Here is a 72,089-nt window from a genome sequence, read left to right as displayed (position 1 = left end):
CAGAATGGGGGGAAAGAATCCAGGAAATCACATTGTAGGATTTTTAATGAATTAATTGGTAAATTCCTCGGTAAAATAAGTATTTGGTCACCTACAAACAAGCAAGATTTCTGGCTCTCACAGACCTGTAACTTCTTCTTTAAGAGGCTCCTCTGTCCTCCACTCGTTACCTGTATTAATGGCACCTGTTTGAACTCGTTATCAGTATAAAAGACACCTGTCCACAACCTCAAACAGTCACACTCCAAACTCCACTATGGCCAAGACCAAAGAGCTGTCAAAGGACACTAGAAACAAAATTGTAGACCTGCACCAGGCTGGGAAGACTGAATCTGCAATAGGTAAGCAGCTTGGTGTGAAGAAATCAACTGTGGGAGCAATTATTAGAAAATGGAAGACAAACAAGACCACTGATAATCTCCCTCGATCTGGGGCTCCACGCAAGATCTCACCCCGTGGGGTCAAAATGATAACAAGAACGGTGAGCAAAAATCCCAGAACCACATGGGGGGACCTAGTGAATGTATCTGTGAAGATACCCAGTCATCCAGGTACATAGTAATCTGTGGTTGGTAGAAGAGAGCAACTGGACTTGCTTGAAAAGACTAGTGCGGGAGTATGAGAGGACTTCCAGAAAACTGGCAGACATCTTAGCCAGAGAGGATCGTTCATTTTTGTCAACCTGGAATGACCATCACTGAACAGAGGTGGGTGTCTATGACATCTATCAGCCACCTACAATGCAGCCATCAGCATTCTGATTCGGATTATATTATGATCCATGAGAGGATAAATACTGGATACTCCCTATTAGACAGACAGAACTGAGGATGCCTTTCGGGACGAGAGGCGAAACGTCTTCAAGACTTTTCAAGCAAGTCCAGTTGCTCTCTTCTACCAACCACAGACCTAGTGAATGACCTGCAGAGAGCTGGGACCAAAGTAACAAAGGCTACCATCAGTAACAAACTACACCACCAGGGACTCAAATCCTGCAGTGCCAGACGTGTCCCCCTGCTTAAGCCAGTACATGTCCAGGCCCGTCTGAAGTTTGCTAGAGAGCATTTGGATGATCCAGAAGAGGATTGGGAGAATGTCATATGGTCAGATGAAACCAAAATAGAACTTTTTGGTAAAAACTCAACTTGTCGTGTTTGGAGGAGAAAGAATGCTGAGTTGCATCCAAAGAACACCATACCTACTGTGAAGCATGGGGGTGGAAACATCATGCTTTGGGGCTGTTTTTCTGCAAAGGGACCAGGACGACTGATCCGTGTAAAGGAAAGAATGAATGGGGCCATGTATCGTGAGATTTTGAGTGAAAACCTCCTTCCATCAGCAAGGGCATTGAAGATGAAACGTGGCTGGGTCTTTCAGCATGACAATGATCCCAAACACACCGCCCGGGCGACGAAGGAGTGGCTTCGTAAGAAGCATTTCAAGGTCCTGGAGTGGCCTAGCCAGTCTCCAGATCTCAACCCCATAGAAAATCTTTGGAGGGAGCTGAAAGTCCGTGTTGCCCAGCGACAGCCCCGAAACATCACTGCTCTAGAGGAGATCTGCATGGAGGAATGGGCCAAAATACCAGCAACAGTGTGTGAAAACCTTGTGAAGACTTACAGAAAACGTTTGACCTCTGTCATTGCCAACAAAGGGTATATAACAAAGTATTGAGATGAACTTTTGTTATTGACCAAATACTTATTTTCCACCATAATTTGCAAATAAATTCTTTAAAAATCAGACAGTGTGATTTTCGGGATTTTTTTTCTCATTCTGTCTCTCGTAGTTGAGGTATACCTATGATGAAAATTACAGGCCTCTCTCATCTTTTTAAGTGGGAGAACTTGCACAATTGGTGACTGACTAAATACTTTTTTGCCCCACTTTACTTAAAAAAAAAAGAAAGAAATTCATAAATGGGCACAGAGATGAATTGGGTTAAATCGAGGAAGCAGTCCTGGGCTCTCTGGACGTCCTCGTTTATGAATTTCTTAAGATAAAAACATCTACCTGATGATTAAGCACTTTTAAGCAATAAGCTAATTTTTAAAACAGCTGTACTGTGTACAATTTACGCACAAGATCAATGATTTCCTCCCCATGACATTTCAGATCTCTTTAACTCCTCTGTCTGATGTAAAGTTACAGCTTTAGCTCTGATTCTTGAGTGCTGACACTGGAGACTCCTTCCCTGCAACGAAGCATTTTCTGTTCTCAAAAAAGCCCAAAAAACCTGAGTGTCCACTGCGCAAGTCCACGTAAGTTGTTACGATAGAAATGATAAAGTATAACAATGATCACATAAACCTGCAAACTACAGAACTTTCCAACCAATCAGATTCAAGAACTCGGCAATGATTTACAGTGGCTTAATTTTCTACATTACATTCATGTGCTTTGGAATTAAAGCTCATCCTCTTCAGGTTCTCTCCAAGTCCCAAACCCTGGACATGTAGAGACATGAAGTGTTGGCTGCATTGTTCCCTTTTACACAAAGATGAATTTTTATTTATTTATTTATTTATTTATTTATTTATTAAGGAGGACGCTGCAGAAGATCAGGACAGAAAAACAACCCTAAAAACGTCACATTCACGACTTCTCAAGTCTGTTGAGAGAAAAAAAAAAAGCAGACCAATTTTCTTCACTTTGTCCTCAGCACAATGACTGAAGAATGAAGTATTTACTGTTCGATGAGGATGAGACGCTAAAATTACTTTGAGAAACATGCTGATATAACTACAGCCTTAAGTTCTGTGCATCACTTCGGAAAAACACTTCAGACACAAAAACACACCAAAATCAATTTTAACTCCTGTTCAACAGGCAGAAAATACATTCTTTTTTTTGGGTCAAATGGAATTTTGCTTTAAGCAGTGATCTGTGATGAATGCAGTGTGGAAAATTTACTCAAGGCAAGAAGCAGCAGCGGTGCGTGTGTGCGTTCAAGTCCTTGAAGAGCAACGCAACTAGAATACAAAAATGAATTCGATTACAGGTCGCTTTCACACACAATTACGCTCAGACGCCAGGAAACGCTGTATCTCCTTTAGCCCATTCGTCGTGTCGATGCTCAGGGTTTCACTGATCACACGCTGTGTACTTAAGTAATGATTTCAGAAATCTGATCTCTATCTCGCACTATTAGACAAAATGGTTCTTGAAGAGCTCTTTAAATGGATTAATGGATAATTAAAAACTTTCGCAAAGGTTTATGTACGGTAGAACCTTCCAGTGTTCCCTCGGAGGAATGATGACCGAACCCTTAAAGGCCTGGTCCCAAAATACCGATAACTATAGCGATAACTATAAATAAATTGGTTCCCTGCAGTTTATGTGGTCGGTGCTCACACCAGACTGATAACGAGCCCTATAGCCCAGGCCTGGGTTTATCCGTGTTGCTGAGATTGCTTCTGGAGCCATTTTTCCAGACCTGGACCTGATCTGATAAAACATCTGACCAATCAGGTCATTGTTTCCATGTGACGTTGTCTGAGCACGTGCGATTTTTCCCCGGGTGTCTTTGTACATCCTCGTTGCATCATGAAGTCACGGAATACGGCTTCACGGAAAATAAAAAATATATATAATACAAAGCACGAATCTTTTATTCATGGATATGTGATTATTTTCTGTGAAATATCAATCGTAAATTAATAAACATGTAAATGCAGGCAAGATATTTTAATTATGAACTTCGGCAGTCGAAACATTTGTTTTAAATATGACTTAATTTTTTTTATCCATGACGCATCATCCGTATGAAACCGGTAACCAATCTGTAATATACTGAAACGTCCATGACCAATCCATAAATTTTTAGCATCCGTATTAAAATCCGTAACCACTCTGTACCTTGTTTCCTTTTTTATTATTTTTCTGTAATCCGTGACTTATCTGTATTTTATCACCCACCGGAGTGTGTACACGGGGTGTTTTGGAGTCCAAGCTGTACAGTATGACCCGGAATAATGGGCTACTACTTGGAAAAAACGTCCATGACTATTCCTAAATTGCATGTGTTTACTGTATTTCCCTGAGTGTCAGGACCGAGCGATATTATAGTGGGGATTATAGCTGTGGTGTTTCTGCTCCAGACTGGAACTAAACTCAGGCAGAAGGACAGTCAGTTATCGGTGATGTTGGACCAGGCCCTAATGAGGTCTAAATTTTGTACTTTTCAAATGATAGTGTTTGGAAAAATTGCTTTTTAAGCATATAAATCTCAATAGTTGTTGACACCAAAGTCCTAAAAGGACTCGTATTTCATTGTGAGCAATGGGTCACGATGACAAAATGTTTTTCTCGAGATTTTGACGTCACGAACGCATCGCTTCCCCAAACGAATGACGGAATTAGGACTCCTGTGATGTTTTAATGTGACGAGAGCCGGCTGGGAGAATCAGAAAATACCTTTCTGATCATGAATGTGAACGTTTATGGCCCTTTTCCACTACCCTTTTTCAGCTCACTTCAGCTCGCTTCAGCTCACTTCAGCCCGACACGGCTCGCGTTTCGACTACCAAAAACCAGCACGACTCAGCTCGCTTCAGCCCTGCTTAGCCCCTAAAACTCGCACGGTTTTGGAGTGGGGCTGATGCGAGCCAAAGCAAGCCGAGTGAGGTTGGGGGCATGAGCAGACACTCCCCTGTGCACTGATTGGTGATGAGGAGTGTCCTCACATGCCCACACACGCCCCGCGAGCACGCTGGGATCTGTAAACACCGCAAACCCGGAAGGAGAAGAATTACGAATTACGAGAATTTCTGAAGCCTTATGCGCCTCGCCTCATCTACACGCTCTTGCCAGTATTTGTTGGCGTTGTCGGTGACAACAAGCCACAGCACCAAGACCAGCAACACTAATGACTCCATGTCCTCCATGTTTATTGTTTACTATTCGGGTCGTGAGACTACCGCTTAAAAGATCACTGATGTCACTGTTTGCGCTGCTTAACGACATCACCTGACGTCCACCCACTTTCGCTAACTCCACCCAATGTGTCCACCCACTTCCAGCCAGCACGGTTCAGCGCGGTTGTAGTCGAAATGCAACTCCAATAGCCCCGCTCAGCTCGACTCAGCCCGACTCAGCACGGCACGACTCAGCCCGACTCAGCCGCGTTGGTAGTGGAAAAGCGGCATTAGTTCATGCACCAGTTTCACTGAAAGTTGACGACTGCAGTGCCGTTCTCTACGGCCCCCCAACAACAGAGATCAACACACTACAGCGTTGACAGAATACAGCGGCCTGAACCAATCATCTCAAAAACCAACTCGTCCCAACACATGACACCAGCCTAAAGACAGCTTCACTGGCTGCCAGGAGAAGAAATGATTTTACATAAAATTTTCTTAACGACACAAAGTTATAAATAGCATTGCTCTTGATTACATCATGGATCTTCTACATGAATAAATTACAAGCCAGCGTGTGCTCTACGGTCTGCATCTAGTAACAACTTTATAATTCACAAAACTAGACTTTCCACGTACGGTGACGGAGCGTTTCGTGCTGCTGCTCCAAAGCTATGGAACAGTCTTCCATCTGATCTTCAACAAGCCACTGCACCTGAAGCATTTAAATCTCGACTAAAGCCCTTCCCCTTTCGCAAAGCCTACGGATTATAATTCATAAAACTTGTACTTAATTTTACAATTATTTTAGTTTGTAAATGCATTAAAAATTGGTGTAATGCATTACTATTATTACTTTAATAACGACAAAAGATGTGATTATGACTAGATCATGCTCTGAAAAGCTCATTGGGTCATCGTATTCAAAAATTCTCAAATTTTCCCCAGTGGAAATCAGTGCACAGGAACGCTGAGGTACGTAGGTAGGTAGGTAGGTTTACTGCTAACGCACTGTTTGAGGAGGCTACGTCACGGCAAAAAGGTGTCTTGGAAATACGAGAAAATAAATGAATAAAATTATGTGGATGATTAGGTTGATTGATAAGATGTAGTGAATACACAGGTGACAGTTTATTCTTTCCACAGTCACTGGATATGAGCAACCGTGCACTCTGACTGGCTGCTCTACTACTAGGATATCAGCTCATATACTGTGAGTAGAGAAAAACAAAATGTCAGAGCGTGTCGCTGAACCAACCGAGGACGAAATAAAAACTCTACTCGAAAACAAAACCCCAAAAAATACAAAACCAAAAAACACCAAAATATGGAATAAAAGTATTTGATGGTAAGAACATATCTTTTTTCAAGAATTATTATTATTATTGCATTTTTCACAAATTGCTCCTGTCATTTCACCGGTTTGTTTACATTCTAAGCAGAAATTATTTTGTCTGACGTTTTGGAATTTGCTAAAAATAAAAATGTTCCGTTTCTCAAAATCCAGTGAATGTGAATAGAATGAAACTCAAGATTCCACTCAATCTCATCGTACATGGCTTATAGACAACTCGATTTCGTGGAATAACTTAAGTGTATATATAGGGGGTCAAAATGGATAGAGTTCCTTAAATAAATAATTCACTCAGTGAAGGTGTTCCTGATGCACCAGATGATGTTTAAAAGTTACACACGGCTGTTTAAAGTAAACAAACTTACACAGATGGGGAGATGATTATCAGGAATCCACACTGTAAAAAAATGATTTTGTGGGGTTGTATATTTTACTGATAAAAAATGATTATTTTTTCCACAAAAAAAATAGGTAAGCAAAGGTAATCGATTGCAAGGGGTAGATCATACAGGCGCTACCTATTAATATAGAGTATAAACTTCTAATGGTGAGAAATGAGTAAACTACACCCAATTGAAGTGATGAAAATGGATTAAATCAGGGGTTTTCAAAGTGTGGGAGAGTCAGCCCCGCCCCCCGGAGAGCAAATAAACAACAGCGCCCCCCCCCTTACAATTTTTGTTGTTGCTATACTTAATGTTCCATTCGTATTTAAAAAAAAATGGTTGTTGTACACATTATTTTTTTCTTTTTCACATTTTAAACATCTGTGCTTTTTAAAACATCTTGTTTTACACATTTTAAACATCCCATAGCATCGTTAGCTAGCATCTCTTGGCAGACAACACACTGTGGCAGTGGAGCATCTTCAGATCCAGTCCATGAAAATCCAAACTTTAAATAATCGTGGTCAGACTTCCTTCTTTTTTCAGTCCCCCAGGATTCCGCGGGCCTTTTTTGTGATTGTTGCGGGCTAAAATGTCTGATGTTGCGGGGGTTTTCCAAAAAATTGTGATGAAAGTTGCGGTGTTTTTTAGGTTTTTGTTGCGATTACATTGTGGGAGGAAGTGAAAGTTGCGAGAAATTGTTGCGATTTTCTCTTTTTGTGATTAAAATTGAGTGATATGTTAAATATTAAGTTATTACTGAAAAACTATTGATTAAAAAAACAAAGAGAAATGGTCCTATAAACAACTTTACCAATATAAAAGATTACCAGGACTACAAAAATGCAGAAAAATAGGCTTTACTTATCCAAATGCTCCTGTTGGTTCAAAAGTTAAAGTGCAGAGAACCTCACAGCACAACATGAAGTTCCCTTAAAATATAATATAAATGCCTCAGCTTTCATGTAAGAAAAAAAACCTATTAATACTAGTACTGTGTGCAGGCAGTCTCTCCTGAAGACTAAATTAAACAATAATTATAAACTAATAAAATAAATGGTTCAGGCTTCATAGAAGAAAAAAAAACAATTTGAACAGAATCTCACAGTATGATGCTGAAGCTGCCTAAACAATGGAAAATAAAATACCGTTTTGGCTAAAATGTTGGAATCCATTAATTTCTTGTATTAAGTAAAAAAAAAAAATAAAGTGCACACAGTCCTTCACTGTAAACATAACACACTTTCAGTAACAGAATTTAAGCCTACATAAACACTGACTCACACATCATGCAATGTTGCCAGATACTGCTGACGTTTTCCAGTCCAAAATATGTTCAAAACCCGCCAAAATGCACTTGAAACCGCCCAATCTGGCAACACTGCGCGCATGCTGCTTCTCTTGAACATAGACATCCGGAAGTAAGGCGGAAGGTAGTTTGTCGACGTCACCTCAAGACGACGCCAATGATTGGTCAAATTTGCGGGAAAGTTGCGGTGATTGGATATAATTGCAACACCGCCCTGAATTCACGGGGATTGGTTGAATTTGCGCTGAAGTTGCAAATCGCAACATCCTGGAGGCTCTGTTTTTTTGTTTGGCCCAGACTCTGTCTCCTCACTCCCTGTAGCTTTAGGTACTAAAAATCGATCCATTTTGTCTCTCACGTTGCGCCCCCCCTGAAGAACTCTGGCGCCCCCCAGGGGGGGCCGCGCCCCACACTTTGAAAAGCCCTGGATTAAATAATAATCAGAAATATTAGGCAGGAAATAATGTAACGCAATAGGTAGGGTATAATGCTGCGTTCATGTGCTATGGGAAGATGATATTTTCCAGTTGGGAAGTGGTATTTACCAGTGTGTTGTGTTCACATGCTTTTGTTGTTGTTGACAAATTAAAGATGGTGGACCAGATTCAGAATCAGGCCTGTTATTTGGCTAAAACAATTATAGATTGCCTTGTTCATCAGCTGCAGCAGGAATATGAGTTATCAAAGGTCAAAAGGTAAATAATGCTGAATATTTCCTGATCATGACAAGTAGAGATTTTCTTAACACATTGAATGCCACGCAGTTTTTGGAAATTTGGCTGTAGCCACAATGAGAGTAGCCAGTATCTAGATCATTGTTGGCGTTCTTTGGACAGCCACAGAATATTTTGTATTAGGCTATAATATACATATTATAATAATATAATATACATAACATGACAAGTTTAAAAGGTGAGAGTCAGCTTTCCGTAGGTGAAAACCACATCTTTGGTTCATAAGCTAGTCTTGTACCGCTCGCCGCCATGTTGAAAAGGTTAAAGTTCATCTCATCTCGGCAACTCGTGTATCAAAATTTTCTACGAGTTGCCCAGTGGAAAATACCACAAGAGGGGGCGTTCATGTGTGCTTTCCATGTCGGCGTTTGGTATTTACCATAATTCCCATAGCACGTGAACGCACCATAACTACCTAAAATGACTAAAATATAGCCTACTCCAGGGCTTTTCAAAGTGTGGGGCGCGCCCCCCCTGGGGGGCGCCAGAGTTCTTCAGGGGGGGGCGCAACGTGAGAGACAAAATGGATCGGTTTTTAGTACCTAAAGCTACAGTGAGTGAGGAGACTAAGTCTGGGCCAAGCAAAAAAACAGAGCCTCCAGGATGTTGCGATTTGCAACTTCAGCGCAAATTCAACCAATCCCCGCGAATTCAGGGCGGTGTTGCAATTATATCCAATCACCGCAACTTTCCCGCAAATTTGACCAATCGTTGGTGTCGTCTTGAGGTGACATCGACAAACTACCTTCCGCCTTACTTCCGGATGTCTATGTTCAAGAGAAGCAGCATGTGCGCAGTGTTGCGCGGTTTCAAGTGCATTTTGGCGGGTTTTGAACATATTTTGGACTGGAAAACGTCAGCAGTATCTGGCAACATTGCATGATGTGCGAGTCAGTGTTTATATAGGCTTAAATTCTGTTACTGAAAGTGTGTTATGTTTTCAGTGAAGGACTGTGTGCACTTTATTTTTTTTTTTTTACTTAATACAAGAAATTAATGGATTCCAACATTTTTGCCAAAACGGTATTTTATTTTCCATTGTTTAGGCAGCTTCAGCATCATACTGTGAGATTCTGTTCAAATTGTTTTTTTCTTCTATGAAGCCTGAGCCATTTATTTTATTAGTTTATAATTATTGTTTAATTTAGTCTTCAGGAGAGACTGCCTGCACACAGTACTAGTATTAGTTTTTTTTTTCTTACATGAAAGCTGAGGCATTTATATTATATTTTAAGGGAACTTCATGTTGTGCTGTGAGGTTCTCTGCACTTTAACTTTTGAACCAACAGGAGCATTTGGATAAGTAAAGCCTATTTTTCTGCATTTTTGTAGTCCTGGTAATCTTTTATATTGGTAAAGTTGTTTATAGGACCATTTCTCAGTGTCTGTTTTTTTAATCAATAGTTTTTCAGTAATAACTTAATATTTAACATATCACTCAATTTTAATCACAAAAAGAGAAAATCGCAACAATTTCTCGCAACTTTCACTTCCTCCCACAATGTAATCACAACAAAAAACTAAAAAACACCGCAATTTTCATCGCAATTTTTTGGAAAACCCCCCGCAACATCAGACATTTTAGCCCGCAACAATCACAAAAAAGGCCCGCGGAATCCTGGGGGGACTGAAAAAAGAAGGAAGTATGACCACGATTATTTAAAGTTTGGATTTTCATGGACTGGATCTGAAGATGCTCCACTGCCACAGTGTGTTGTCTGCCAAGAGGTGCTAGCTAACGATGCTATGAGATGTTTAAAATGTGTAAAATAAGATGTTTTAAAAAGCACAGATGTTTAAAATGTGAAAAAGAAAAAAATAATGTGTACAACAACCATTTTTTTAAAAAATACGAATGGAACATTAAGTATAGCAACAACAAAAATTGTGAGGGGGGGCGCTGTTGTTTATTTGCTCTCCGGGGGGCGGGGCTGACTCTCCCACACTTTGAAAACCCCTGATTTAAGAGATATGAACACATGTAGCATCACTCCACATTCTAAGTTATTCTGATTTATGTGAATACTGTCTAAACTTGTCTTGGGGGGGGGGGGGGAGTGCTAAATATGTACAAGAATAACCTTTTCTTAAACTTTTATCTTGGCACTAACTGTTTTTTTTGGAAGGTTTTTACCTTTGGCACAGCAGAGAGAGAGAGTGAACTGCTTTTACTCAGGTTAAGCTACACACAAACAGATTTCTCTTGTCTTTTTTGAACACACACACACACAGCTTGTGTTGTGTCAGTGGCTTAATCTGAATAATTGGTAAAACACACTGTTGGGTGAGTGCTGCAGGTGTTCATATTTTTCTTAAATTGTTCTTAGTTATTCTCATTTGTATGAATACATGTGCAAACTTCTCTAAGGGGAAAAACAGTTGTGTGGTGTATTTTTTTTCTATTTTTGTAACAGCTTTTATTGTTTTATATCTACACTGTGCCCTCCACTCTTGACCATTTCTACATGCCCAAATGCATCGAGTTGCTGCCATGTGTTTAGCTGACTAGAAATTTGTGTCAGCGAGCAGTTGTACACATGTATCTAATAAAGTGGCCGGTGAGTGTATATATGTGTGCATTGTGTTTTACATTGTTTAAATACAGTATATTGGATATGTTGCATGTTAAGACTTGAGTGACTGATTAAACAAGTTGACTTTAATACTGTCTGGCGTCTGCTGTGTCTGAAAATAGCTTCAAGTAAACCTAACCTTCCTGGAATAGGTAATAGTTAATTTGTCATAGTAGCTAATAATTATTAATTACATAAATAATGGCTAAACATTTAGTGTTATTACTACTCAATAATTTTGAGTAATTTTTATTGAAAATCCTAGGCAATATTTACCTTATTTCTTTGAGTAATTTATAGCTGTTGAATGTAGGTGGTATTTACTCAAAATAATGGTTGAAATTTACCCAAATAAAGTCTATGCAAATTGTTACCTTAGATAAATTGGGTAAATTCTATAGGTTGTTTTTTTACAGTGCAGAAAGCCAAAAAACCCTGCAACCTTGAAGATCCTGAAGCTCATGGCCAGAAAAGTGTACCTCAGACATCAGAGGCTCTGTAGCCCAGACTCAACCTGATTACAAACAAATGATCTTGTGTTTATTAAAAACCTTTTCGACAAACCTTCGGTCTGAGGAACGAAGCACGATCCAGATGACCTTCAAGTTCCTGAAAGTATTAAAGCAATAAACATCACTTTGAGTCGCCATTTTCACTTGGAACACATTCGAATGATTTCTTTCTGAGAAGTTACAGTTGTGATTAAAACCTTAATCCCTGAAAGAACCCAATGTTTGGGGCGATACATTGAGGCACAAGAACGTCAGCCATTTTAAGGAACATCTTGAGAGTTATTTTTGAATTCTAAAAATTGCCCCAAATTCGAAACTACACCCACCCATCCATCCACCTGCTGTTCTGTTTGATGCAGTTCTCTAAATCAGCCGATCCCTCGATGCATCAAATCACACAGATATAAATTAAGAGCTTCGGTTAATGTTCACAATGTTCAAACATCAGAACAGGAAAAATTGTGATCTCAATTTTTGTGTGACTTTCTTTCACTGTGGTACGGGTGTTGGTTTGAGCCAGATGAGTATTTTTGGTTTGAGTATTTCAGAAACTGCTGATCTCCTTCCTGGGGTTTTCACACACAACAGTCTCTAGAGTTTACACAGAATGGTGCGAAAAACAAAAAACACTGAGTGAGTGAGTGAGAGGTCTGCGGGTGGAAACAAACGCCTTGTTGATAAGAGGGAAATGGACAGAGTCAAGGTGGTTCAAGCTTTTTTTTTTTTGCCAGGAAGGATATAGTAACTCATATAATCACTCTTTGCAACCGTGGTGAGCAGAAACGCATCAACAGAAAACAGAACACATTGGGTTCCACTCCTGCAGCCAAGAACAGGGATCTGAGAACCAACAAGTTCCTATTAAAGTGGCCGGCGAGTGTGTGTTACATGGACAACTGCATTTAAACAATTGTATCTGAAAATGCGATTTTTCACATTTTCTCACCTGCTACTGAAGAAAGCTGGTAAGTTTATGCTTACATTCTTATTGTGCTAATTGAAAAAAAAATTACAGTTGGTAATTATATTTAATTATAAACCTTTTTAAAAAGAGTGCAGCTAATTTTCCACACCTTTTCAAAGATTTCAGTCTTTGTTGGAACGCTTGATTTATATTTTTCTTCATTTAATAAATCTATTATGGACCTTTTTATTTGGTACAAATCCTAAAACATGTATTTTTAAATAAGTAAATGAGCTAGTCATGTCATCATCATCATCTCCCAACCGCTCCCGGGCGCTGTTAGCATGGCTGCCCACGGCTCTGGGTGGGTGTGTGCGTTCACTGCTTCAGGTGGGTTAAATGCAGAGAGGACTTTCACAAGTGTGTGATGAATAAAGTTGTGCTTTCTTTCTCTCTCATCACGTAATTATTATCTTTGTAAAAAAAAAAAAAAGGATAATTTTCTCAAAAATGAATTGAGACTCTGGTTTAAAAAAAGATGTACTACTCTCAAGTAAAATTTATTTATATAAAAATGTAACTCGGTCACAAAAACTAGCCACAAAAATTCTTATGAGAAAATTCAGGATGGAATTAAAACACGTAGTTGCCTTGTAATAATTGTTATAAATGATTCAAGCAGCAACTTTCGCAAACTTATGTTCGATTGGTCCAAAAAGTAACGTTTAAATCAGAACTTTAGCTCTTAGTTTTAGCAAATTGTGTTGAAAAGCAAATTCACCAGTTAGCTAGGATACGGGTTTTGTTTTCTTAAAAATCTTTTTCTAGTTACATTGTAAAGAACCTCAAGCACACGGTTGTTATATCGTTTCCGTTCGTTTGAATTTTGTTTGTTACCAAACATTTTTTTGTGGCCCTCGTTAGAATAAATGCTCCTAATCACCTGATCACAGTCTGATGCTGTTACTGTTTGACCCTAAAAAACAGAACTGAGAGCCACATCATCTACAATTGAAGTTCCAGATCGCCCTCTGGTGGTCAGAGCACAACATTACACAAGAACAGAACAGGAAATGAGAAGAAAATTAAAAATAATTAGTAAAAAATGAGCGATTGAAAGGAGGATGAAAAGAAAGAATGACAAAGAACGTGAGAGCACAAAAGAAATGAAAAAAAAATTAGACCAAAGGCAAAGAATAAAAAATTGTCAGCTGTTTTTTTTTTTTAATAGCCAATAGTTACTTAAAAAAAATTATGAAAAGAAGCAACGAAATTTAGAACATGAACAGGAAAGAAAAAAGCAGAAAAAAATTAGCTGTGTTTTAATTAATAAAAATTAAAATTAACAAAAATGAAATAAGACAGCATGCAAGAATAAAAAAAGGAATGAAATGAAAAAAAAATGAACTTTATAAATAATGTAAATAAAATTTTAAAAAGTTATTAAAAAAGAGCAATAAATGGGACTATTAAAGAATGAAAAGAATCTGTTTTAAAAGTAAATAAACAGGAAATAATGAAAAGCAACAAACAAAAAGCCCTAAGGAATAGACAAAAAAAGGAAAAAGGGGGAAAAAAAAAGCAAAGAAAGTTTGCAGTTTAAAGCTTAAACACATCACCAATAAACAAAAATTCAATTTTTTTTTTTAATATTCACTGGGAATGTTTTAATCTAATCTTTTGTTGTAGTGGTACATATGGTACGGAAGTGTTATGCAGGAACCTAAAAATAAAAAGATAATGAGAAACTACTTCATCCACTTCCTGAAGAAGCCAAACCTGAATCACTAATGATTTTTTTTTTTAAACAAACCGGGGGGACGGGGTTGGGTGCCAGGCAGGCAGTAAACAGACAGAACGAAGACGTGAGAACTGAGAAGAACTCGACAACAGATCCGATCTAAAATCTAATCAAACTTCATGCACAAGTCGAAGCTCAAGACGTGCTGTGGTTACTGTTCGGTCAGCGTTTCCTCCGAATCAGTAAACAGAGGACACTGAGAGACGCCGCTCAGCCTGCCGCGTGTCCTCCTCCTCGGGTTCGTGGCGATCATCTGTGGGGACGTGTGCTCCACCCAGGCGAGACCTTTGGCCAGGACGTCCATGCTCCTGCGGTGTCTCAGGCTGCGTCTGACCGAGCCTCGCTCACGCTTCAAGACGTCCTCGATGCAGAAGTCAGGCTGCTGCCAGGGCTCGAGGTTTTCTCCGTGGAAACTTGAAGACAGATTAGAGTTCTCGTTGTTCTTTTTCTCCTCGACTTCGTGCCCTGAAGTCTGCCTCATGTCCTCCACTACTTCTTTCTCACTTCCTGAAGATTCCACCATGTCCTGACACGTCTTCTCTAATCCTCTTCGTTCTTCTCCGTGTTCCTCTTCCTCCGCCACAGAGCTGTTTTTTGTTCTCGGGCTCTTCCGTTCTCTCTGCCTTCCTCTGCTTGGGGTTTTCCGACCCGATTTCCTCTCTGCACTCCGAGAGACGACCTGTCCTCCTGCGGGATTCTCGTCCTGGTTGGATTCATGACATTCTGATTGATGGACGTCAGCTTTCTGGTCTCCGCCCTCACACTCGTTCCAGCTCCGCCGGCGGCTCGCAGAATTCCGTCTTCCTCTGGCAGCTCTACCCGCGCGCTTATCCGCAGTCGCTGCTGAAGACTCTACAGAGGCTTCTGATTGGACGGGAGCATCCATAAGGACAGAGCGCTCTTTCCCGACGGTCAAATTAGTGTCCAAGTCGCCGTCTTTGTCCTGACGTAAGAAGTGACGGCGCCACAGAGCAGCCGCGGCCACCAGATCTGCCCTAGCGTCAGCGTTCGTGCTGAGAGACGGAGCAGAACCAGAGTCAGGATTTTCATCTGTGAAGGATAAGAGAGGAGCGGTTACTTCCTGTATATCCATTATTATTTTATCCACATTCACTGGGTATGAACAATCGTGTGCTCTGATTGGCTACTCGATTACTAGGATATCAGCTCGTATACCGCGAATAGAGAAAAACAAAATGGCGGCGCGTGTTGCTGAACCAACTAAGAACGAAAAAAAAAAAAAAACCTTTACTTGAAAACAAACCCCCCCCAAAAAAAGCAACAAAATATAAATTGTTTTTTCAAGAATTATCACCACATTTCACAAACCGTTCCCGTCATTAAGCAGAAATGATTTTGTCAGACGTTTTGTATAAAAGTTTTTATTTACTGAATTTGCAAAAAATAAAAATGCTCCGTTTCTCAAAATCCAGTGAATGTGGAGAGAATAAAACCGTTATTCCACTCAATCTCATCGTACATGAATTATAGACAACTCAGTGCTACGCACCTCGTCCGCTATCAGCTCATGTACGACTCGATTTCATGGAGCAACTGTTAATTACACTACCGTTCAAAAGTTTGGGGTCACCCAGACAGTTTTGTGTTTTCCATGAAAAGTCACACTTTTATTTCCCACCATAAGTTGTAAAATGAATAGAAAATAGAGTCGAGACATTTTTCTGGCCATTTTGAGCATTTAATCGACCCCACAAATGTGATGCTCCAGAAACTCAATCTGCTCAAAGGAAGGTCAGTTTTATAGCTTCTCTAAAGAGCTCAACTGTTTTCAGCTGTGCTAACATGATTGTACAAGGGTTTTCTCATCATCCATTAGCCTTCTGAGGCAATGAGCAAACACATTGTACCATTAGAACACTGGAGTGAGAGTTGCTGGAAATGGGCCTCTATACACCTATGGAGATATTGCACCAAAAACCACACATTTGCAGCTAGAATAGTCATTTACCACATTAGCAATGTATAGAGATCTTGCAGTCACGTGACCGGAAAGTACACAACCCCCATCTTGTCGGTCAAAAACACCGCTGAATACTGCTGCACTCGTGTACAGAATGGATCAATTTCAACCGACGGACTACACGGCTCATTTTTCTAATGAACAGATAACTAGATATATGTCTAAAATAAACGATCTACAGATTTGTGACCCTTATGGCTTTCCGGACGGAGTTTTCACGACCGGATTTTGAACTGCCAGCGGAATACCCGGACGTGTATAATTACCTCATCAACTTTCCCTCGCTGTTCAGTGGTGAAGCACTGCGTGCTTATAAATCTCTGGACAGTTATCTTTACAGAAATTCAGGATTTGTCAGCGACTCAGATGTGGCATCTTGTAAACAAGAAAATAACAATCCTCATTGGACGGGTAAGTCACTTAAGTATTGAGTATAGCACTGACCAGCCGATTATAGAATAGAATAAGGTAATTCCAAATCGTCCGTCTTGTTTACATGGATCTGGCGTTGGAGAGGTAGAGGCTTGGCAGTGGAGGTTTGAGTAGCTGTTTTCTGAGCTTAGTCAACAGGCCGGCTCTGCCTGTAGCCTCGCTTCTGCTCCCGGCGCCGCCTCCTTCGCTTTGCTTCCGATAACAATCCACGGAGACCCCGCTGGTCTCGCCTGGAATGTTATTTTTTTTTTTTCTCGTCCGGAATGTTGTGCATGTGATGGAAATCGCTACAAACCGTCATTTTCTGCTGGAAACCAATGTCCAGTAAGTCCATACGGTTGTAGTGGATATTGAAGTCCGGTACAGACGAACAACACGCAAAAATACACACAAAAAACATAAAAAACGTGCACAGGTAGGGAGAGCTTGTAGCTGCAGCCATTGTAGTAGAATTGTATATAGTAGGGTTTTCCATAAGAAAAGGTAGAAGTAAAAGCAGAAGTAGAACCAGAAGGCGGAATATGGCGTTTGACCGACACGATGGCGTCTGTCACAATCTGGATCGGCTATGACGTCACATGCAAGTGCTCCATAGAGTGTATTTCTGATTAGTTTAAAGTGATCTTCATTGTAAAGAACAGTGCTTTTCTTTCAAAAATAAGGACATTTCAAAGTGACCCCAAACTTCTGAATGGTAGTGTATAACTGAAAAAGCTTTAAAAATTGAACCTGAGCCAATCTGGCAACCCGGTCATTAACTCTCCTGTCTGTCTGTCCCTCACCGAGACATTCACAGAGCAGAAAAACGGCCGTCCTCGGCGCCACTGGCGTGCTGTGGTCACGTGGTTTGAAACGGGTAAAGAAACGCCGACACGCCTTGTGTTTTTGTGCGGATTATCTGTATTCGTGAACTACAAAGTTCATCTCAAAATGGTACGTTATTGCGCAGCTTACGGCTGCAACAACAATTCAACTGATGGACTACAATCATTTCGTTCTTTTCCGAGCAATAAAAGACTTCACGAGGTAAGAAATGATTACATTTACAAACGAATGCGTATTATTTGGCCGCACTGAAACCTCCGTCTTGCTGACTGCGATTGCAAAGTCCTTTCACAATCACGCCGTCATGTACACTACGTAAATAATTTTCTGTAATGAATTTATTGACAACTTCTTGTTTAGCACGCTTTGAAAGATGATTTGCGATTGTAATCGTGGACACTTTTGTCATTTTATTCAGGTTTTTTTTTGTCCAGATTGATTCGCTGTCTGCACTAGTAGAGCTATTAGCGAACGCCATTTTGAATGCGTGTTTACCCATTTCAGATCACATGATCTGGAGTTTGAGGAGGTCGATTGTTGCGCTTACAGATGCCTACTGTGCTTGTTGCAGTTCTCATGTTGACCACTAGGGCCAGTAATATCTCTATGGAAGCGAAGTGGGGCAGCGAGAGCTCTGCCCCAAAATCCCCAACGGGAGCAAATCAACAGAAAATCGGTTTATAAATCAATCAGACTCAAAAGTGGTGATTAGTATTTCAGTGAAATTTAAATTGTATGTTGTTGTTGTTGTGAATCAGGGCTTTGTGAAGTTTTGCTGAATGGCTGCATATAAAATGGTGAGGCTCTGCACAGCATAGACATATAAACATAGACGCCGCCTTCCGCGTAGAATCATACGTCATCCTCGCCGCCATATTGGATGTGGCAAAGTGGAGAATAAAGATGCCTCATTCATGCGCTGCGTTTAACTGTACCAACAGGTTTACCGTCCAAACGAGACCACATGGGATTACCTTTCACAGGTGAGACTGGAAAAATACTTTTCATTGTATTTGGTCATTATAACGTAATTTTACGAACAGATTTTTCTGACTTTGTGGCTAATATGAAGTCTCGCGCATAATAGCCGCTCGGTGAAACCTGTCTCCAAACAACGAATATAATATAATTTATTTCATAGCCCACCCAACCAATTTCACCACCAGCTGGTGATAGCGCACTCAAAAATAGAAGAGATTGGAAGCATGTCAGACTGTGAAGCAATCACATGGAACAATCCCACTGTATGGTTTAATTGAAATTTTTTCCATATAGCACTGTATATTGCAAAAATTGTTTTTAGAGACATTTTATAGCCTGTCTGCATGGCATTTAATGAAAGTGATGCGGAGACGGCACGGCACGGCTTCAGCAGCGTAAGCACAGCACGTTATTCTACACGATCCCCGCTGAGCTCCAAAACATGCCTTGATGTGTAGATATCGTTAGTAGCCTACGATAGTAGCAGCGGAATTAAAAAAAAAAAAGTTTCCGATAGCTTGATTCCGGTATAGGCCTGCTGCATGTTGAGGAAATTTAGGTCACACCTCCCACGGAATATTGACGGGTATTTCGCACACTATTTATAACCATCACATTAAAAGTTATACATGTTGTTTTGATGCCTGTTTGTTTCCCAAATATATACACGTGTGTGTCTTAATGGGTGAATAAAAGGCATCAAGTTAAATACACTAATGGCCCTTTTCCACTACCCTTTTTCAGCTCGCTTCAGCTCACTTCAGCCCGACACGGCTCGCGTTTCGACTACCAAAAACCAGCACGACTCAGCTCGCTTCAGCCCTGCTTAGCCCCTAAAACTCGCACGGTTTTGGAGTGGGGCTGAAGCGAGCCAAAGCGAGCCGAGTGAGGTTGGGGGCGTGAGCAGACACTCCCCTGTGCACTGATTGGTGAGGAGGAGTGTCCTCACATGCCCACACACGCCCCGCGAGCGCGCTGGGATCTGTAAACACCGCAAACCCGGAAGGAGAAGAATTACGAATTACGAGAATTTCTGAAGCCTTATGCGCCTCGCCTCATCTATACGCTCTTGCCAGTATCTGTTGGCGTTGTCGGTGACAACAAGCCACAGCACCAAGACCAGCAACACTAACGACTCCATGTCCTCCATGTTTATTGTTTACTATCCGGGTCGTGAGACTACCGCTTAAAAGCTCACTGATGTCACTGTTTGCGCTGCTTAACGACATCACGTGACGTCCACCCACTTTCGCTAACTCCACCCAATGTGTCCACCCACTTCCAGCCAGCACGGTTCAGCGCGGTTGTAGTCGAAATGCAACTCCAACAGCCCCGCTCAGCCCGACTCAGCCCAACTCAGCACGGCACGGCTCAGCCCGACTCAGCCGCGTTTGTAGTGGAAAAGCGGCATTAGTAACTTTAAAAACGCACATTGATAAAACTTGCTGAATTCGTGCTGAGTTTATCTCAAGAAGAAAAGAAATATATCACAATGGAAAAATAACTTCGTTCCGCCCGAATAAGTTCCAAATCTGTGCTCAAATCAGAATTTAAGGGAGTTGTACTCAATAACATACAATATGACTCGGGTAGTCAATGACATGGACAGGCTTTAATTTTCAAACAAATTTTGCATACACTGTACACACACAATCTTGCCTATAAATCCCCAGGGGAAATGATGGGAAAATTGTCATTATTGAAGATGCCACGCCTAAGCCAAAATCAACGTGAACAGGCCATCGGGATGTTGCGTGCCGGAAGTACACAGACAGAGGTCGCCCGGCACTTCGGTGTTCATCATTCGACCATTTCCCGTTTGAGTCAGCGTTACAGACAGACAGGGAGCACCAGGGATCGTCCACGCCCTGGTCAGCCTCGAGTCACGACGCCAGTTCAGGATCAGCACATCAGGCTAGCTCACCTCCGTGACAGATTCCTGACCCCCTCAGTCACTGCTGCTGAGACCCCTGGACGACACAGACCCAGAATCTCCAGCATGACGGTCCGAACATGGACCAACTGTCACTTTGAATTTTTTTATTGTGAATTAATTCTTGAGTTTGACAATAAATGTCCTTTATCGATGTTTCAAGATGTGTGCGCATTACATACAATATCATAAATTTCAAATATATGCATGGATCTAAAGTGATATCGTGTTGAATTCCATTGTGCGTTTTTAAAGTTACTTAGTATATTATTGTAGAAAGGGGCTTTATGAAGTTCAGTCCATTTACTTGCATTGGTTTACAGGGAAGATTTGCCACATCCAATATGGCGGACACTGACGTACCCCAGCAACGGGCCACCAGCTCAATGCGGTGTCTACGTTTATATGTCTATGCTGCACAGCCCCTCAGGACGGGCAAAAAAGAAAGAGAGAAAAAAAAAGTCCCATGATTGAAAGAGGATATTCCTCATGCACATCTCAACACCTGCCATTTTACAGTCTGTTTAAACACACGCCAGGTTTTTATCATCAGTCCAGAAGTGACGGCGAACATTCAGTCGAGCTCATTTAAGAGTGAATGTTTCAGCACGGACTGGGACGGATTTAAATAAAGAGCTCACGTGACGGAGCGGACGCTTCACTGACAGCGTGGCAGCTGGGACTCCTCGACAGAGTCGGAATTAAAATCGAAGATCTGAATAACACGAATCTCACGAGACAATAATTGAAGTTCAGGTCTGTTGAGTTTAATTTGAACAGAGCCCCAGTGAGACCTGAGCGCACACGGAGCATCTGTCGAACGAGACGGGGTGGAGGGGAAAGTGTTATTTTACCAAAATTGGCTTTGGAGAAGTTTATGATGGGTGCTATTTTTATTTAAACAGGGATCCCAGCAGTAATTGAAAAAAATAGAGGAATGTAAGAAACTATCACCGGGCGGCACGGTGGTGTAGTGGTTAGCGCTGTCGCCTCACAGCAAGAAGGTCCTGGGTTCGAGCCCCGTGGCCGGCGAGGGCCTTTCTGTGTGGAGTTTGCATGTTCTCCCCGTGTCCGCGTGGGTTTCCTCCGGGTGCTCCGGTTTCCCCCACAGTCCAAAGACATGCAGGTTAGGTTAACTGGTGACTCTAAATTGACCGTAGGTGTGAATGTGAGTGTGAATGGTTGTCTGTGTCTATGTGTCAGCCCTGTGATGACCTGGCGACTTGTCCAGGGTGAACCCCGCCTTTCGCCCGTAGTCAGCTGGGATAGGCGCCAGCTCGCCTGCGACCCTGTAGAACAGGATAAAGCGGCTAGAGATGATGAGATGAGAAACTATCAGCAGGTGTCAAGGGGGCTGCCTGAAGCTGTTGAGATTTTAACATTTAAAGATGCTATAGAACACATTTTTTTTACATAGATTTAACATAGAAAAGCAACAGAATTTAACCATAATGTGTATCTATTTGATGCCATATTTTGTAATCAATGACATAAGTGGCAAAAAAAAAAATTATAAAAATTAGACGAAAATGTAGCTTTGAAGAATATACTTGGCTAAATATTCCACTGATTTTGTTATAACAATAGTATCCATAGTTCATCTCATTTGTTTATTTTTTTTGTTTCAAGTTAATGTCAAAACTAGTCTAATATAAGCCACATTCATTTTTCAAAAATCATGAATATGAGCAGAAATCAATGATTCAGTAATATTAGATATATACATATGCACAGCAAATACTGGAGATATTTGATTTAAACCTCTCTCTTTTTGAAAGGTTTCACTGCAAAGGAATTTAATGCTCTTTTCTGGGGTGCATTCTGTCTTTCCTCCAGTTTTCTCTGCTTTTGTTTCTCTGATCTTTCCTTCTGCTTTTCTGATGTTCCTGCAGTGCTCTGCATTAAGTTCAACGCATTAGAAACAAAAGCACGAACGGAGTTAAAACATGTTTTCTAGCAAATGGGCGCAGCCATATTGTTTTCTTGTTCTATCGCGTACAGTCTCGCGGTCAGTGTTGCCAGATACTCCTGACGTTTTCCAGCCCAAAATATGTTCAAAACCCGCCAAAATGCACTTGAAACCCCCCAACTGGGCGGAGAACCGCGCAATCTGGCAACACTGCTCGCGGTATTTACATCAATTTAACTTCCGAGTGTTCCCGAATGTCAACGAGAACAAACGAAGCCGACGAAAACATCGCTAAACAATTAAACCAAATCAGAACGTATTCTGCTGGTCATTTTACTTAAACATATTTTTAATAGATATACAAGAGATTTAAAAAAAAAAAAAAAAAAACACTTTCGCTAGAAAATAGCGGAATTCCGCTAAATAGCGGACATCTGGGATCCCTGTTTAAACCACAGTGCTGTCGAACTGTGCGTTCTGATTGGTCAGAAGGCGGTGTTTAATTTTCTGACAGTAGCGCAGCTGCACATCACAGCCTTATACCAATGCACTTGTTTGAATATGTTACTGTTTCTATAGTAACAGCTCGCGTGCAAGTGCTGACGCTAGTGTTTTTTTTTGTATTATTAACTTCCAAAAGGGGGAAAAAAAAAAGAAAAGAGAGAGAGAGAGAGAGATTTCTACCGGTTATAATGTACCTGAGAACAAGAACTAACTTGCTTTGGAAATGTTTCGTGTAACCATAAATGGATAAAAAGTATGACGTGTCATTCTTTAATAAATGAGGTAAAAGAGGAATAAAAACACCCGTCGATGATTATTTTCTAGGGCTGTAACGATATACCCAACTCACGATTCGATTCATATCGCGATTTTTGACCCACGATTCGATACGCCCACGATTTTTTTTAAATGTTTTTTTAAAGTAGTAAATTTGACTTATTAACATTTACTTACTTACATTAACTATTTAATAACAAATAATTCAGACCACTGCAGAGAATGAGTAATATGTATGCAAAAATGAACAAATGTATATCCAAAGATTGTTTTATTTCTCAAAATAATACTGTTGAGCCGGAAGCTCTGTTTTTTTCGGTTCTGAAAAAGTCATTTTTCCAAATCGTGTAAATCCGTTAAGAATTTTTTTGGGGGGGAGGGGTGGCTCTCTCACTGTCTCACTCTCATAGGGCCGATGATTTTCTGTGATCGCGGAAAACATGGAAATTATGGAATTTTGATGGTGAAACATTGCTCGCGTGTCAAAATGTAACTGCCGCAGAAGGCTTCCGCCCAAGCAGACATGCCTTCAGTGTTGCCAGATATTGCTAACGTTTTCCACCCCAAAATGTGTTCAAAACCAGCCAAAAAGCACCTAAACCTGCCCAATCTGGCAACACTGCATGCCTTTCCGGTCAAGTGATTGTGATTGGCTTGTGGCACACCTAGCCAGCCAATGAGCTGCTCGTTTACAGATTCGCTCCCCGCGTCGCAACCAGAATGGCGACCGCGTAAAAGAAACGAATGCTCTGCCAGTGGCGAGTGTGGACGTTGCGTGACTCGCAGAAGATTGTCGCAGGTCGGCGAAAAAACGACTTACTAATAGATATAAAAAAATAAAAGTAATTTAAGTAAGTTTAAAATGTAATTTAAATAAAAAGTAAAGTATTCATAAATTGAAGTTTGGAAGCGCCTCTGTTTTTGGGCTGAGGAGAAGTTTGAAAGGGTGTACCGCGATTCTGCCTTGTATCGCGATACGGATCGTGGCTCTGCGTATTACGATTTCGATACGCATATCGTTACAGCCCTATTATTTTCCTACAATAAAACGATCATCTATTTACATCTACAGCATGTCAACGGCAAGACTTTCATTTCAACTAAGTTCTTGAATTATTTTTGCATCACTCGTGAAAACCACACCGATCGCTCACTCATGTTTCGGCGGGCGTTACCTGTGACAGGTGTGATCTCGCTTGTTAGTGGTTGTACTGGCGTGCTGCTCAGGCTGGAGAGGGCCGACTCGATGATGGGGCTGAGCAGAGGGTTTTTGGAGGCGTAGCCTCTCTCGCCGTAGAGCGAGCGGTCCACGTCCTTGGTCCCGAATCGTTTCTTCGCTGATGAGGTCTTTAAACAGAACAGATCAGGCATAAACGACTAGCAGCTCAAACTCCTGAACACTACATCACTCGTTCTTCCATCAGGACACCGAGATCTTTTCCCCGAGCTGCAGCTCTCATCACAAGTACAGGAAGATAAACAGGTTCCAGACCTCGCGCTAGCATCGTTTAACGTTTGGTTCATTCCACAACTCGGCATCTGTTTCACTTATTCTACCGAACAGACTGAAAAGAATTTGATCGAAATTCAGATTTTGAGGATTGTACGAAAACAGTATGAAGAACAAACGGCGAAAGGAACTACAGCTGGACTCTCTGATGGGAACCTCCTGCTCAAATACAACAAAGACTGAATAATAAACAGCAGGAGTTTGCCTTCATGATGGTTTTTCTATTTCTCTTATGTTAACTTTAATGATTTTACAGCACAGAAAAACAAATTACAACTTTACAAGAAATAATAAAAGAAAAAGAGAGAAAAAATAATAAATAATACAAATATCAGGTGCTGATGGGAGCCTGGAAACAGGAACAAGCATCCCTTAGATTAAGGCTACCAAAAAAGTAATAGATAAATTAAAATATATATATTTTATTAAAAAAGTAAGGAAAAGTAATAAATTAAATAAAAATAAATGAATAAAGTTGTCAATATAAAAATATGCAAAATATAAAATAAACATGGTCTATTACAGCCACACCCAAAGAACCCAAGCGAGGCTGCAAGGATCGAAAATACATATGAAACTACCCTACAGCCACGCCCGAATGCCCCGTGCTTGGCCAGAGAACCAATGCATGTAAAGTCACAAATAAATATAATAAAACAGAAAATTTAAATAAAAAAGTATTAAAAAAAAAAAAAAAACCCTGAAAGGTTGATTACATAAAAAGATAAATTCAGTTCAGTCCGATGGATCAGTGTGATCTTCGCTTGCTTTTGAAGATCAAAACTGATCCACTTTTCCTTATGAATAAAGGAAGATTATTCCAGAGCCGAGCAATTCTTGGGGGTGTTTAAAGTGCTGATGACACGAACATGATTCTATGCAATTTCTTAAATAAACTATACAACATGGCAAACATGTTAGATTTCTGTTATAATTACGTGAAAAGAAGCTGTTATTACGCGAATATCCAACTTTTAATTGCACAGCGCAAGAAAACTGGGCCCGTGGCTCGCGGCCATGTTGTGACGTCAGCGGGAGAACACGCTGCGGTTCACTGGCTGTTCTACTCTGGTTCTACTCAATGGAAATGGCGCATGAAAACGCCGGTGAACCCTCTAGTGCTAGCTCTTCCTCTTCTGGGAGTCTAGAATTGTGTTGATCTATTCCGAATAGAATCTATGATAGCCTACCCTCTTTACCCTTTGCCTCTCGTTGCTAGGTGGCAGTTACATGAAAGCCGCAAGCTTTCACAAGCAAATACATGACTGATATCACGCCGACTTTATGATTACATTTATGATTATCATGTAGAATCTATAGCTCTACGTACCTTTATCTTATGTCGTTTCACAACACATGTTCTGACAGGAGGACTGTCTTTGGATCCGGCATAGCTACTAGTAACCCCCTCCGGAATACTGGCAGTGTTGCCAGATTGGGAGGAATCCCGCCCAATTGAGCGGTTTCAAGTGCATTTTGGTGGGTTTTGAACATATTTTGGGCTGGAAAACTTCAGCAGTATCTGGCAACCGATACTGCTGACATTTTCCAGCCCAAAATATGTTCAAAACCCACCAAAATGCACTTGAAACCGCTCAACTGGGCGGGAAACCTCCCAATCTGGCAACACTGTGTAGGCACTGCTGATGGTAGTAACACACGTTTGTGCTGAACTGAACAACCAAGAGATTCTTTTAAGCTGGGAAGGGTGTCAAAACAATCCAAATCGAAGTGTTCAGAGCACAGGACGGATGTTGGTGAGGGCTCCCACTTGTCACGAGTGCGCCTGACTTGCTTCACCCACTTCGCATGCAGCTCGGGATCTCTGGGAAACTACTAATAATGACAAACTGAACACCTGTCGCATCAACAACAAACTGGTAAGTTAGGAGGAAGGTTCTTTCGCTGACATCATATAGCTCCTCCTCCTCTTTCGTCTCCTGGGTGCTGCAGCCCTGTCAAATTTGCCCAAATAGCCGCGTTTTTTATCATAACTTGTAAAATAGGCGCCTTCGTGAATTAATATATGGATCATCGGGAATTACTTTTTATGTTATAAAACATCGCCAAAGATGTCAAAAACGTGTCATCAGCATTTTAAGGGTGTTAGTTCTGGCACACATCATCTTAAAGGTTAATTCAGCGTTTCGTAAAATAGTAAGGCTCATATTCAGAGTCGTAAAAACAAGTTGCAAATAATTAGAGATGTCCAGGTCATAACAACCATGTAAACGCTTAAATAAAAAAAGTCCAGACAGATTCTTCTTGAAGAAAGTGAAAACAGATTGCTCGTCTCTATCGACCGGCAGAGTTTACACGAACTGAACTCAGAAGATTTTATGCTCAAGTCTCGTGTTATTTCTGGGTTTCAAATGTGTTACGGGCGCACAAACTTTTGCACTCAACTCGAAATTTATGTAGATCGGGATCGAGGGTGCAAATGCTGTCAAAAAGTAAAAATGTCTTTTCGCCAGGGCTTATAAAAACATCATCAGAGCATTTGTATAGATTAAAAATTTATTTTCCAGAAAGTTATAAACACACCGTAGAGCCATGTGACACAGGAACCCTACAGTGCTGTTTAAGACGCACGATGGCGCTTGTTTGTTTCCTCCACACTCTAGAGCTCATTAAACACCGGGCAAACGAACAGGAAGTGATGAGAGGATGTATAAAAGCATGCAGGAAGTCCCAGTACCTTCATTTTGCCCTTGGCGGACTCGGCAGCAGAGCGGGAGCTCCTTCTGGTCTCCGTCGGCTTGCTCTCTGCTGGTTGCTGAAACACACACACACACACACACACACACACACACACACAGAGTTAGGTTACATGGATGAGCAACGTTTTATAGCCTGGTTAAATCTTTGTAATCGTTTAATTACAGACTGAATTAATCCAATAACCCAGAGGTGACAGCGATGAGAAAAGCTTAGAGATGACACGAGGCCCGCCCTCTTCTGCTGAGAGCGTGATTATAAAATCATTAAGAGTGAAAAAAGAAATTAACAGCACTGAGTGAGCTAAAATGGTTTAGGGTGAGCAATATGACAAAAACGTGTCATGATGAGATTTATCACTATAAATAGGTTTGCTCACAAACTAATAGCAATAGAGTCACGTTACATTAAAGAAAACAAAACACAGATTAATGCAACATACTCGGATCAACACGTTACCTTTTTATTGTTACTTATATCATTAAGACTGGTTTATAAATTAGCTGCTTGTATGTTGCCATTTCAAACGCACAGCTGATGTCAATTTATTCGCATTAACACGTCATTAATATCGCCACCTAGTGGACAAAATCTAACCTGCAGTAAAAAGTATTACATAGTAGTAGAAAAAGCAGCCTTTTATTTATCACGTGTTCACTCGAGCACAGCGAGCAGCAGTGAACACACACACACACACACACACACACACTACAGCATCCAGGGAGCAGTTGGGGGTTCGGTGCCTTGCTCAAGGGCACTTGAGCCATAATACAGAAGGAGAGAAAGTGCTGTTCCATTCATTCACTCAACTCCCTTCACATTTTTCCTGCCGGTCCTGGGAATTGAACCAGCGACCCTTTGGGCCCAAAGCTGCTTCTCCAACCTTCAGGCCATGGCTGCGCCCAGTTAAACCATCTCATCTCATCTCATTATCTGTAGCCTCTTTATCCTGTTCTACAGGGTCGCAGGCAAGCTGGATCCTATCCCAGCTGACTATGGGCGAAAGGCGGGGTACACCCTGGACAAGTCGCCAGGTCATCACAGGGCTGACACATAGACACAGACAACCATTCACACTCACATTCACACCTACGCTCAATTTAGAGTCACCAGTTAACCTAACCTGCATGTCTTTGGACTGTGGGGGAAACCGGAGCACCCGGAGGAAACCCACGCGGACACGGGGAGAACATGCAAACTCCGCACAGAAAGGCCCTCGCCGGCCCCGGGGCTCGAACCCAGGACCTTCTTGCTGTGAGGCGACAGTGCTAACCACTACACCACCGTGCCGCCCAGTTAAACCATAATCAATTAAACGAAATTATTTTAAAGGGAGATTTTGAGACGGAGTATAGAGGTTCTCGTATGTAAACACCAATAAATATTTAATGACCCACTTCACACTCACCCCGAGGCTGTACTGTACACCAGCAGTGTGAGAATCGTACCTTCCTCTTTCTCCCACGAGGCCGAGGAGCTTCAGCGCAGGGCTCAGCAGGCTTCAGCGGCTCAGGCTGCTCTTCCTGTTCAGTCTGGAGCTCTGGTTCTGCTGAAAGTAAGCAACATTCCACTGAATAACCTGTTTCACACTGTCATTTACCAGATAATCAGAATTACTAGTAGATCATCAACCAGCGTGATTGCTCACAAGAGCGCTCACGTAAATAGAAATCTCGAGGCAGTGAGGATAAGGATATTTTTCTGTCCATTAGGACGTTTCATTTACATTTCACCATCCGAGTGTATTTGTAGCTATCTTTCAAGTTTGAGGTCATCCCCATGCTATCCTGTGCTCCTGTTGGTGACGTTCAGACAAGCGCTGTAGCGGCTCTCACACGCTCATTGGTAAAAAAAAAAAAAAAAAATTATATATTTCCAACACTGACAAAAATGGCCCTAAATTCCGACTCATGACCAAAGATTTCTTTTATGATGTTCAATTCTTTGTCCTCCAGCAGAACCTCCATGCAGCAGAACCCCAGCTTTAGTTTCTCCTTCTCAAACCCAGCAGAGGTGAAGAATGTGATGAATATGCATCATGTGCGTTGATATAAACCCATCCTTCCCAATTCTGGCTGCGTCTCGTCCGATTGTAAGCAGGGCTGCCTGAAAGATGCTAAAATGTGCAAACATCTAATTTCATCCGGGAGCGAGAACAGAGGTGACGAGTCGTTTCTGCTTCCCGTGCATCCTCCAAATGATCATCAACCCAGCGAAAAAAAAAAAAAATCCTCAAGTGATGAAAATCGATTCTTAGACTAACGAGTTTGGAAAATAATGCTGTGAGTGAATGTGAATGTGGTTCTTAAAGCAGAGAACATAAACAAAACAACAAAAAAAGCAATTTACTCCATCAATCCTAGATGATAACACACACACACACACACACACACACACACACGTGAGAGAGAGAGCACCTTAATACCTTTATTTACAGTAGGCCTGTATGAAATGATAGATCTAAAAAAAAAAAAAATTAATCTGCGTGCGTTTGAAACGATTAAGAGATTTGAACTTGACGGCGTAATCCAGTAACTCATCACAAACGATACGATTCAAAGCCGATCATTTGAGCTTCACATTAGTCGTGTAAATTTACACACTCAGGAGCAGGATCCTGGAAGTTTTTCTGAATTTACAGGATTTCCATAAATACTAAATGCTTGTGTAATCAATCACTCAGATATACAATTTACAGGAAACAGTTATTCCACGAAATCGAGTCGTACATGAGCTGACGGCCAATGAGGCACGTAGCACTGAGTTGTCTATAATCCGTGTACGATGAGATTGAGTGGAATAACGGTTTTATTCTCTCCACATTCACTGGATTTTGAGAAACGGAGCATTTTTATATTTTGCAAATTCGGTAAATAAACACTTCATACAAAACATCCGACAAAATAATTTCCGCTAAGAATGCAAACAAACCGGCGAAATGACAGGAGCAATTTGTGAAAAATGCGATAATTCTTCAATTTTTAAAAAAAAAAAAAAAAAAAAAAAAGATGTGTTTTTACCAGGGCTTTGAACCAGAATTTTTTTCCTATCGGTTCGTTCCGAACAGAAACGGAATTTTAACGTTTCCGGTTTTGGGTTCCACCATTAAATAGACGCTCCCGAACCGGTTAGAACAAAAAAAATTTCGTTCCCGGAACGGTTAATTACGTTCCCTGTCAGCTGTTTAACAAATGGCTATAAAGTTATGTCTCTGTCTCATCCAGCTTAAGCCAAATGTAGGCTAATTCTATTACAACCTTCATTAAATAAGACAAGAAATAATTCAAAACAATTATTATTTCAAATGTTGGCGATTTGGATTCTCAGTATGTCTTCCCATCTACACAAACAGAAAAAGTGCCAAAAATGAAAGATAATTCGTTTAGTGTGTTACCAAAGGCTAGTCAGGCCCTATAGAGGGCTACCGCATGACGTCACCGCGCCGCGAGATTTTGTTAGGCGCCATATTGGAAGACCAAGTACACATCTATGCAAGTACATACATTCATAAAACAAACTACACCTGAAATGTAGCCAGGGCCGGTTCTGCCCTAATCTGGACCCGGGTGCAACATCGCGCAACCCCCCCCCAAAAAACAAAAAAACAAAACACCAGTCTAAATCAGGACAACCATCACATAACTATAACTATAAACATTTTATATCAACTATTTTAACTAAATGGGCTATAATAAATAAGCCTGCAGGCAGCCACGGCGGGCTGCCTCAGAAAACTAACCATTTGTCCTACCTTAAAACTCGTTTTGCATTTTCTGCCTCCTTTTTTGTATTTTCGACCCTCCGTTTATTTTCTTTCCTTTTCTGAAAACCCGATTTGTGTCCAGACATTTTGTTCTGCTACCAACGAACTAACTCGTCAGGTCTCGTCTCTCGAGCCCGCGATGATTCCCGTGGGAAGGGCAACAATTGATACATTTTTACAAACTCAGACACTCAGTAATGCACTTACTCACTTTATCACGTGGAGACGTGATAGTAGTCCACCTTCCCGCGCTCTCCATTCAGTCAGCGAACGTCACACAGGAAGTGAACCCCAGCGGGTCATAGAAACTTGCGCAGGAGAAGAATGGCTTTTTTATTTGTAGGCTACGGAAACTTTGAGGAACGAAATAAAAACCGGTATTAACCGGTTACCATTATTTTTAATAAGCGTTTCTGTTCCGGAACATAAAAAATAATAAAGTTTCTGGTTTCGTTTCTGTTCCATGTGAAATAGAAAAAGTTCCCGGTTTTCGTTTTCGTTCTCGTTCCTTGAACCGGTTCAAAGCCCTGGTTTTTACCATCAAATACTTTCATTCCATATTTTGTTGTTTTTTTTTTTAATCTTTTGGGGTTTTGTTTTTGAGTAGTTTTTATTTCGTCCTCTGTTGGTTCAGCAACACGCGCCGCCATTTTGTTTTTCTTTACTCACGGTATATGAGCTGATATCCTAGTAGTTGAGCAGCCGATCAGTGTGCGATTGCTCATATCCAATGAATGTGGAGAGAATAATATGCATTAGTCATGTAATGATTCAGTCAATTCACAATTCAATTCCCTGATAATATTTTTTGGGAAAAAAAAAACAAACATTTATTTTACTATTCTTTATCAACTTAAATATTCCTTTTGCTAAATTAAAAAAAAAGTGCCTATAATTAGGAGTCTGTAAAAACAGAGAGCGCTCCGATTTCTTATTAAATCTATTTGTACACAATCACGCAACAGCTCTTTCACATTGTAGATCTGTTCTTGCGTCATTAGAACTGTGTTACTGCCACCTACAGTGAAGTCACGTGTATTCGCTCTACTGCTGTCTAAACAACGCGATTTACAGCTCTGAAAACCTCAGACATTACGCAACCTGATGATAAATCACGATTCACTTTTTATTTCAATTTGATTCAACAGAAATTCTATCGTGATTTATCATCGCCCGATATATCGTTACTTGCCTAATACATATAAATCTGTCCGTATCCAGCTGTGGTTACGCCACTTTCCTTTCCGTTGCATATTAAGCTGTTTAAAGTGTGTATAAATCACATGACTTCCTGGTGAAACGCTGTACACGTCACCTGCTGGAGGACGTGTTGGATGATCAGGAGGAGCAGTAAAGCAAAGCTGGGTTTCTTCATCTTCTTGGAGAGTAGCGTCCATGATTTCAGCATCTTCAGGGAGGGGCTCGGGATGCGCCGTGAGCTCGGCGGGTTCAGAGGAATCTGTCGAGGCACAGCGACTGTTTATGAGGAACTGAGGCAATGATGAACAGGTAGATAGAAGTAGTACGGGGGGGGGGGGGGGGGGGTTAAAAAGAATAACACGACTTCATGATAAAGACTTTTCTTGAATGATACAGGTGATGCATCAGGAAATGTAGGGCATGGGAACCAACTGCCAGGAAAAACAAAACAAAACAGTAATATTGAAAAAAATTAAAGATTTTTTAAAAATACAAACTAATACTTCACAAATTCTAAAAAAATAAAAATTAAAATAAATTAAAATATTTTATAATAGCTTCCAATCATTGCTATTTAAAAATAAATATTTTTTAAAAAACTATACACATCATATCTCACGATACCTCAGAAGAGTGACAATTTATCGATGTATTGATATCGATGTTCGATCTTCACATTGCCCAGCCCTGCCGAGGCTTACAAAGTTGTTAAAAAATTACCTTTCCTGTCGGCCGGTGGATTATCGTACTCCTCATCCATGATCGGGAGGGAGATCTAAGAGCAGATAGAACGGCAGATCGAACATTTACACCGATATTAAATAAAAACTGGACATTCGATAGATACATCAAAACATGACACATCCTCCATCATCATTTTCTTTTCTTTTTTTTAAAGCAGTGTGAGGAACTGTAACCTGTGAGTGGATTTTTTTTTTTTTTTGTTCTTGTGGTATTTTTATATTTTTCCCCACCTCTTTTAGGGAACTCATTATAACTTCATTTATATCATAGAATCCATTCATGGCACATTTTGCCTGCTGCCCTTCATCACACCGTCCCTTCCCCAACGTTTGGGTCGGATTTGAACTTAGTCTGCTGTAGCCGAGTCTAATTAATCACTTATCTGAGCTGATTTATCCATAAGGATTTGTTCAAATTATATTGAGGAACGTTACTACAAGGAAACACAAAGGGAGCAGATAAAAAGGATAAAGACTCAGCAAGAGAGGGGAAAGGAGAATATGAAATTAAAAAAAGAAGCTCACAGGAAGAAGACGGCATGAGGAAAAAAAAAATCATATCCTAAACAGAGTCAGACGCACAGTGTCGGAGTCTGATTATTAAAGAGGGTGTGCCGTAAACTTTTCAATTATTTTATATGATTCCCCGAGACGCTTTTGTAAAGAACACCTTGGTTCTTGTATCTCATGGTGTTTTAGCATGATCAATATAAAACCCTGGAGGATAAAACGGGCTGATTCTGCAGCTGTGAGCTTACATAAATATGTAAATAGCTTAGCTAAGTCTGATTGGCTAACTCTGATCTATAAACAAGAACTCCGTCAGCCACACCCTCTCCATCAGCACGTGTGTGACTGTAGCTAAACTTGGAGAAGCAGCGAAGCAATGGTTAAGATGTTAAAAGAAGTGCGATTTTGTGTATCTGATGCCGTGAGCAGCCATTTTGTTTTGACATCACTCCGTAAAATCAGAAGGAACTCGTCGTGGAGAAGACGGCTCAGAAAATCTGCGTTTTCTTCCGGGACCCTTTTATTATATCATGACCCGAATGCCCACGCACAGATTCCAACAGTGAAAGGAAAATCAGACGCACACATTTACACGGCTATCATTCTTCTATCTAATAATAATAATAATAATAATCATCTGCAATTAATAAACTGATATTGATCATTTATTAATAAATAAAATAATTGATAACCAATTAATGTACTAATAAAAACAAATTATAAATTAATAAAATATTTTTTTTCAATAAGTAGTTTTATAAAGATTACTAATTATAAATTTATTGATAAATAAATGTATTAATAATAAATTAATTAAACACTATATTAATAAAGATTATTAAGTTATTAATAATATTATTTATCACTATTATTATTATTATTATTATTAAACAGATTAGTAAAAAACATCTGTGGGCAATTTTCTTATTGTAGTTTTTACATCTCTGGCTCAATTTTTTTTTTTTTTGTTAAACAAACATGTACAGTTAACAAAATAGCAACCAGACGAAAAATAAATGATAGATAGATTAGATAGATAGGAAACTGCTGCATTTATAAATAAAATTTAAAAAACCCAGCAGCAATGCAATTACCCCCCCCCCCCAAAAAAAAAAAAACTCAGTTGGACGGTGATTTCAAATAAATTTTGGATTTAAATATTAATAAACAAACAAACAAACAAACATCACACCTTTAGATTGTCCAGAAACACGTCGTCGCCATCCCCTCCTCCATCGCTGTACGTGTGCGTCATGCGGACCGGAGACGCTCCGCACCCTCCAGGGCTGCTGAAATCGGGTTGAGGCAGCGGCAGCTCGAATCCCTGCGGCGTTTTCAGGAGGGAGTGTTTGCGTCCTGCGGATGATGGTGGCTGTATGGGCGTGGCACCTTTCTGAAGTGGGGTACTTGGTGGGAGAGTTTTATCGAAGAACTCGGGGGACAGCGGCGCACCAAAACGAACGCGCTTCTTTTTGGACACGGACGTGACCTCGCCGTCACCTGAGAGCACAGAAACACCGCTATGGAACTGTTCTGGGAGGGTCACAGTGTCTGACCGCATTTTCTGCAAAGTGTACGCTGCGTCTGCTTCACGTAGGATTACACGCAGACTGTGCGCTCGTACACAAGTACCACACACCCTGAGTGATTTCTAAACGAGCTCACGGTACTCAGTTATCCAACGACGCGATTCAGCACACACTGGGTAATCGTATGTTACGTGTGGCTTAGTAAAGGGAAAAAAATAAAGTGCGTCATTTCTTTGTTCATGTCTGATGTACCTGTTTTGATCAGCTCGGGTTTCGACAGCATGGGAAGACACATGAGCTGAGACTGTGAACTCGAACCCGAATCCAAACCCCGCGCCATCTTCGGGCCCTTGAACTCCACCTAGATAGGAGAGGGAACGTAATTAAATAAATTACTTTATTTAAATAAATAAAAACAAACCCAACCAACCACAATGCTAGATATTCCTGAATTTCTCGACTCTGTTTTAGCTTTGCTCTACTTTGCGCGTGCCAGCTCAGCCCATCTGCTCCGTATGCTCGACTCCACAGAGGCCAGCGCGAGGTAAAGGAACATAAATCATCGTCATGTGATGGAACGTGGACTGAGAACAAACAGCCACACAATCTGTGTACCGTGTCGTTCTTTAACGGAGGTAGAACTTTTATAGGTCAGTTTGTTTATTTCCACCAACTCACTAACCAGGTTACATTTGGAAAAGTACCGGCATTTATTGGAGACAAATCGGCTTTTAAAAAAAAGATTAAAAAAAAAAAAAATATATATATATATATATGTTGAAACTTAACACAGTGAAGCATGTTGCTTTGTAACTACAGCACACACTCTTAAATTCACCAACGGGAATTTATACACACACAGGGCTGGGCGATATGACCGGAAAACTATTACGATATTTATTATACATGATACTATGACAATTAACCGTGAGTTGGCCTAGTAGTAGCGTGTTCGCCTCTCGATCGGGAGATTGCAAGTTCTACTCATGGTCGGGTCGTACCAAAGACCATCATAAAAATGGCACCTACTGCCGTCTGGCAAGGTACGCTGCAATAAGCCTAGGTCACAACCGGATGTACGATTTTTTGGCCGTGCGATCTTTGGCGTTTCCCAAATCGCTGCGTTTTTTTTTTGTTCATGGAGAAAGACGCGCGTTGGCCGCAAGTTTGTCTTGCAACCTGAAAAAAAAAAAACGTAAGCGCCCGTAGAGTTTGTTTGACATGACAAAGAACCTCTGCGGCCGGTCTACGGCTCGAAAATCAGCACGTCACACGCGTACCCTCCGTGCATTTCTTGTACGCAGACCGGCCGTAGGAGCACGTACGGCCGGTTGTGACCGAGGCTACCAGAGGACCCGCCCCCCACTGTAACCCTAGCTATGTAATAGGCGAGCGGCCGAGGGCTACGGAAACGGAGATTGTCGCCGCCATATGCGCCACATGGCGTGGGAAGGGACTTGGACTTTGATACTATGACAATCCTGTTCAGCGCTAAAAGAACGTACCAGCACATGCAGACTGTTTTCACAGGCTCCAGGGGGCGCTCACACACTCTGGACCGCTACTCGTATTTGCGTTGCTGTTGTTCCGGCCTCGTTTTCGATACGTTTTTCTGCTCTTTACTCCAGCTTTTGGTTAATAAAGCCCTGTCTTTTCCCCACTCGTGACACGGCGTCTGCTCCTCCATCTCCTCTTACTCCTGACAGTAAGCTATAACCGCATGACCTGTCGTGTTTTATTACTTACTTACTGTTGTCCTCCGCTACGTCTTTTATTAATACACTGATGCGTTTCATCAGCCCTCCATTACTGTCAGTTCCACTAGAACGTGCTTTACTTTGAATGCGAGTAGTCTAAATGATGTCCTGTTGTGATCGTCACTACTGTGTATAAAAATTTTTTTTTTTTAAAACCACCATTAAGCAAATTAGATGTGAAATATCCAGACTGACGCTTTGCGTGAACGCTATCCTGTTGGCTTTCATCGGTTATAATTTTTTTTTTTTAGCAAATTATACAGGAAACCCCCCCAAGCCCAACTCACAGGGTGAAATGTTCTCCTTGATGCGTTTCTTTTATAATTTATCACTAATTAGACAACTAGGAGATGATTAGAAATTAAAAATACATGTTTGTGGCAGACGGGTCTCTGTATGCGACAGAGAACTCAAGCTCAGCACCTCGGTGTGGAAAGAAACCGCTTCAAAAGCTGCTTTATTCCTGCATGGGAATGAAGTTTCTGGAGCTCATAAGAAAAGAGCTGCAAAGATCCACGCTAAGCCAATACTTCGTTTGTGACGGTTAAAAGACAGATTTCCTAAAATCTGATCTCAGGTCACAGCTGGAGTGTCTCCGAATAGAGGCGTGTCCGGGAATTTACTAATTCAGTCAGCTTGCGTCATCTGGAACGGCTGCATTTTAGAAATCAAACCGATCAGAATCCTGGATTCCGATTGGCCAGAATCCATTCGTTCTGCATGAATTTATGGTTTCCATGGTAACAGCTCATTCACTGGGATGGCGTGTTGATACGGTGAGGTTTAGGGAACATTAATGGAAGGAGTCTCCAGTGTCAGCGCTTTGGAACAGTCACAGGTGAAGCTGGAACGCTACTTCAGGACAGGGGGCGGGGCTGTGTGATGTCACAAATATATCATCACTATCATGTTGTGGTTATAGTTATAATTCACTTTTCCTTACATATCGTGATATCTTTTATAAACAAGATATTTTTCTTTTCTAAGGAAAAAAAGTCAGTACAAACTGACTGGATGCAGCTAAGGTTTATTTTTAAAAAATTACTTACGATTTTTCTCCTTTTACGCATTTTCTTTTTGTGTTAAATATTCTTAGAAATAAATTGTTTTATTAAATAAAAAATGACATCTGAATGACTTCAATTCTTTGAAAGACTTCATATATAAAAAAAACGACACTTTTTTTAATACATTCATTTGTATTCAGATTTTCTTTACATTTTTAAAAAGTTAGATATTTATTTATGAGTTTTTACTTGTATGCAATTTCAGATTTAAATATTAATGTTGAGTTTTATATTTAATCTAACACTAAAATGTTAAAATGTAAAAAATTAGATTTTCTTCCCTCTCTTTCACTGTTACACATTTATTTTTATGAGGAAAAAATTTATATTTTAAATATAAAAATGTAATTACAGAACCATTTTTGTATTGTGTATCACAGACGAATCATGATTATGATATTACTCGTATCAAGAGTTTTCCACAATATTAAATTAGTTCAACATTAAATTCAACTAAATAGTTAAATGTAACTACAAACAGATTAAGAAAAAAGTATGACATCATTCTTTAACAGTTAAATAACTTTACTGAGTAAACTGACCCTGTATCAGTGATGACAGAGCGGTGTGATGACGTTTTCCTGTAACAGTTTGTCCGGAAGCGTTCTATTCCGTGTTAAAGTATAAATTGATGTGCATGTTGGTGCTCGGTGCTCTCACCTGCTGCTCGTGTTTGGGAGTGAGAGAGAGCTTGGAGAGCGGCTCCTCCTCGATCTGCTCCGCCCGTAAACCCTGGGGAGGAGTCCCTCTGCGGCGGCGGCTTTTCGATAGAGGAGGGGTTCCTGGGCCGAGCCGGTTCTCCCTCTCCTCTGAACCGCCATCGCCGCCTGCAAACAGAAAGAAAAACCCGGAGATATTGAGGTGAAAAGGTCGAGGCACACGAAGTGCGTTAGCGGTGGTGTAGCTGTTGAAAAAGGAGATTACATACATTTTAGGAATTTGTCAAAACTTTCTCAGACATTCGAGCTCAGCTGTGTCTTTTATATCATACAGAACACTGTATTATTAGCCATATATATATATATATATATATATATATATATATATATATATATATATATATATATAAAATTAAAACTCATCAGGAGCCGATTTATACAGATAAACTGACCAGACTGGGCGTGTCTCACTCCCTCCTCCTCCATCAGAGAGGCGGAGTGTTCCGTGTTCTCCTCGTCCGTCCCCATCAGACGCTGGAAAGCGGCCATCTTCTGCTTTATGGAGTCACAGCCCGAAAACAGCGGACTCTCCAGCAAGTGCTTTACAAGGACAAGGATATCAGAACTCCACACACACACTCACACACACTCCAACACTACACAACACTGCTGCACTAATACACCACAGTCTTCATTCCTTTCCTACCATTTTAGAATAATAACGAGGACATTAACATGTAAATAAAAACACTTCGGAACCTGCTGCCATTAAAATAATCATTTTTCATTAACGGCACCTCCTGAAGTGTTTTATTCCTCTGATACCACAGCAATCGGCTCACGATTAGAATTTTCTTCTCATTAAAGAAATCACCATGACCTTTTGGTTTTGTTTTAAAATCAGTTTATAGTTGTTTTTAAATGTTGCATAAGGCTCGCAAAGTTAAAAACAAAAAAACCTTTCACTGAAAAACTAAGGTTACAGCTTTACTCCGACTTGTACTGGAGACTCCTTACTGCAAGAAAACACCATACTGATGATTTCACACGTTTTTCAATCTGCCCTGTGAGTGAGCCGTTACTATAGAAATGATAATGTATTAGAACAGATTATAAACCTGTGGCTTACAGCTGCACCGCGGTCAGAGCTGCTGTTAGAGAAAATTAATCAACATCTATTTAACAGAGAGCTGTGATGATGATGGAGTTTATTCATTTTCACTCGCAAAGTCAAACAGTACAACAGCTACTAAATCAAAACAACACTGAGGGAGGGAGAAAAGGAAGAAAATGGAGAAGGAAGGAGAGGGAGGGAGGGAGGAAGGAAGAAAAGGGCAGAAAGAAAGAGGAGAAAAGGACAAAAGAGATAGGGAGAAAGGAAAGGAGAAGGAAGGAAGGAAGGAAGGAAGGAAGGAAGGAAAGGAAAAAGGAAGAAAAGGGGAGATGGAAAGAAAGGAGAAAGAAAAAAAGGAGGGAGGGAGAAAAGAAGGAGCAGGAGGAAGATGAGGGGGAAAAAAAGAAAAGGGAGGATGGAAGGAAAAGAAAAAAGGAAGAAAAGGAAGGAGGAAGGGGAGGGAGGACGGACAGAAGACAGGAAGGAAGGAAGGAAGGAAGGAAGGAAGGAAGGAAGGAAGGATAGGAAACAAGTACATAAAATAAACACATACACTGTAAATAAAAGGAAATGACCAAATAGTCTGATATTTCCCACACAGTGATTCTGATGTACAACCCCGATTCCAAAAAAGTTGGGACAAAGTACAAATTGTAAATAAAAACGGAATGCAATAATTTACAAATCTCAAAAACTGATATTGTATTCACAATAGAACATAGACAACATATCAAATGTCGAAAGTGAGACATTTTGAAATCTCGTCTCGTCTCGTCTTCTTCCGCTTATCCGGGGCCGGGTCGCGGAGGCAGCAGTCTAAGCATGGAAGCCCAAACTTCCCTTTCCCCAGACACCTCGGCCAGCTCCTCGGGAAGAACACCGAGGCGTTCCCAGGCCAGCCGAGAGACATAGTCCCTCCAGCGTGTCCTGGGTCTTCCCCGGGGCCTCCTCCCGGGGGGACATGCCTGGAACACCTCCCCAGGGAGGCGTCCAGGAGGCATCCGAAAAAGATGCCCGAGCCACCTCAGCTGATTCCTCTCGATGTGGAGGAGCAGCGGCTCTACTCTGAGCTCCTCCCGAGTGACTGTGCTTCTTACCCTATCTCTAAGGGAGCGCCCAGCCACCCTGCGAAGGAAACTCATTTCAGCCGCTTGTATCCGCGATCTTGTTCTTTCTGTCATTACCCCAAGCTCATGACCATAGGTGAGAGTCGGAACGTAGATCGACCGGTAAATTGAGAGCTTCGTCTTTTGGCTCAGCTCCTTCTTCACCACGACGGACCGGTAAAGCGACCGCATCACTGCGGAGGCTGCACCGATCCGCCTGTCGATCTCACGCTCCATCCTTCCCCCACTCGTGAACAAGATCCCGAGATACTTAAACTCCTCCACATTTTGAAATTTCATGCCAAATATTGGCTCATTTGAAATTTCATGACAGCAACACATCTCAAAAAGGTTGGGACAGGGGCAATAAGAGGCTGGAAAAGTTAAAGGTACAAAAAAGGAACAGCTGGAGGACCAAATTGCAACTCATTAGGTCAATTGGCAATAGGTCATTAACATGACTGGGTATAAAAAGAGCATCTTGGAGTGGCAGCGGCTCTCAGAAGTAAAGATGGGAAGAGGATCACCAATCCCCCTAATTCTGCACCGACAAATAGTGGAGCAATATCAGAAAGGAGTTCGACAGTGTAAAATTGCAAAGAGTTTGAACATATCATCATCTACAGTGCATAATATCATCAAAAGATTCAGAGAATCTGGAAGAATCTGTGCGTAAGGGTCAAGGCCGGAAAACCATACTGGGTGCTCGTGATCTTCGGGCCCTTAGACGGCACTGCATCACATACAGGCATGCTTCTGTATTGGAAATCACAAAATGGGCTCAGGAATATTTCCAGAGAACATTATCTGTGAACACAATTCACCGTGCCATCCGCCGTTGCCAGCTAAAACTCTATAGTTCAAAGAAGAAGCCGTATCTAAACGTGATCCAGAAGCGCAGACGTCTTCTCTGGGCCAAGGCTCATTTAAAATGGACTGTGGCAAAGTGGAAAACTGTTCTGTGGTCAGACGAATCAAAATGTGAAGTTCTTTATGGAAATCAGGGACGCCGTGTCATTCGGACTAAAGAGGAGAAGGACGACCCGAGTTGTTATCGGCGCTCAGTTCAGAAGCCTGCATCTCTGATGGTATGGGGTTGCATTAGTGCGTGTGGCATGGGCAGCTTACACATCTGGAAAGACACCATCAATGCTGAAAGGTATATCCAGGTTCTAGAGCAACATATGCTCCCATCCAGACGACGTCTCTTTCAGGGAAGACCTTGCATTTTCCAACATGACAATGCCAAACCACATACTGCATCAATTACAGCATCATGGCTGCGTAGAAGAAGGGTCCGGGTACTGAACTGGCCAGCCTGCAGTCCAGATCTTTCACCCATAGAAAACATTTGGCGCATCATAAAACGGAAGATACGACAAAAAAGACCTAAGACAGTTGAGCAACTAGAATCCTACATTAGACAAGAATGGGTTAACATTCCTATCCCTAAACTTGAGCAACTTGTCTCCTCAGTCCCCAGACGTTTACAGACTGTTGTAAAGAGAAAAGGGGATGTCTCACAGTGGGAAACATGGCCTTGTCCCAACTTTTTTGAGATGTGTTGTTGTCATGAAATTTAAAATCACCTAATTTTTCTCTTTAAATGATACATTTTCTCAGTTTAAACATTTGATATGTCATCTATGTTCTATTCTGAATAAAATATGGAATTTTGAAACTTCCACATCATTGCATTCCGTTTTTATTTACAATTTGTACTTTGTCCCAACTTTTTTGGAATCGGGGTTGTATAACAGTTAGTTTTTATGATCACAATCTTACACACGTTACTGAATAAAACTCCACCGTGTTTCGCAAACTGATTCACATCTCACCGCGTTTCCTTTACCAGTATAAACACTTTTATTTTTACATTTATATTCGGTTCTGAACATCGGAGTAAATTTAGTTTACAGGAAACTCAGCTGGTTAAAATAATTTGTCCGTGGTGGTGTGAGGAGTGGAACTACAGTGCAGTAATGCGAGAGGCGCTGCTGTAAAGCGGGGGACAGGACCCGTCTGTTAGCAGTCGAGGTGATCGGACTGCGGATCGGACAGCGGCGCGAGCTCACATTCCTGCGGCGTGCGCACGCTGAGGGAACGCGTCTGACAGAAACCTGCAGGGGGAACTGACGGGGCGAGTAATGAAGTGCTCCTGACGGTGACAAACCTGAGGGGTGCGAGGAGGCATCTTCACGACCTGCCTGGCTCTGAAACAGATCAGCGAATTGGTCTCGGGGGAACCTCTCAGGCCGATGGTGGATCTCCTCCTCGCCTTCAGCTGGGCCACTCGGGATTTATCTGGGGTTTAAAAGAAAGAAAGAAAGAAAGAAAGAAAGAAAGAAAGAAAGAAAGAAAGAAAGAAAGAGAGCGAGAAAGGAGAGAAAAAGAGAAAGAAGAGAGAAAGAAAGGGAAAGAAAGAGAAAAAGAAAAAAGAGAAAGACAGGCAGAGAGAGAGACAGATAGAAAGAGAAAGAGGGAAACAAAGAGAAAGAAAAAGTGAGAAAGAGAGACAGAAGAGAGGGAAAGAGAAAAAGAGGGAGAGAGAAAAAGATGGAAAGAGAGAAAGAAGAGGGAGAGAGAGGGGGAAAGAGAAAAAAGAGGGAAAGAACGAGAGAGAAAGAGCGAGAAAGGAGAGAGAAAGAAAGTGAGAAAGAAAAAAGAGAAAGACAGAGAGAAAGAGCGAGAGAGAAAAAAGAGAGAGAAAGAGGAAGAGAGGGAAAGAGAAAAAGAGGGAGAGAGAAAAATAGAGCAAGAAAGAGAGAAAAAGAGGGAGAGAGAGAAAGAAGAGAGGGAAAGAGAAAAAGAGGGAAAGAGGGAGCGAGAAAAAGGAGAGAGAAAGAAGAGGGAGAGAGAGAAAGAGGGAAAGAGAAAAAAGAGGGAAAGAACGAGAGAGAGAAAGAGCAAGAAAGGAGAGAAAGAAGGAGACAGAAAGAAAGAAAGCGAGAGAAAGAAAAGAGAAATAGACAGAGAGAAAGAGCGAGAGAGAAAAAAGAGAAAGGAAGAGAGAAAAATAAAGAGCAAGAAAGAGAAAAAGGGAGAGAGAAAGAGGGAAAGAGAAAAAAGAGGGAAAGAACGAGAGAGAGAAAGAGCGAGAAAGGAGAGAAAGAAGGGGAGAGAAAGAAAGCGAGAGAGAAAGAAAAAAGAGAAATAGAAAGAGCAAGAGAGAAAAAAGAGGAAGAGAGGGAAAGAGAGAAAAAGAGGGAGAGAGAAAAATAAAGAGCAAGAAAGAAAAAAGGGAGAGAGAGAAAGAGGGAAACAAAGACAAAAAGAGAGATAGATAGACAGAGAGAGAGAGAGAGAGAGAGAGAGAGAGAGAGAGAGAGAGAGAGACAGAGACAGAGCGCTCAGATACAGGGGATTCACTCTGTTCCTTCAGTAAGAGGAGAACCCTCAGGTTGTTCTCTGTGGTCCGTCACCTTTGTCACTGCGGAAAGCCGTGAAGCTGTTTGGGGTGATCCCGAACTGACCCGGCGTGAGCTTGGAGAAATCCAGAGTCCCGCTCTCGCCGTTCTGTTGCGAGGGAATCAGCGGGCCCAGTGGTGTTCGGTTCTCCATTCCTGCCTCGCTCTCCATTCTTTAAATTAAAAAAAATCATCAATGACTAATTGAACAGAGGAGAGAGAGAGAGAGAGAGAGAGAGAGTTGGACAGCGATGCTAAATGGATCTCTACAGATGTTTCAGTGCAGTTTGTGCTCGTCTTTGCCTGCATTATGTACAGCTCCGTGCTGAAATTTGCATTCGTCTTGGTTTCTGGGTTAAAAAAATAAAATAAAATCAATGTTTCTCATAAATATTACAGGAAGTGAGTGCTGGAATTTTCATGAGCAAACTTCACATCTCACACTGACATGCTGTGGGCCAGGGGTCATCCAACAGTGGCCCGGATACAGACCCGGGAGCAGATTTCACTCTGAAAATACTGCAGAGAATCGATAGATACACGGGGCGAAACAAACAAACAAACAAACAAACAAACAAACAAACAAACTACTCATGCTTTTTTTTTTGGGGGGGGGGGTATTTTAGATTCTGTTGCAGATAAACCGAATCACATGCATTAGAGAGGTCAGAGAGGGAAGTTCTGACCAAAAAACAAACACAAAAAACCCTGATGTATCTCAGAGTCGAGGTGTGAACTCATCATCTCATCTCATTATCTGTAGCCGCTTTATCCTGTTCTACAGGGTCACAGGCAAGCTGGAGCCTATCCCAGCTGACTACGGGCGAAAGGCGGGGTTCACCCTGGACAAGTCGCCAGGTCATCACAGGGCTGACACATAGACACAGACAACCATTCACACTCACATTCACACCTACGCTCAATTTAGAGTCACCAGTTAACCTAACCTGCATGTCTTTGGACTGTGGGGGAAACCGGAGCACCCGGAGGAAACCCACGCAGACACGGGGAGAACATGCAAACTCCGCACAGAAAGGCCCTCGCCGGCCACGGGGCTCGAACCCAGGACCTTCTTGCTGTGAGGCGACAGCGCTGACCACTACACCACCGTGCCGCCCTAATTTTGAACTGGTTCGGCATTTTGACAACTCGCGTCTAGTTAGCAGCAGGAAAACACTGGGAGTGACGTCATCAGAGTGAATTATCAGGAATTATTAGAGATACAGGGCACTTTTACGGTGGAATAAAAACGTGTGTTCTATTCCCTTCTAGCGGGTTTCATTAATTTGGTTTAATAGCATGCAATATTGTTAGCATATCGCTTATCCTATGTGTATTACATCACTCTACCCAATGGAGAGCAAGCATTGAATATGGTTTACGATATCGCATGGTTGTCAAGACAACATAATGTCACACATCAGGGACGTAAAACTTCTGCGCTAGCGAGCAACTGGGACAATCTGTAAACAAACATGGCCGCCAGGTTTGCTTCATTAAATACAGAAAATTTTAAGAGAATTTTGAAAGAGAAAGACTCGTTGAAGACCCGAAACGAATGTGTATGTGTAATAATAATAATGGCTTTTTTTCGTGGTCCATCAGAGATATATTCCATTCAGCTACTCGTCTTCGACTCGTTCAGCATCATGCTCGCTGAATGGAATCTATCTGACAGAACACTCAGTGCCAGCCAATATTATTTAAATATGTGACTCAGATCTGTGATGTATTTTGTAAGAAAAATGTGTTTTTCAGCACAAGAAGATAAACTTCACATCTTCAGGCAAGTGTGTGATTTTCTTTTTATTATGTCGACACATTCACAAACAAAAAGTCCCCGAATTTATCAAAACAACAGCCTGGCAAGCCAGACTAAATGTGAATATTTATTCTGGCCTCGATCCGTAGACATTTCCGAAGGGTGTGGGAGGAACAACCCGCTGTCTTTCAAACTGTCTCTGTGCGTATAGGCCAACGCTCTGACCAATCAGCTCAACAGTGACTGTGACGTAGTCAGAGCGACAGAAAGCAGTGGGGGAGGCCTTGAAATTAAATAATTTTTCAAAATGCATATTAATTAATAAACAGGTTCTAGATATTAAGAAGTTTGGAGATAATGACCACAAGTTTGGAGTCTGTACCACATACTTAACATACACTCATTTTTTTCCCCAAGTGTTTTTCAAGGGTTTGCTTAAACTGTTTGAGAGTTTTTATTTAGTGGTGTTTGGTGAAATAATTTCCCTTAAATTTAAAATAATGGGAAAATAAGAAACAATCAAAAAGTAATGTTTCAAAGCTGTTTATTAATTCTTCGTACTGCACAAACTAGCCCCATCCTTTTGGCTACGAGCGGAGCCAGCTGGTAGATCAGACTTTTGCCATAGCCGGTCGGCAAAACAGCGAAAACGTCCTTCTTGAAAAGGAATGAGCGGAGAGCCTCTTCCTGCTCATGTTTCAACGAAAACTCCAAGTCTAATTCTTCGAAAACTGATTCCAAGGCGGAGTCAAACTAGCGCTGTTCACTAGCTGTAGCCATCTTTCCTGTTGTGCTTTCTCCAGCGTCGCACAGCCTTGTCGTCACTCCTGCAAAAGCCCGCCCAAAGAATCCAAACAAAAACCTTGCGTTGTGATTGGCGGGCACGATTTGATGCCCGGGGTGTTTTTGTTTATATGGTGCGAGGCTAGGCCCACTCGCTAGGCAAAAAATATTTTTGGCCGCTAGGCGGGTGGGTCTAGTTTACTAGGCTATCAAAACAACTCACTCATTGATTTCCTCACGAGTCACAGATAGAGTTTTATGTCCCGGTTTTGGTTCTCCATGTCCCGGATGGAGCTCAGATGAAAAATACCAGTGGCGTATTTCCCAGTAAAACACTTGTGTATATGCATACAGTACTGTGCAAAAAGTCTTAAAGTGCATATCACGGGTAAATTCAGGAGCGAGATCAGTGTAATTCTCCTATGTTATATTAAACTTTGGTCAAATATCGGTCACATTTTGTGCAATTTTTTTACCTTGCGCAATACCAGAAAAATTCAGTTGAAATCAAGCCATTTGAGGCGAATTGGTCCGCCTCTGAAAAAACTTGGCATTTGGATTTCCCGGCAAACATTGATTTTCGTGACGTCGCGTGCGGGACGCCTCCCTCTGAATCCTACGCCAGCACTGGTTTATTTATGAAAAAACGACCTCTGCAAATTTCTTCAACGTTATTGCGTAATTATTAAAATGGTTAACAGATGTATCGTAGGAGGGTGTAGCAACACCAATCATGATGGGATTAGTACTCATCGTTTTCCAAAAGACCGGACAATGAGAGAGAAATGGGAGCGCTTGGTCTACACAGGCTGTGCACTGAAACCGTGCAAAGCTCTCGCAGCCTGCTGGCGCTTCCGCAGGTGACGTCACGAATCTGGCTCCAGACTCCCTTGGGATTTTTCCAGACGTGTTTTGTTTTCTGCTGTACACAGACGGCCTTGTGCAAAATTACCCTTCTGGATGAGCATGTAAAAAGACATGCTTTCATAAAAAAATAAAATAAAATTGGTCCAGAATATGCACTTTAACCCCCTCTTTATTTTTTTCATACAAACTTTGTTATAGATATCTATTTTATGACTTCTACATTGTTGAGTCAAAACATTAAAAAAACATTTTAGAGTCTCCAAACGCTCTTTTTTCCCCCCAGCACAAAATTAAATGTTACAGAAAAAAAAGAAAAAAGTTTATGTATCTGAGCAGCATATTCCATAAGAGCGCACTTTTCAGATGAAAAAGAAAACATAATGAAGGCTGCTGGGTTTCGGTGCAAAATGAAAAAGCGAGTGTGACAGGCAAAGTGTCCAGAAGAACTGTGGCTGGTTCTGAAAGATGCTCAGGAAAACCTACAGCTAACTTCCTTATAAAATTGCACTCACTGGACCTCAGACTACTACTATTATTATTATTATTATTATTAATTTATGGGTTGTTTTACAGTCAGGGTACAAAGTTTGTGTCACAGGGGTCCAAAATTCAAATTGATTCAAACTGGTTCTTGTACCAGTTTTTAAGTGAAGGACAAGTTAAAGAACAGATTTCAGGTAATTTTTTGACGTGTGTATGGTAGTTTTGTGTAATCTGCTATAAGATAAAGAAAAATAGCAAAAATATTATCAAAGACTTCTTGTCAAAAAATAGCTGATAGAAATAAAATTCCAACAGTTAAGAAATTGTTAGTAGTCCATAACATTCACCTAATGTTATAGCATGTGTAATAGTTTGTATTATAAGATGATTAAGTGTCGCTTTAAGCAGGGCTGGGAGAAACAAATGAAGTGATTCTCAGAGAGGACTTTTTTTTTTTTTGACAATTCAGAATCCGCTACTTCCATAGTGCTTTTAAATATAAGGCTGTAAGCTTTGTGTTAGTTGTCTCTAATATTTATGCCCCAAGATCTTGACCACATTTTAGGATGAAAATAATCATTTTAGATATGTTATTTTATATTGAAAAATTAGCTGTCTCGGAGAGGACTTTTTTTGACACAATTACATACTAATTTGATCAAAATAGTCTGAAAACTTACTGGCATTCAACATTAAAACTTAACTATGTTTCCAATGATATGGAACCAAATATGTTTTATGGTATAAAGAATGATGTAAGTGCATCCCTTTTGGAGCTACCTGTGGTCAAAAAAGCACTTTTTCTAAATGACACGAGTAATTTTGCTAAATATGACACATATTGCCATACATTCACCAAAAATAACGTTATCACCAAATTTTTTTTTGCATGGTAAATAGAGCTATCACAGGGCTACAATAAACAACCAAGTTTATTTAGTCAAGCCTTTTGATATTGAAGATAAGTGTTAAATGTGATTTTTAGCTTGCGTACCCTGATTGTAAAACAACAATAAATAAAATAAACTTATTTTTTTCAAGTAAAGGGTCGTCTCACACCAAATATTGACTTTGTTTCATTTATTATGGCTTACTTATTACAGCATTTTTTAAATGTTGAAATATTTCATTTCTTTTTTTTTTTTTGTCTTTTTGGTCTCCAGCATTTCTTTACTTTTGCACAGCACTGTACAGTGGTGCCTGAAAGTTTGTGAACCCTTTAGAATTTTCTATATTTCTGCATTAATATGACCTAAAACATCATCAGATTTCACACACGTCCTAAAAGTAGATAAAGAGAACCCAGTTAAACAAATGAGACAAAAATATTATACTTGGTCATTTATTTATTGAGGAAAATGATCCAATATTACATATCTGTGAGTGGCAAAAGTAAATGAACCTCTAGGATTAGCAGTTCATTTGAAGGTGAAATTAGAGTCAGGTGTTTTCAATCAATGGGGTGACAATCAGGTGTGAGTGGGCACCCTGTTTTATTTAAAGAACAGGGATCTATCAAAGTCTGATCTTCACAACACATGTTTGTGGAAGTGTATCATGGCACAAACAAAAGAGATTTCTGAGGACCTCAGAAAAAGTGTTGTTGATGCTCATCAGGCTGGAAAAGGTTACAAAACCATCTCTAAAGAGTTTGGACTCCACCAATCCAGTCAGACAGATTGTATACAAATGGAGGAAATTCAAGACCATTGTGGTCGACCAACAAAGATCACTCCAAGAGCAAGGCGTGTAATAGTCAGTGAGGTCACAAAGGACCCCAGGGTAACTTCTAAGCAACTGAAGGCCTCTCTCACATTGGCTAATGTTCATGTTCATGAGTCCACCATCATGAGAACACTGAGCAACAATGGTGTGCATGGCAGGGTTGCAAGGAGAAAGCCACTGCTCTCCAAAAAGAACATTGCTGCTTGTCAGGAGTTTGCTAAAGATCACACAGACAAGCCAGGCTATTGGAAAAATGTTTTGTGGACAGATGAGACCAAAATAGAACTTTTTGGTTTAAAGTGCTGATGACACATTTTTGACATCTTTGGCGATGTTTTATAACATAAAAAGTAATTCCCGATGATCCATATATTAATTCACGAAGGCGCCTATTTTACAAGTTATAAAGTCAATGGCATCATTAAACCAACAAGCCGAATACGGCAGAAGGACTATTACTATTCAAGGTGTTGAGTCATGTGATCTTCCAAATGCTTTTAATTTATTTTACTCACATTTCGAATCCGATGACTTTGGTAACAATATTTCTATGTGGAGAAACACTCTGGTACCTAATCATGACCTAATAATATCTCAGGAGCAAGTAACATCCCTGTTTAAGAAGGTCAACATTAGGAAAGCTGTTGGTCCTGATGCTGTTTGTGGACGCACACTACGTCATTGTGCAGAACAACTAAGTGGAGTTTTCACCTCCCTCTTCAATATGTGTGCAACAAAAGGGCTGATTCCCCAAATATGGAAGAGCTCCACTATAATACCATTAGCTAAATTAAATAAACCTAAGGAGCTGAAAGACTTTAGACCGGTAGCTCTTACATCTTTGGTGATGAAAAATTTTGAAAAAATCCTCAAAAATGAAATTTTGTCCTTGGTCACTGGGAAGCTGGATCCACTACAGTTTGCATATCAAACAGGCAGAAGTGTGGATGATGCAAAACTTTTTATTTTAGATAAAATATATAAAAACACTTGCCCCTCCTTGAACTGCCACCTTATTGTGGTGGAGGGGTTTGTGTGCTTGAATGATCCTAGGAGCTATGTTGTCGGGGGCATTATGCCCCTGTCAGGGTTTCCCAAGGCAGACAGGTCCTAGGTGACAGGCCAGACTAAGAGCAGTTCACCAAAACCCCTATGGAGAAAAATCCGAGGACCGTGACGTCGCCCGGGATGACGCAGCCGGGGCCCCACCCTGGAGCCAGGCCCGGGGTTGGGGCTCGTATGCGAGCGCTTGGTGGCCGGGCCTTTGCCCATGGGGCCCGGCCGGGCTCAGCCCGAAGAGGTGACGTGGGCCCGACCTCCTGTGGGTTCACCACCCACAGAGGTAGCAGTAGGGGACTGGTGCAATGTGGATTGGGTGGCAGTCGAAGGCAGGGGCCTCGACGACCTGATCCCCGGACACAGCGGCTGGCTGTTGGGACATGGAATGTCACTTCGCTGGGGGGGAAAGAGCCTGAGCTTGTGCGGGAGGTTGAGAGGTACCGGCTAGAGATAGTCGGGCTCACCTCCACGCACAGCTTGGGCTCTGGAACCCAGCTCCTCGAGAGGGGCTGGACTCTCCACTTCTCTGGAGTCGCCCGTGGTGAGCGGCGGCGGGCTGGTGTGGGCTTGCTTATAGCTCCCCAGCTCAGCCGCCATGTGTTGGAGTTTACCCCAGTGAACGAGAGGGTCGCCTCGCTGCGCCTTCGGATTGGGGAGAGGGCTCTTGCTGTTGTTTGTGCCTATGGCCCAAATAGCAGTATAGAGTATCCGGCCTTCTTGGAGTCCCTGGGAGAGGTACTGAGGAGTGCTCAGACTGGGGACTCCATTGTGTTACTGGGGGACTTCAATGCTCACGTGGGAGATGACAGTGACACCTGGAGGGGCGTGGTTGGGAGGAACGGCCTCCCCGATCTGAACCCGAGTGGTGTTTTGTTATTGGACTTCTGTGCTAGTCACGGTTTGTCCATAACGAACACCATGTTCGAGCATAGGGGTGTCCATAAGTGCACGTGGCACCAGGACACCTTAGGTCGGAGGTCAATGATAGACTTTGTAGTCGTTTCATCTGATCTCCGGCCCTATGTCTTGGACACTCGGGTGAAGAGAGGGGCTGAGCTGTCAACTGATCACCACCTGGTGGTGAGTTGGATCCGCTGGCGGAGGAGGAAGCTGGACAGACCTGGCAGGCCCAAACGTATGGTGAGGGTCTGCTGGGAACGTCTGGCCGAGCACTCTGTTGGGGAGGTCTTTAACTCCCACCTCCAGGAGAGCTTTTCCCAGCTTCCGAGGGAGGCGGGGGACATTGAGTCTGAGTGGACCATGTTCTCTACCTCCATTGTGGACGCAGCTGTTCGGAGCTGTGGTCGCAAGGTCTCCGGTGCCTGTCGTGGCAGCAATCCCCGAACCCGGTGGTGGACACCAGAAGTAAGGGATGCCGTCAAGCTGAAGAAGGAGTCCTATCGGGCCATGTTAACCTCCAGGACTCCCGAGGCAGCTGACGGGTATCGGCAGGCCAGGCGTGCTGCAGCTCGGGCAGTTGCGGAGGCAAAAACTCGGAACTGGGAGGAGTTCGGGGAGGCCATGGAGAAGGACTATCGGTCGGCCTCGAAGAAATTCTGGCAAACCGTCCGGCGCCTCAGGAGGGGGAAGCAGTACTCTGCCAACACTGTTTACAGTGCGGGTGGGGAGCTGTTGACCTCGACTGGGGACATTGTCGGGCGGTGGAAGGAATACTTTGAGGATCTCCTCAATCCCACCGTCATGTCTTCCACTGAGGAGACTGAGGCTGATGACTCAGAGGTGGACTCGTCCATTACCCAAGCCGAAGTCACTGAGGTGGTTTGCAAGCTCCTCGGTGGCAAGGCACCGGGGGTGGATGAGATCTGCCCTGAGTATCTCAAGTCTCTGGATGTTGTGGGGCTGTCTTGGTTGACACGCCTCTGCAACATCGAGTGGCGGTCAGGGACAGTGCCTCTGGAGTGGCAGACTGGGGTGGTGGTCCCTCTTTTTAAGAAAGGGGACCGGAGAGTGTGCCCCAATTATAGGGGAATCACACTTCTCAGCCTCCCAGGGAAGGTTTACTCCAGGGTACTGGAGAGGAGAATTCGACCAATAGTCAAACCTCGGATCCAGGAGGAACAATGCGGTTTTCGTCCTGGTCGCGGAACACTGGACCAGCTCTATACCCTTCATAGGGTGCTCGAGGGTTCATGGGAGTTTGCCCAACCAGTCCACATGTGCTTTGTGGATCTGGAGAAGGCATTTGACCGTGTCCCCCGTAGTATTCTGTGGGGGGTGCTTCGGGAGTATGGGGTTCGGGGCTCTTTGCTAAGGGCTGTCCGGTCCCTGTACGAACGCAGCAGGAGTCTGGTTCGCATTGCCGGCAGTAAGTCAGACCTGTTCCCAGTGCATGTTGGACTCCGGCAGGGCTGCCCTTTGTCACCGGTTCTGTTCATAATTTTTATGGACAGAATTTCTAGGCGCAGCCAGGGGCCAGAAGGAATCCTGTTTGGGAACCACAGGATTTCATCTCTGCTTTTTGCGGATGATGTCCTGTTGGCTTCTTCAAACCAGGACCTTCAGCATGCACTGGGGCGGTTTGCAGTCGAGTGTGAAGCGGCTGGGATGAGAATCAGCACCTCCAAGTCCGAGGCCATGGTTCTCGACCGGAAAAGGGTGGCTTGCCCTCTCCAGGTTGGTGGAGAAGTTCTGCCTCAAGTGGAGGAGTTTAAGTATCTCGGGATCTTGTTCACGAGTGAGGGAAGGATGGAGCGTGAGATCGACAGGCGGATCGGTGCAGCCTCCGCAGTGATGCGGTCGCTTTACCGGTCCGTTGTGGTGAAGGAGCTGAGCCAAAAGGCGAAGCTCTCAATTTACCGGTCGATCTACGTTCCGACTCTCACCTATGGTCATGAGCTTTGGGTAATGACCGAAAGGACAAGATCGCGGATACAAGCGGCCGAAATGAGTTTCCTTCGCAGGGTGGCTGGGCACTCCCTTAGAGATAGGGTGAGAAGCACAGTCACTCGGGAGGAGCTCGGAGTAGAGCCGCTGCTGCTCCACATCGAGAGGAATCAGCTGAGGTGGCTCGGGCATCTTTTTCGGATGCCTCCTGGACGCCTCCCTGGGGAGGTGTTCCAGGCATGTCCCCCCGGGAGGAGGCCCCGGGGAAGACCCAGGACACGCTGGAGGGACTATGTCTCTCGGCTGGCCTGGGAACGCCTCGGTGTTCTTCCCGAGGAGCTGGCCGAGGTGTCTGGGGAAAGGGAAGTTTGGGCTTCCCTGCTTAGACTGCTGCCTCCGCGACCCGGTCCCGGATAAAGCGGAAGAAGACGAGACGAGACGAGATATAAACACTTGGAGAAACCTGGCTCCCATGCCAGGCTTTTATTTGCAGATTTTTCTTCTGCTTTCAATAAAATGCAGCCGCATATTTTGATTGAGAGACTGAAAAATGACTTTCAATTACCAAATCAATTACTGCTTTTGATTTTAAATTTCTTAATAGATAGAAGTCAGAGAGTCTTAGTAAATGGTCATTTGTCTCAACCAATCACTTCAAATACTGGCTTGCCACAAGGATGTGTACTCTCTCCCCTGCTATTTATTCTATATACAGATAGCTGTAGGTCTTCCCAGCAAGGAAGCTACCTGGTTAAGTTTTCAGATGACACTGCACTGCTATCCCTGTTCCAAGGTCCACATTCCACTCATGGGCCAGCACTGACATCATTTGTGAAGTGGTGCGACGATAACTTTCTAGACTTGAACGTAGATAAAACAAAGGAGCTCATAATAGATTTTAGGAGAGCGAAGGCCGAATCAAAGGCAAGTGTCATACATGGGGGGGAAGTTGAAATAGTTGATTCTTACAAATACTTAGGCACAATATTTGATAGTGACCTGAACTTTCATTTAAACGCAGAGACAATTGTTAAAAAGGGACAGCAGAGAATTTATCTACTGAGGAAGCTTAACTCCTTCAGTGTCTCTAAAACCATTTTGTGTAATTTTTCTCAGTCTTTTATTGAAAGTCTTTTAACGTTTTCTTTTTTATGTTGGTTTAACACTATCAGTCAAAGACAAAAACAGTCTTAGTAGTATCGTTAACACCTCATCAAGGATTATTGGAACACACCTTAACGGTTTGAGCGCTCTGTTTAACAAACAGGCAGTCCAAAAGGCTAGAAGTATCATTAGCCAACCTGACCATGTGTTAAGTGGTCAGTTTTCTTTAATGCCCTCTGGGAGGCGCTATTACTCGGTCAGAGCGAAAACAAATAGGTACTCAAATTCTTTCATCCCTGTAAGTATTAGATTATTAAATAAGATGGTAGGGATAGAGTACACCAATGAGAACTTGATTTATTAAATGCTGGCTATCACTGTCAGGGTAGGGTGTGATGTTTGACTGGATGTGTGTATATTGGAAGTATGTGTATATGTCTTGTGTTCTCTTAATTATTTTTAATTTATTGTTGTCTGATGGAGACTGAGCTGTAAACTAAATTGCCCATTGATGGGACAAATAAAGTAATCTTGAACTTGAACTTATGATAAAAAAATGCAGCTATTTGGGCAAATTTGACAGGGCTGCAGCACCCAGGAGACGAAAGAGGAGGAGGAGCTATATGACGTCAGCGAAAGAACCTTCCTCCTAACTTACCAGTTTGTTGTTGATGCGACAGGTGTTCAGTTTATCATTATTATTATTATTATTATTATTATTAATAACATTTATATGAGTGATTCCACGCTTATGGGTACTGAAATGGGGACATGAACTTATTTTTAAAAATTCACCTAAAACCATTTCTTTTTTTACCATCAGGTCACAAAACATGTAATCTTTAATGAATGATATGTTAAAAGATAACTTTAATTTTCTGAGATGTAATAAAAACATATTTATATGCCAAAGTCAAGCCTATGAGTTCCAAAATAATGTCTGTTACATTACTTCTGTTACGATTGTCCATCTCGCGTCTGTTACAAATTAATTACAATCTAGCTATATACCATGTTAATCTTATTGAAAGAATGTGTATGTTTATTCTACTACACATGTTCATTAATTATATTTGCTAAAACATCACCTTCCTATATTTCAAAAAGTAATTCTACATTGTTAAAATTGAGAATATATATGTCCACAACACTTCTGTTACGTTCTGACTTTGGCATATAAATATGTTTTTATTACATCTCAGAAAATTAAAGTTATCTTTTAACATATCATTCATTAAAGATTACATGTTTTGTGACCTGATGGTAAAAAAAGAAATGGTTTTAGGTGAATTTTTAAAAATAAGTTCATGTCCCCATTTCAGTACCCATAAGCGTGGAATCACTCATATATATATATATATATAAATAAGTTATTATGCTTTCGCGTTGTGTTGCCGGCTTTTGCTCCAAAACCCACAAGGATGGGGTAAGTTTATTCAAGTTTCCCAGAGATCCCGAGCTGCATGCGAAGTGGGTGAAGCAAGTCAGGCGCACTCGTGACAAGTGGGAGCCCTCACCAACATCCGTCCTGTGCTCTGAACACTTCGATTTGGATTGTTTTGACACCCTTCCCAGCTTAAAGGAATCTCTTGGGTGTTCAGTTCAGCACAAACGTGTGTTCCTACCATCAGCAGTGCCTACACAGTGTTGCCAGATTGGGAGGTTTCCCGCCCAGTTGTGCGGTTTCAAGTGCATTTTGGTGGGTTTTGAACATATTTTGGGCTGGAAAATGTCAGCAGTATCTGTTGCCAGATACTGCTGAAGTTTTCCAGCCCAAAATATGTTCAAAACCCACCAAAATGCACTTGAAACCGCACAACTGGGTGGGATTCCTCCCAATCTGGCAACACTGCCAGTATTCCGGAGGGGGTCTACTAGTAGCTATGCCGGATCCAAAGACAGTCCTCCTGTCAGAACATGTGTTGTGAAACGACATAAGATAAAGGTACGTAGAGCTATAGATTCTACATGATAATCATAAATGTAATCATAAAGTCGGCGTGATATCAGTCATGTATTTGCTTGTGAAAGCTTGCGGCTTTCATGTAACTGCCGCCTAGCAACGAGAGGCAAAGGGTAAAGAGGGTAGGCTATCATAGATTCTATTCGGAAGAGATCAACACAATTCTAGACTCCCAGAAGAGGAAGAGCTAGCACTAGAGAGTTCACCGGCGTTTTCATGCGCCATTTCCATTGAGTAGAACCAGAGTAGAACAGCCAGTGAACCGCAGCGTGTTCTCCCGCTGACGTCACAGCATGGCCGCGAGCCACGGACCCAGTTTTCTTGCGCTGTGCAATTAAAAGTTGGATATTTGCGTAACAACAGCTTCTTTTCACGTAATTATAACAGAAATCTAACATGTTTGCCATGTTGTATAGTTTATTTAAGAAATTGCATAGAGTCATGTTCGTGTCATCAGCACTTTAAATGAGAAGCGTTATGTTTGAAGAAAGGAAAACACTGCATTCCAGCATAAGACCCTTATCCCATCTGTGAAACATGGTGGTGGTAGTATCATGGTTTGGGCCTGTTTTGCTGCATCTTGGCCAGGACGGCTTGCCGTCATTGATGGAACAATGAATTCTGAATTATACCAGCGAATTCTAAAGGAAAATGTCAGGACATCTGTCCATGAACTGAATCTCAAGAGAAGGTGGGTCATGCAGCAAGACAGCGACCCTAAGCACACAAGTCGTTCTACCAAAGAATGGTTAAAGAAGAATGAAGTGAATGTTTTGGAATGGCCAAGTCAAAGTCCTGACCTTAATCCAATGGAAATGTTGTGGAAGGACCTGAAGCGAGCAGTTCATGTGAGGAAACCCACCAACATCCCAGAGTTGAAGCTGTTCTGTATGGAGGAACGGGCTAAAATTCCTCCAAGCCGGTGTGCAGGACTGATCAACAGTTACCAGAAACGTTTAGTTGCAGTTATTGCTGCACAAGGGGGTCACACCAGATACTGAAAGCAAAGGTTCGCATACTTTTGCCACTCACAGATATGCAATATTGGATCATTTTCCTCAATAAATAAATGGCCAAGTATAATATTTTCGTCTCATTTGTTTAACTGGGTTCTCTTGATCTACTTTTAGGACTTGTGTGAAAATCTGATGATGTTTTAGGTCATATTTATGCAGAAATATAGAAAATTCTAAAGGGTTCACAAACTTTCAAGCACCACTGTAAGGGTGCACAAACTTTTGCACTGGACTCTAGGACACATTTATACATACACGAGTGCGTTCGTATAAACATCTATATCCATGTCTTATTATTTACATGGGCAAAATATGAAAATAGTATTACAGTTTATATATTTGAGAATTGTTTTGTTGTTCTTGGCCTAGTTTGCTTGCTAGCTACTTTAATGAGCCTAATATTGATACAAATAAATGCCCAAACACACTATTAACAAATAATTTAGCATCTAATAAAGCTTAATTCTGCTCCGATTCATTAAAGTTGATCATTTGTATCATCATTAATGAAGAAATTACATATTATTATCCAGCTAATAAACTTTAACCGTTGTCAATCTGCCTGAAAACTAAAACTATGCTAAGCTAACGAGGCTACATTTCAAAATTGGCTCCCTACCGGACGTTCCAGCCTCAGCGCCGTTGATTCGCCACTTAAAATTCTCTTCCGCCTCCGAATAAACTTACAAAACAACTGTAAAACTAAATTAAAACAATCTCTTCTGTTAACAAACAGCTCATAAAACATCTATAATACACTTTAAAGTCTGTAAAACCTAAAAATCCGGTATAGCATAACTAACGGCGCACAGCAGCTGCACAAACACTTCCGCCTTTGATACGAATGAGCCAATCGTATGCGACACACTGATCACGTGTTAAAAAACACCCAATCAAATCAGCGATTTGCTATGGTTCTGCATGAGAAGGTATGTCACCGTCGCTGGGCAACTTTTGTGTATGCAATGAAATTGTTCACCTTCATCCTTTTTCTTTTTTTTATCAACATAATAAAGAATAAACTCATCATAAGAATAAAATATGAACAAGAAGTGTTCTTGAAAAAGAATACAATCTAAAATGTGTAAAAACGAGGTGCAAAGTTGAAACAGTGTGTGATCTGTGAGAAGGAAACAAGATCTAATGTCCAGTCTGGTGCTCGAACTAATGATGGAGTTGAGGATAAAAACTGGTGGTTTGAGGATAAAAACTGTCTCTGAGCACGCTCGTTCTGGCCCGGATGCTCCGGTGTCTCCGGTAAACAGTCCTGATCAGAGCTGCTCCTACTCCAGACCGTGATGGCCCCGTGGATGGTCTTGAAGGTGCACACTATCCTGGAGTCCACACTGAACATCTTCAGGGTGTGGATAAAAACAGGCACTGTCTGTCTGGTGTGGGGGTCCATTTCAGGTCTTCACTGGTGTGTACTCCAAGGTACCTGAAGCTGGTGACCCTCTCTACTGCAATCCCCTGTATGAAGATTATGATGAAGAGTGTGTTCTTTGTGTCCTTCTGAAGTCCATCACCATCTCCTCAGTCTTTCCGACATTCAGCCAGAGGTTATTGTTCTGACACCAAGAAGTTAAAGGGGAACAGAGGGCAATATAGAGAGTAAATATAACAATAAAACACACGTTAACGAACTTACAAAAGTTTTTTGTTCTAAGGTTGGAAAGTTATAGTGTTTTGAAAGTAGCTCGAGCAAACTATTTCCGCAGTTTGAACAGCCCGCCATGATATTAATTTTATCCAATCAGAATGCACGTTGGCGGCACGGTGGTGTAGTGGTTAGCGCTGTCGCCTCACAGCAAGAAGGTCCTGTGTTCGAGCCCTGGGGCCGGCGAGGGCCTTTCTGTGTGGAGTTTGCATGTTCTCCCCATGTCCGCGTGGGTTTCCTCCGGGTGCTCCGGTTTCCCCCACAGTCCAAAGACATGCAGGTTAGGTTAACTGGTGACTCTAAATTGACCGTAGGTGTGAATGTGAGTGTGAATGGTTGTCTGTGTCTATGTGTCAGCCCTGTGATGACCTGGCAACTTGTCCAGGGTGTACCCCGCCTTTCGCCCGTAGTCAGCTGGGATAGGCTCCAGCTTGCCTGCGACCCTGTAGAAGGATAAAGCGGCTAGAGATAATGAGATGAGATGAGATGAGAATGCACGTTCATTTTCTCTGCGTAACACTCATGACGTATGTATGTGCCCAGTTGTGTTGGCTCATTGAGGTTGGGACTAGCACGTGTGAATCGGAAAGTAGGATGAATTGTAAGTGATCGGCTACACAAACTGGTTCAAACTGGTCCCCTTCTAAGCCATAGCCTGCTTGCAGTGTGTCTTGCGGGATCTCTTCGTATGATTCGACAGAGCTGTCGCTTTCACTTGAAGCGCCCGACGCCATGATTACACGCTTCTCTCCTAGTGCAGTGAGTAGGGCTGATGTCACGGTCTTTTAAAAATGGCGACTCTTGTGCCGTTTAGCGTACCGACTATTATATTTACAATTACCAAGATATTTCGTTGTTTTCTAGTATATAAATTTGATAGAATACTTAAGAATACATTACTTTGTCACACCAGCAACTGTATATATTATATTTGGTACCCCTTTAAGGCTCCCTGTAGTGCATCTCACTGCTGTCCCTGATTCGGCCAATCATAACGGTTGCAAACCAAAAAGACCAGGAGTTTACAAATAAACAGAAAAATGATTAATTCTAATTTAAAGAGGAAAAAAGAAAGATAAACCAAACCAAACAACGGCACTGTACATATTCAATATTTTTAAGGCAATTTTTAATGTAAAAATCCCCAAAACAGATAAATTATCTGTTCTATCCATCTGTCTTTCCATTCTTCCATTTAAACTCCGTGTGTGTATGTGTAGATCTCTCTCTCTCTTTCCTCTTGTCTCTCTTTCATTCCATATTTCTCTCCTTCTCTGTTTTCCCCTAAACTGTCTCTCTCTACATCCATCCATTTTCTCTCTCTCTCTCATTCCATCTGTATCTCTCTCTTTCAAATTGTCTTTGTATTCTACCATCTGTCTTTCTCACTCTCCTTCTCTCTATCCCCACAAACTTTCTCTCCATCTCTCTCTATTTCATCTTCCAGCCTCTCCTATTCTCTCCTTCCACCTGTCTATCATCCTCTATCCATTTCTCCTTCAATCTTTCTCTCTTCTTCACTCTCTCTCTTTTCCACCTGTCTTTCTATCTCTATCCATTCATCTCTCTCCTTCCACCTGTCTCTCGTCCTCCCTCGTCTTTTCCTCCTTTCTCTTCCCATTTGTCTTTCTATTCTTCCATATGTCTATCTCTCTCAACTGTCTCTCTCTCTCTCTCTCTCTGTCCATCTTTCTCTTTCTACTTGTTTCTTTCACCATCCATCTCTCCTTCTGTATGTCTCACTCTATCTACTGTAGCTCTCCCTTTCCACCTTTCTTCATATTCTGTTTCCCCCCCAAGCTGTCTTTCTCTCTTATTCCACCTGTCTCTCCCCCTTCCATTCTTCCATTTAAGTTTGTCTCTCTTCCTCTCTTCCCTGACCCAAGTGGCACTGTAAACCCGCTAAAGACTTTGTATCATCAATAACACATACCACTCAACTGGTGCGTGGATCGCGACCTCGCACGCATGACGGTCCGGGAGTAAAGCCCAAGGGACCTTTTGGACCCGATAGATCTAGACCCACCTGCCGCAACATCTTCACACAGGTCAAACTGGCCTTGTGGAATGTACGAACACTATCAGATGTCAACACCAACAGACAAACACCCGAGAGACACACAGCTCTGGTAGCAGAAGAACTTAGGCGTCTCAACATTGACATCGCCGGACTTAGTGAATGCCGAGTTCCCAGCACAGGCGAGTTCATTGACGGTGACTACAACTTTCTGTACTCTGGCCGTCCGGAAGATCAACCCAAACAAGAGGGAGTTGCTATTGCCATACGATCAAGACTTAGATCTTGTATTCTAAGCTGGAAAGGAATATCATCCAGGGTAATGACAGCTCGTATAGCCCTCACTAAGAAGTGTCACGCCATTATAATAAGCATCTACACCCCAACCTTCAAGCGCCCTTTGGAAGAAAAGACTCAGTTATGACCAATTGGCTGTAGCTCTTTCTGACATCCCAAGAGGCGACCGTACTTTCCTGGTTGGCGATTTCAACGCTAGAGTCGGCTCAGATGCTGAAATGTGGCCAGAGATTCTTGACACGCACGGTCTCAGTGCATGTAACAAGCAAGGAGAGATGCTGTTGCAGCTTTGTGCCCGTTTTGGCCTTACAATTGCCAACACTCTCTTCCAACACCCTGATATACATAAAGGTACGTGGCAACATCCGCACTCAAAGACCTGGCACATGATAGACCACATCATCGTAAGCCAACACTACAAATCCGATATCATTGACTGCCGTGTGAGAAGAAGTGCTGACTGCTGGACAGATCATAAAATGATGTGCACCGGACTGAATCTACGCTTTCACGCCTCCAAGCAGAAACGCTTGCAGAAGAAGACTAAACGCCTTAACACTGCCTCCCTCTGCGATGAAGACATACAGAAACAGCTAGCAGAAAAACTTTCTGAGACCCTCCAACCACTCTAAGGCTCAGTCGAGGAAAAATGGCAGACTCTGAGAGACACCACCTATTCATCTGCGGCAGAAGTACTGGGCTACAGAACAAGAAAACATCAAGATTGGTTTGATGACAACAATATGGCAATAAAAGACCTCCTTGCTTCTAAGCATGCTGTCTTTAAGACACTAATGCAGCAAGAGACCCCAGCAAACAGAAATTGCTATCGTGATGCCAGAAATAGATGTCAATGGGAAATTCGCAAGATGAAAAACAACTGGTGGTCACAACGAGCTGCTGAGATCGAAGAACATGAACAAGAACAATCCTAGGCAAATGTTCGAAGGTATCAAATTTACCTCAAGTCGTAAAAGCACTGGCCTGGACCCCATAAACTCGGCCGATGGTGTGCGCCTTACTCGAAAAGAAGATATTCTGTGTCGATGGAAAGAACACTTCTCATTACTACTCAACCAACACAGCAATGCCGACTTCACTGTCCTCGATGATATTCCACAAGAAGAAATCGATCATTCGCTCGAAGTTATTCCATCAAGGGATGAAGTGGAGAAAGCCTTGACTCAACTATCTACAGGTAAAGCCCCTGGCACTGATGCCTTACCAGCTGAAGTGCTTAAACACGGCGGCCCAGAGCTCATTTCCAGCCTCCACACCCTTCTAGAAGACATCTGGAAATCAGAAACAACACCCCAGGACTTCAGAGATGGCATATTAGTGAAGCTTTTCAAGAAGAAGTGTAGGCTCACATGCGGAAACTACCGTGGTATTACCCTTTTGTCAATCGTGAGGAAACTCGTAGCCAAGGTTATACTCAACCATATCTGGCCAATTATCGAGCAACATCTTCCAGAAGCCCAATGTAGTTTTAGGAGTGGGAGATCTACCATAGACATGATGTTTGTTCTCAGACAATTACAAGAGAAGTGCAAGGAACAACAACAAGAGCTCCATATCATTTTTGTAGACCTTGTGAAGGCTTTTGACACTGTCAATCGTGAAATCATGTGGCAGCTTCTGAGGAAGATAGGCATCCCTCCCAAAATAGTGAATATCATTAGAAGTTTGCATGATGGCATGCGTGCAACAGTCCAAGTGGGAAGCGAAAGCACTAGCGAGTTTGAAGTTACCTGTGGTCTTCGCCAAGGATGTATACTCGCCCCCTCCTTGTTTGTACTTTTCTTTGCTTTTGTTGTGCGTCACACCACCAAGAACTTGCCTGTAGACGATGGCATCAGCATCAAATACAGAACGGATGGCGACTTTTTTAACATCAAACGGCTCCGTACAAAGAAAGCCACTACTACTATAATAGATGAGTTTCTTTATGCAGACGATGCTGCCTTTGGCCGGCACACAACAACAGACTTACAGCGGCTGACGGACAATCTGAACACATCATGCAAGAAATGGGGTCTGACCATCAGCCAGGAAAAAAAACGAAGTTTTCTATCAGCAATGTGATGCTGCTCCACCTGTGACCCTGGAGGGCAAGGACTTAACTGTGGCACACACGTTTTGCTACCTCAGCGGCACAGTGAGTGATGACTGTCAGCTTGACAAGGAGATCTGTCAACGTGTGTCCAAAGCTAGCCAAGCATTCTACTTTCTTAGATCAAAGGTCTGGAACAGGAATGGCATCACCTTGAGAACAAAACTTCTTGTGTACCATTCAGTCATCACACCTACTCTGTTATACGGCAGTGAAACCTGGATAACATACTGTATGTTCGACACCTCCGCAAGATCGAGCATTTCAAGCAAAGGTGTCTACGTCAACTGCTGGGTATCAGGTGGCAGGACAAAGTTTCCAATGTTGAGACATGAAAGAGAGCTCAGGCAGTTTCTACTGAAGTGGCAATTAGAAAGAACAGACTACGTTGGTTGGGCCACGTATGCCGCATGCCGGATCACCGAGCTCCAAAACAAGTTCTCTTCGGTGAGCTCACAAACGGCACCAGGAAACGAGGACGACCACACAAGCGATGGAAAGACTGCACCAAAGAAGATCTAAAGCTCTTCCAAATGGTTGATGTCTGGCAGTCTTCTGTCCTTGACCGCAAGAAATGGAGGCGCCTCCTATACAACGGAGAAAAGGTGGCAGTGGCTGCCCTGGATGAGCGTGCTCGGCAACGGAGCATACGCCGCCATGAGAGGAAGAAACAAGGTCCCCATCGTCAAACATGACGGGGATATCCAGGTTTCCAGGTATCTACTGTAGTTCTCTCTTTCCACCTTTCTTCATATTCTGTTTCCCCCAAGCTGTCTTTCTCTCTAATTCCACCTGTTTCTCCCCCTTCCATTCTTCCACTCTTCCTCCTTTTAGTTCTTTCCATCTGCCTCTCTCTTTCTCCATCCATCTCACTCATTCTCTCTCTCTCTCTCTCTCTCTCTCTCTCCATCCATTTCTCAGACACTGAAGCAGATTCTCATCCAAGCACACATCTTAAAGCTCTCTCTCAGCAGCTCACCTGGGATTTGAACTCATAGCCTCGAGGTCATTAGTGCAGTTTTTATTAGAAATGCTGCAGGAGTGTCTGTGGAAATGGCGAAAGCGGTGAAAACGTGAACGGTGTCTTGTGGGAAGCTGCGCTTACAGGCGCTGAGTGATAAAGTGTCAGTGAGACGTCTTACTGCGATAAATCTCACACATGAGACCTTCTGCAGCTTACACACACACACACACACACACACACGATGGTGCATCATGGTGTCACACACTGGTTAAAAGAACAGTTTGGTGAAAAATAAAACACAACGTTTCTGTTAATCGTCACGCAGACCATCAGCCACGACAGCATCACTCCTTCAGTTTCACACTGCAATAGAGCATTAGTGCTTTATCTCTCTCTCTCTCTCTCTCTCTCTCTCTCTCTCTCCTTAAACCTCTCTCTCTCTCCTTAAACCTCTCTCTCTCTCTCTCTCTCTCTCTCTCTCTCTCTCTCTCTCTCTCCTTAAACCTGTCTCTCTCACTCTCTCTCCTTAAACCTCTCTGTGTCTCCTTAAGCCTCTCTCTCTCTCCTTAAGCCTCTCTCTCTCTCTCTCTCTCTCTCCTTAAACCTCTCTCTCTGTCTCCTTAAACCTCTCCCTCTCCTTAAACCCCTCTCTCTCTCCTTAACCACCCTCTCTCCTTAACCCTCTCTCTCTCTCCTTAAACCTCTATCTCTCTCCTTAAACCTCTCTCTCTCTCCTTAAACCTCTCTCTCTCTCCTTAAACCTCTCTCTCTCTCCTTAAACCCCTCTCTTGCTCTCTCTCTCTCCTTGTTACCTGTTACCTATCTTCTTCATGCCTAGGGGCACATAAGGCCTCCACGGAATGCCTCCACGGAATGTCTCCACCTCTCTCTGTTGGCTGCAGCAGCCCTTGCCTCTTCCCATGACCGCCAACCTGCCTCTTTCCTCTCTCTTTCCACCATTCTTCGCCAGGTCGTCTTAGGCCTCCCTCTCTTCCTTTTTCCTTCAGGCGTCCATGTGAGTGCGGTGTTGGAATCTCTCCTTCTGTCTTGCCGTAGAATATGGCCGATCATCTTCCATCTGCGCCTCTTTACCTCCTTGCTCAAAGGCTTCACGCCTGCTTTCTCGAGTAGTTCTTTTGTAGTGACATGATCCTTCCACTCTATTTTAAGAATTCTCCTTAGACACTTATTGTGGAACACATCGATCCGCTTGTCGTCTCCCTTGTTCATTTTCCATGTTTCACACCCATAGAGTAGCACCGGCACTACTAGGGTTTTGAACAATCTAAACTTGGTTCTCTTTGTGATGCTCTTGGAGTTCCATGTTCTTTTGAGTTTGGCAAATGCGCCTCTTGCTTTGGAGAGCCTATTCTTCAGATCCTTCATCCCTCCTCCCTCTTTACAAATGGTAGCTCCCAGATAGTTAAACTCCTCAACTTCACCAATGTCTTGTCCATCGACTGTAACCCTTTCTTGACTCTTCGCGTTGATCCTCATCATCTTTGTCTTGTCTTTGTTGATTTTCAGCCCGACCCTTCTCGCCTCTTCATTCATTTTAGTTGTCTTGCTTTGGATATGTTGTTTAGTTGAAGAGAGCAGTGCCACATCGTCCACGAAATCCAAATCATCGAGCTTAGATGTAACCCTCCACCTTATTCCGTTCTCTCCATTTCCCACAGTCCTTCTCATTACCCAGTCCATTACTATCAAGAACAAGAATCCCGACATGTTGCACCCTTGTTTGATGCCTGTTTTGATGTTGAACCACTCACATGCTTCTGCCTGATCTTCTACAGCACACTTGAAATCGTCATAGAACACTCTCACCATCCTTATAATCTTGTCTGGGATTCCATATTTTCGCATGATTAACCATAGGCTTTCGTGGTGGATGGAATCGAATGCCTTCTCAAAGTCTATGAAGTTTACATATAAGCTAGCTTGCCACTCATTGGCTTGCTCGACGATGTTTCGTAATATGAAAATCTGGTCTGTTGTTCCTCTGCCCTTCCGATATCCTGCTTGCTCACTTCTCAGCCTGTTATCAAGTCCATTCCGAATGCGGTCTATAACGATCCTTCCAAGTATCTTGCCTACCACTGAAAGCAGAGTTATTCCTCTCCAGTTCTTACATTCTTTGAGGTTTCCCTTCTTTGGCAATTTGATAATCAGCCCCTTTTTCCATTTGTCAGGGATCTTTTCATGTTTCCATACTTTCTCCAGTAGCTGATGCACTTTCTCCGCTGAGAATTCTTTGTGTGTCTTCAACAATTCAGCTGTGATAGAGTCGATTCCTGGAGACTTCCCATTCTTCAATCGCTCAATTGCTGCTTTGACTTCCCCCAGGGTTGGTTCGGTGACTGCAATTTCTTCAATTATTTCGCTGAGCTCAAACTTGCATTCATCCTCCGTTGTTATTGGATCTGTTGGTTCTTCCCTGTTCAGTACTTCCCTAAAGTGCTCTGTCCACCTTGACTGTATTTCCTTCTTTCCACTCATAAGATTACCTCTCTTGTCAAGGATTGCTGCGCTGCTTCTAGTTCTTTTGTTGCATAGCACTTTTGTCAGCCCGTGCAACATTCTCATGTGTTGTTTCCTTGCAGCCTCCTCTGCCTCATTTGCGATGCTATCCATCCATTTTCTTTTGTTGCTCCTTATGCTCCTCTTCATCGCCCTACTCTTTTCCTTGTATTCTGTTCTGAGCCGTTTCTTGACCCTCTCTGAGCGAGTACTTATAATCTTCTTATTTATCTCTTCTCTTTGATCTACAAGCGCCCATGATTCTTCTGTTATCCATGGCTTTCTTTTCTTCCTTGGCCGACCTAATACTTCTTCTGCTGCTCCCGTGTATGCCCGTGTATGCCTCTTCCATTACTTGGAAGTCCCTTTCTATTTCGTCCTCCTCTCCTACACTAGGTGTCTCTTCTTCCACTGATATCTATTCTCATCTCATCTCATTATCTCTAGCCGCTTTATCCTTCTACAGGGTCGCAGGCAAGCTGGAGCCTATCCCAGCTGACTATGGGCGAAAGGCGGGGTTCACCCTGGACAAGTCGCCAGGTCATCACAGGGCTGACACATAGACACAGACAACCATTCACACTCACATTCACACCTACGCTCAATTTAGAGTCACCAGTTAACCTAACCTGCATGTCTTTGGACTGTGGGGGAAACCGGAGCACCCGGAGGAAACCCACGCGGACACGGGGAGAACATGCAAACTCCGCACAGAAAGGCCCTCGCCGGCCCCAGGGCTCGAACCCAGGACCTTCTTGCTGTGAGGCGACAGCGCTAACCACTACACCACCGTGCCGCCCCTGATATCTATTCTGCAAGGTGATAATAAATGTTTTCAAAACAGCTTCGTCTTTCAACTTGTTGGTGTCATACTTGGTTCTTATACTTCCCTGTTCTTTTGGTTGTTTTCTTAGTCTTAGCTTCACTTTCGCGCATAGAAGATAGTGATCACTTCCAATGTCTGCAGATCTATAAACTCTGGTATCAATTACCGAGTTGCGGAACTTCTTGTTTATCAGCACATGGTCTATTTGATTTCTTGTTTTCCCATCGGCTGATACCCAGGTAGCTTTGTGTATATCTCTATGTGGAAACAAAGTCCCTGTTATGACTAACTCGTTCATGTCACAGAATTCGCAAAGCCTCTCTCCATTGTCATTCTCTCTTCCAATTCCATGCCTACCCATGATTCTCTCATAGCCCCAGTTTTCTTCGCCGACCTTCGTGTTCATGTCACCTGTGACAACCAGCATATCGTGCTCCTTCTTAGCATTCAACACATCCTGCAGTCTCTCGCAGAATTCGTCCTTTACCGACTCCTCCACATCCTCTGTTGGTGCACATATATGTACGATGGTCAGTTTAACATGTTTGGAATAGAACCTGGCTACAGTTATTCGTTCATTTACTGGCGTCCAATCTATGAGTGTTCCTGTTGCAAATTTGGACATCAGTATTCCTGCTCCATCTCTGTGGTTATTATCTTCTCTGCCAGAGTATATGATGGTTTCTCCTTCCTCCAGTACTATCTTCCCTTGTCCCGTCCAATGTGTCTCACTGATTCCCATGATTTCAATACCTCTCTTCTTCATCTCTCTTGATGCCTGTGCTATGTTCCCACTCTGGTACAGTGTTCTTACGTTCCAATTTCCTATCCTCATGACGTTCTTAGGGTGGACTAATGGTCTCATCTGCTCAAGGGCTTCCGTGTGGCTTTCACCCCCATGCGTCATCAAACCTCTCATGGTGTAAGGAGTGACCACTGCGTCCCCCAGATTATGTGAAATCGTTCCGTTTCTGGTTTTTGTAATAATCTGCTTTTTATGGGAGTGGGTTATCAGCCCGCAGCCCAACCCCCAACCTGGAGGACCAGGGAGTCACTCTTCGTCTGGCCCCTACCCTTCGACCTGTTCAGCATGGGTGACCCTACCAGGTGTGCATGACACCAGCTGACATAGCTCTAGGGGTCACTGGGGCACGCAAACCGCTCCACCACGATAAGGTGATGACTCCAACGGAGCGGTCTCTCTCTCTCCTTTAACCCCCTTAAACCCTCTCTCTCTCTCGCTCTCTCTCTCTCTCTCTCTCACTCTCGCTCTCCTTAAATATCTCTCTCTCTCTCCTTAGCCCCCTCTCTCCTTAAACCCTCTCTCACTCTCTCTCTCCTTAAACCCTCTCTCGCTCTCTCCTTAAATATCTCTGTAGTATGAGAGTGGGTGAGTGGAGCACAGAAGTACGCCAGGCCAGAACTGAGTTCCAAAAACTCTTTATTTTCCACTTTTCAGTGTAAACTTATTCTCCCAGGCGCGCACACACACACACACACACAAGTCGCCTGGTTGGGGAGAGAACTCTCTTCCTCTGCTCTCTCTCTCCTTATATAGGGCGCGGTCACTGGGGAAGACACACAAACACAGATTAACAGACATCAGGTGCAGTGATTCTGCTACTTACCTTCCTGACTCCGCCCTCTAGTCACAGACCGATGATTGACCATGCCCCCGCTGCCACAATCTCTCTCTCTCTCTCCTTAACCCCCCCCCTCTCTCTACTTCAATATCTCTCTCTCTCCTTAACCCCCCTCTCTCTCTCCTTCAATATCTCTCTCTCCTTAAACCCCCCTCACTCTCCTTCAATATCTCTCTCTCTCCTTCAATATCTCTCTCTCCTTAAACCCCCCTCACTCTCCTTCAATATCTCTCTCTCTCCTTCAATATCTCTCTCTCTCTCCTTAAAACCCCTCTTTCCTTAAACCCCCTCACTCTCTCTCTCTCTCCTTAAACCCCCTCACTCTCTCTCTCTCCTTAAACCCCTCTCTCACTCTCCCTCTCCTTAAACCCCCCTTAAACCCTCTCTCACTCTCTCTCCTTAAACCCCCCTTAAACCCTCTCTCACTCTCTCTCCTTAAACCCCTCTCTCACTCTCTCTCTCCTTAAACCCCTTTCTGTCTCTCTCTCCTTAAACCCCTCTTAAACCCCTCTCTCTCTCTCTCACTCTCTCTCTCCTTAAGCCCCCCTTAAACCCTCTCTCTCTCACTCTCTCTCTCCTTAAACGGCCCTCTCTCTCTCCTTAAACCCCTCTCTCTCTCGCTCTCTCTCCTTAAACCCCTCTCTCTCTCTCGCTCTCTCTCCTTAAACCCCTCTCTCTCTCTCGCTCTCTCTCTCTCCTTAAACCCCTTTCTCTCTCTCTCTCTCTCTCTCTCTCTCCTTAAACCTCTCTCTCTCTCCTTAAACCCCTTTCTCTCTCCTTAAACCCCTTTCTCTCTCTCTCTCCTTAAACCTCTCTCTCCTTAAACCCCTTTCTCTCTCTCTCCTTAAACCTCTCTCTCTCTCTCTCTCTCTCTCTCTCTCTCTCTCCTTAAACCCCCCTCTCTCTCTCCTTCAACCTCTCTCTCTCCTTCAACCTCTCTCTCTCCTTAAACCCCTCTCTCTCTCGCTCTCTCTCCTTAAACCCCTCTCTCTCTCGCTCTCTCTCTCCTTAAACCCCTTTCTCTCTCTCTCTCTTTCCTTAAACCTCTCTCTCTCTCCTTAAACCCCTTTCTCTCTCCTTAAACCCCTTTCTCTCTCTCTCCTTAAACCTCTCTCTCTCCTTAAACCCCTTTCTCTCTCTCTCCTTAAACCTCTCTCTCTCCTTAAACCTCTCTCTCTCCTTAAACCCCTTTCTCTCTCTCTCCTTAAACCTCTCTCTCTCCTTAAACCCCTCTCTCTCTCTCGCTCTCTCTCTCCTTAAACCCCTTTCTCTCTCTCTCTCTCTCTCTCTCTCTCTCTCTCTCTCTCCTTAAACCCCTTTCTCTCTCCTTAAACCCCTTTCTCTCTCTCTCCTTAAACCTCTCTCTCTCCTTAAACCTCTCTCTCTCCTTAAACCCCTTTCTCTCTCTCTCTCCTTAAACCTCTCTCTCTCCTTAAACCTCTCTCTCTCTCTCTCTCTCTCTCTCTCTCCTTAAACCCCCCTCTCTCTCTCCTTAAACCTCTCTCTCTCCTTCAACCTCTCTCTCTCCTTAAACCTCTCTCTCTCTCTCTCTCCTTAAACCCCCTCTCTCTCTCCTTAAACCTCTCTCTCTCTCCTTCAACCTCTCTCTCTCCTTAAACCTCTCTCTCTCTCTCTCTCTCTCCTTAAACCCCTCTCTCTCTCTCTCTCTCTCTCTCTCTCTCTCTCGGGTCATTCTATAGCAGCTCACTCCAAATTCAAAACGTTTCCCAGTTCATCTTATTGATTTTCTTAAAAAAAAAAAAATAATGTAAACGTCTATTAAGTTCACGGACCCTTGGATAATCCTAAACTCTCCTCCCAATACTTTTTTTTAGTGATGATCTTCTGAAGTTTGGCTCTCGGAGCTACATTTCATCATGTTTGTGATTCTTTGCGTGTGCAGTCGAGGCCTCACTAATTGCTTATTTTTCACAGGATCGGGTTGGACTTTTTCCTGAACATCTAAGAAACCATCAGGATCATTTGCAACACGTCTTCAGCTAATTAGTTACCGCTGAATGTTTTACAGTCATCAAATGATAAATAAATCATTCTTTAACTTTTAATGAAGAATCTTTAATTTTCAAGAA

The 72,089-nt window shown here is 42.5% G+C and overlaps 1 protein-coding gene across 2 annotated transcripts; it reads right to left on the bottom strand.

The window, feature by feature from the left end:
- Positions 1–14,166: 14,166 nt before the first annotated feature.
- cdca2 (cell division cycle associated 2) lies at positions 14,167–58,790 on the bottom strand. Of its 2 annotated transcripts, none has more exons than XM_060907503.1 (13): positions 58,582–58,790; positions 44,372–44,529; positions 43,123–43,253; positions 39,182–39,329; positions 38,731–38,897; positions 35,499–35,607; positions 34,910–35,217; positions 33,185–33,239; positions 32,580–32,723; positions 28,950–29,050; positions 27,482–27,559; positions 24,449–24,620; positions 14,167–15,482 (listed from the first exon to the last, which is right to left on the bottom strand). In XM_060907503.1, exons 2-13 carry the CDS (start codon positions 44,526–44,528, stop codon positions 14,584–14,586), a joined length of 2,469 nt encoding a protein of 822 aa, XP_060763486.1. In that variant the 5' UTR covers position 44,529; positions 58,582–58,790; the 3' UTR covers positions 14,167–14,583. The 2 variants fall into 2 exon arrangements, with proteins under 2 accessions (XP_060763486.1, XP_060763487.1); XM_060907504.1 differs by having other exon boundaries at positions 14,170–15,482; positions 28,950–29,047.
- Between the last annotated feature and the right edge of the window lie 13,299 nt (positions 58,791–72,089).

The sequence above is a fragment of the Neoarius graeffei genome, chromosome 24, assembly GCF_027579695.1.
Source record: "Neoarius graeffei isolate fNeoGra1 chromosome 24, fNeoGra1.pri, whole genome shotgun sequence".
NCBI lineage: Eukaryota > Metazoa > Chordata > Actinopteri > Siluriformes > Ariidae > Neoarius > Neoarius graeffei.
The sequence above is the reverse complement of the archived record's forward strand: the minus strand, read 5'-3'. Positions and strand labels throughout refer to the sequence as shown.

Bases quoted from the DNA above. Each gene is read 5' to 3' on its own strand.
- cdca2 (XM_060907503.1), bottom strand. From the start codon at position 44,528: ATGGAGAGCGAGGCAGGAATGGAGAACCGAACACCACTGGGCCCGCTG. The intron at 29,051-32,579 runs GTGACGTGTACA...GCTTACTTTCAG, and splicing joins TCCAACACGTCCTCCAGCAG to CAGAACCAGAGCTCCAGACT. The intron at 15,483-24,448 runs GTAACGCCCGCC...TATCCTTCACAG, and splicing joins CGAGATCACACCTGTCACAG to ATGAAAATCCTGACTCTGGT.